A 72,089-nucleotide genomic window follows, 5' to 3' on the forward strand; every position below is an offset into this window, starting at 1 on the left:
CATATTAATTGACTTCAATATGGATGTATCTAGAACTAAAATGTGTCTAGATACATCCATATTAGAGTAAATTAATATGAACCAGAGGGAGTATAATTAATTTTATTTTTGATACGGAGTACATTATTTCTCCCATTTTCTTGAATAGATTTCAGTTTCCCACAATTATCTTTGATTAGTGATTGTGACGTCCCCTCATTCAAAATAACTCCGGTTATCTTTTTTCTTAATTCAATGTTATTTAAGTTTGAGTAAGTTTACGACTAATATCTACAACCTCATATATATATATAAGATTTAGCACCTGCAGGCCTAACAAAGTTAGCTGCCTGTAGTCATAGTTCTTTATTTTTGCTTTCTCAGTTTTTTGTAGCCTTGCTACAACCCTGTATGCTCCCGCCTTCTCAGCGGTTTTCTCTAATATATAATGATGCACGACTAGGCATGTGTTCGAGAAAAGAAAATCTAAATATCTTTTGTAATATATGAACCTATATTGATTCTCTAGATGTTGGTAGTATAATTTTTGATAAACTTGAACAGACTTAAATAAGTTTAACTTAGCACAACCATATAGCATACCTTTTTTTGAACGCGAAAATGAGTTAAACAAATACCATGTGTACCATTTATTAGTAATAGTAGAGAAGAGATTATGAACCTTCAACTCTAAAATGCAAATTCTTCTACTGAATGGATTGCTGCATCTGATACCTATTTTGCAAATGTTACCAGACTTGGGGTTAGCTGCAAAGAGCATTTCTTTCTTGTCAAGCTCCATGCACTACCAACACAACCAAAAGTGTGAACTAATCGCAAGGGCGGCAATCCACTTATACAATTCAACATCCCCCCTCACGTGTGATGGGAGACAAGTCAACACGTGGAAAGACTCAGATGTATAGCTCAAGAGGCATATACGTGGACTCCGAGGGGGCAACAACAATTTTAGAATAAATTGCGAAAGCCAGGACTCAAACTTGAGACCCTGGCTCTGACACCATGTCAAGCTTCATGGACTACCCAACGCAACCAAAAGTCCGAACTGATGGCAAGGTCTAGGCAATCCACTTATACAGTTCAACATTTCTTACCCTTCGGGTGGTCACAAGGAAGCTCTCTAATAGATCATTTAAGACAAAGGGAATTAACTACAACACAGGACTTAAACTGAAGATGATATATATTTATCAAAATTTGAATGTATCTATATGCTTTCACTGTCTAGATACATCTGAATTTGGACAAATCTCAGACACTTTCGGTGGGACAGAGGTAGTATATAACTTTGTATACACTAACTAGTGTCTAGTTTTGGCAAGGTTAAGACTAGTTTCGTGGGATGGATGCAGTATAACTGATATATTGGACACTCGATTTGAAGACATGAATGACCAATGTCCTTAGCTTACATAGTCGTATTTGTACTGTGAGCATGAACGATGAACAATGCTGCTGTTTGAATATGGTTGCCAGTAACACCCTATTCGTCTCCATTTCTAATATTGCAGAAAACCTGATGCTCCCGTTTGTAATCCCGCCACCGGTGGTGGATGATCAGCAGTACGCGTGGTTCCTCGCTCCATCTGCTGATGGCAAGAGATTGATGATCATCCTTACAGTAAACAACATTAGGATTGCCAATGCTGAAGTACCTCCTGACATTCCCTATGCTTCTAATGGGCTTCAGCTACGGCAGTATCCTCCTGTTGCCACCTACGTCTTTGAGCAGGATCCCTTATCTACTGCACGTGCAGGGGACTTTCTTTGGAGGCAGGTTAACAGCCTCGGCGACCACTCTCTGTTCCTCGGACTCAATTACCCGATCATTGCCAACCTGAAGAAGCGTGAATCCAAAGCTCCTGATGGCACATTGGTTCCATTCATGAGGAAAAACTGCGTCTACACAGCATACCGGAAGTTTCTTCATAATCAATATCCTAAATTTTGCGCTGCAACCTCCAGCCAGATGAAGGTGAGACTGTGGGAGTTATCAGCCTTCCCAGAGATGGTTGGGGTAGTGTCCAACAAGCGGCTACGTGGTTTAAGCCTTCTTTAAACATTGCCCGTTCGGTGTTACCTTTAAAAAAACACTGACACACTTTTTTATTATGCTTGAAGTGTTGAGAAGTAGTACACTGTTTTTAGTATGTACTAGTTTGAATCAGTTTATTTGAGCACTGCCCTGCTTTTGTATTTCTTGTTGCCTTCATATTATAAGCCATGCATGGCTGTTTTAGGATTGACTTTATTTCAGCACTATAATTACAATGTGTGTACGTCTTTTATAATATAGCCACCTCTTGTTGATCATACTCATGAGAGGACCATTCCTATTTTTTTCGCCGCTAAAGGGTAAAGTACATCCACTGGCACGGGGGTGTGTTCGGTTCCACCACATCCCCAAACCGAACACATCCTAAACATGCATCAACTAAGAGCAAGGAAGTAGATGTGCGACCTAGGTGACTGTGCGGACCCCACATGTGAACCAAAGTAAAAAACATGTCAATACGGAACTGATGTACATACGACAACTCCTATATGATATGCGTATGTACGATTGAGCATCTGGAGGTGTGCTACCACCTGCTTCCTCACATGACGGGTTGGATCTTGTGTTTCGTACGCGGATCGGACTGAAATTGTCATGTGCATAGCAAGGTTCATATCAATAAGGCTTAGTTTGGCATCTAAGTCTATTCAACAAATACTTTTGGTTCCAACGGCCATCTACATGGTATTTGCTATTGGCCTACTTGCTCCGGTTGTCGAAGCCCAATAACTACAAATGGGCCTTTCTGCTCATGCAATGTCGGCCCTTTTCTAAAGAACCACAGATCCTATGATTGGCAAAAAAACAAAAAACACGGAGATTCTACATAAATCTTTGTTTGTATTTATTTTGAATTATTGTGTTGCAATTTTTGAAACTGCTCATGGCCAATATGAAAATCCTTGATCGCTTCATACCCACATGGATCATGGTATTTTTAAAAATTCATAAAATGGATTTGAAATTTAAAACATATCCGAATAATTCCATGATTTAATCTATCAACTTGCAAGATCTTGGAGCGAAAGAGCTTTGTATTAGTCTGCAGAATCCTCAACGTTTCAAAGGCGGCAGGGGGTCAAAAGAAAAAGGAAGTAGCCAGAAATTAGGGTCAAAAATTACTCCAAGAAAGGAAACTTTTATTATTCGTAGAGGATGACATGCGGGACCCATGAGCCAACAGCTTACTCAACGTTTCAAAGGCGGCATGAGATCGAAAGAAAAAGGCAAGTGACCAAATATCAGGAGCCAAAAATAATCAAGAAATGAAACTTTATTGTACATAGAGGATGACATGCGGGTCCCATTTTGCAGCAGCGGTTTCAACGTTTGAAATGCGGTTTGAGATCAAAAGAAAAAGAAAGTAGCCAACAATTAGGGGGTAAAAAAACTCCAAAAAAATAAAGTTGATTGTACATAGAGGATGACATGCGGGTCCCATGAGTCAGCAGCTTACTCAATGTTTCCAAGGCGGCAGGGGATCAAAAGAAAAAGGAAATAGCCAAAAATCAGAGGGTGAAAAAAATCTAAGAAAAGAAACTTTTATAGTACATAGAGGATGACATGCGGGTCCCATGAGCCAGCAGGTTCCTCAACGTTTTCAAAGGCCGCTGGGGATCAAAAAAAAAGGCAAATAGCCATAAATTAGGGGTAAAAAATAAATCCTACAAAGGAAAGGTTTATTGTTCATAGATGCTGACATGTGGGACCCATGAGCCAGCAGCGTCAAGGCAAGTGACCAAAAATCAGGGGTAAAAAAACAAAGAACAGAAACTTTATTGTACATAGAGGATGACATGCGGGTCCCATGAGCCAGCACCTTACTCAACGTTTCAGAGGCGGCATGAGATCGAAAGAAAAAGGAAAGTGACCAAATATCAGGAGCAAAAAATAATCCAAGAAATGAAACTTTTATTGTACATAGAGGTTGACATATGGGTCCCACTAATACAAGCTATTTCGCTCCAAGATCTTGCAAGTTGATTGTACATAGAGGATGACATACGGGCCCCATGTGTCAGCAGCTTACTCAACGTATCCAAGGCGGCAGTGGATTAAAAGAAAAAGGAAATAGCCAAAAATCAGAGGGTGAAAAATAAATCCAACAAAGGAAATGTGTATTGTTCATGGAGGTTGACATCTGGGACCCATGAGGCAGCAGCGTCCTCTACGTTTTGAAGGTGACTGGGGATCGAAAGAAAAAAGGCAAATAGCCAGAAATTAGGGGTACAAAATAACTCCAAGAAAGGAAATGTTTATTGTTCATAGAGGATGACATGTGGGACCCATGAGCCAGCAAAGTCTTCAATGTTTCCAAGGCGGCAGGGGATCAAAAGAAAAAGGAAGTAGCCAGAAATTAGGGGTAAAAAATAACTCCAAGAAAGGAAACTTTTATTGTACATAGAGGATGACATGCGGGACCCATGCTCCAGCATCTTCCTCAACATTTCAAAGGCGGCATGAGATCGAAAGAAAAAGGCAAGTGACCAAATATCAGGACCCAAAAATAATCATAGAAATAAATTTTATTGTACATAGAGGATGACATGCGGGACCCATTTAGCAGCAGCGGTCTCAACGTTTCCAAGGCGGCACGGGATCAAAATAAAAAGGAAATAGCCAAAAATCAGAGGGTGAAAAAAATCCAAGAAAAGATATATTTCAATTGGGCTGCATCTGGCCATCTGGGCCTTCGAACTATCGTGCTGAACTATCGTGCTGGACGCCTTTTGAGAGGACGCCATTTCAGCCCACTCCAAAACATGAAAATCCTATGTTTCGCAAAAACAAAAAACAAGGAGATTCAACATATAAGTTTGTTTATGTAAAAATAAAGATTTAATTTATCCGTTTGCAAAGCTCAGAGCGAAATACACAGTTTATTGTCTGCAAAATAATCAAGATATCACATGTTTCTTGTACGAGGAGGCTGACATCGGGGACCCATGAGCTAGCAGCGTCGTCAACGTTTTAAAGGCGACATGGGATGGAAAGAAAAAATAAACCAAAAATCCAAGAAAATATACATTTATCATTCTGAGAGGATGACATGCGGGACCCTTGAGGCAGCAGCATCCTCAGCGTTTATTGTTCATAGAGGCTGACATGTGGGACCCGTGAGCCAGCAGCGTCCTCAACATTTTAAAGGCGGCAGGAGATCGAAAGAAAAAATAAGCCAAAAATCATTTGGTAAACAAAATCCAAGAAAAGAAACATTTACCGTTTTGAGAGGATGACATGTGGGACCCATGAGGCAGGAGCATCCTCAACGATTCCAAGGCGGCAGGGGATCAAAAGAAAAAAAAGAAATATCCATAAATTAATTAGGGGTTCAAAATAAATCCATCAAAGGAAACTTTTGTTGTTCATAGAGGATGACATGTGGGACCGACCTTCCAACAACGTCCTCATCGTTTCAAAGGGGGCAGGAGATTGATGGCCCACAAGTATAGGGGGTGTATCGTAGTATCTTCGATAAGTAAGAATGTCGATCCCAACGAGGAGCAGAAGGTGTTGACAAGCAGTTTCGATGAAGGATTCACTGTAAATGCTCACAGACAAGTATTCAGGGGGTTTTGATGTAACAGATGAATAAAGTACGAGTAAGTAAAGTGCGAGAGTAACAATTGCAGCGAGTGGCCCAATCCTTTTTAGCACAAAGGACAAGCCGATTTGTTTACTTATAATGACCAAACGTTCTCGAGGACACACGGCATTTTAGTCTAGTGCTTTCGCTACATACGGCTAATTAATCTTCATTGTTTTGATAAGTTTTGTGTGGGTGAACCTATGCTAATGTACCGCCCTTCCTAGGACTAATACATACTTGTGATTATACCCCTTGTAAGCATCCACAACTACAAGAAAGTAATTAAGATAAATCTAACCACAGCCTTAAACTCTGAGATCCTGCTATCCCTCCTGCATCGATATACCAACGGGGGCTCAGGTTTCTGTCACTCCGGCAACCCCGCAATTGGCAAACGAGTACAAGATGAATTCCCCTAGGCCCATAAAGGTGAAGTGTCGTGTAGTCGACGTTCACACGACACCACTAGAAGAATAACACCACAACTTAAATATCATAACACTGAATATTACTCAACCGTACTTCACTACTAACATTTAGACTTCACCCATGTCCTCAAGAACTAAACGGACTACTCACGAGACATCATATGGAACATGATCAGAGGTGATATGATGATGAATAACAATCTGAACATAAACCTTGGTTCAACGGTTTCACTCAATAGCATCAATAACAAGTAGAAATCAACACCGGGAGAGTTTCCCCTATCAAACAATCAAGATCAAACCCAAATTGCTACAGCGGTGATGATGTGCAGCGGTGGAGACGGCGGTGATGATGATGAAGATGATGATGATGGTGATGGATATGATGTCCAACTCGATGGCGGTGACGATGGCGTCGATTTCCCCCTCCAGGAGGGAATTTCCCCGGCGGATCTCAGCCTGCCGGAGAGCTCTTTTCTCTCTGGTGTTCTCCGCCTCGCAGAGGCGGCTGTGACTCTTCGCGACCTATCCCCTGGAGCTTAGGTTTTCGGGACGAAGACGTTCGCGAAGAAAAGGAGGCGAGAGGGGGCTGTGGGCCACCTCCTCACAGGGCGGCGCGGCCAGGCCTTGGGCCGCGCCGGCCTATGGGGTGGGCCCACCTCGGGTCCCCCTTCTGGCTCCCTTCGTCATCTGGAAAAATAGGATTTTTCATATAATTTCCGTCAACTGTTGATCTTCCGAAATATTGCATTCTGACGGCGCTTTTTCCAGCAGAATCCTGACCCCGGTGCGCGATCCTCCAATAATCACGAATCATGCAAAATAGATGAAATAACATAAGTATTATCCCCAAATATGAAATATATCAATGAATAACAGCAAATTATGATATAAAATAGTGATGCAAATTGGACGTATCAACTCCCCCCAAGCTTAGACTTCGCTTGTCCCCAAGCGAAACTGAACTCGGTAAACAGGACCACATGTTTATGGAGTGAAGAGTCGATAAATAAAATACGGACAAGAAGCATCATATTCATTCACACAAGACATTCTAGTAGACAACTTCCTCATATAATTCAACTTGAAACAAGTATAAGGTAATCACAAATAAAGGTGCATAAGAAATCATAGTTGGTGATGGCAAACTTCGTTCTTGGTCAAAGAACAGTTAACAGGTTATACTTATCTATCGAGCAGCGCTCTTATGTTAAAGTTTAAATGGCACAACTTGCATACTCAATCATAATAATCTCCTCATGATCATTGATAACTTTCAAAGCTATATTCATGCAGATAAAATTTGTACTAAACAAGGAAGAGTAAAAGACATGATGAGGTAAATCACAATATAGTAGTTTGATCACAACAACTCAAATGCTTGCTTAAGATGGAGGGAAATAGGTTTACTGACTCAACATAAAGTAAAAGATAGGCCCTTCGCAGAGGGAAGCAGGGATTAAATCATGTGCTGGAGCTTTTTCAGTTTTGAAATCATATAAAGAGAATGAAAGTAACATTTTGAGAGGTGTTTGTTGTTGTCAACGACTGGTAGCGGGTACTCTAACCCCCTTGCCAGACAAACCTTCAAAGAGCGGCTCCCATTTTATTTTTGTGTGGCACTCCTTCCAACCTTTCTTTCACAAACCATGGCTAACCGAATCCTCGGGTGCCTGCCAACAATCTCATACCATGAAGGAGTGCCTTTTTATTTTAGTTTTATTATGATGACACTCCCCCCAACCTTTGCTTACACAAGACATGGCTCACCGAATCCTTCGGGTGCCGTCCATCAATCACATACCATGGAGGAGTGTCTATTTAGGTTAATTAATTTGGGACTGGGAATCCCATTGCCAGCTCTTTTTGCAAAATTATTGGATAAGCGGATGAAGCCACTAGTCCATTGGTGAAAGTTTCCCAACAAGATTGAAAGATAAAACACCACATACTTCCTCATGAGTTATAAAACATTGACACAAATAAGAGATAGTAAATTTTGAATTATTTAAAGGTAGCACACGAAGTATTTACTTGGAATGGCCGGAAATACCATGTAGTAGGTAGTTATGGTGGACACAAATGACATAGGTTTGGGTTAAGGTTTGGATGCACGAGAAGTATTCCCTCTCAGTACAGATCTTTGGCTAGCAAGGTTAATTAGCAAGCATAAGAGTCGAGGGAAACAAACAAATATACATGTGATAGAAACAATCATGCATCTTCCTTGTAAGCACAAACAGTTTTAACTTCAGAATAATAAGCTATGAGCTAACAAGAAAGAAAGATAATGAAACAACTACATGTATTTCTCTTTTCTACTTAAACCTCAAAGTGTTGTTGCTATTGACCAATGCTAAGTTTGCCAAAACCAAATAGATTTATTCAATGCTCCCAAAGTGATACCAATACTAATAACAAGATCAATCATATAATAAGTATTGCAAACTAAAATAAGATGTGCAACATGTAAATGATAAGACTTCTCATTAATATTCCATAACGATAACTCACACCAAGGGATACATAGACAACTAACTAAAGGAGAGATACTTCCACACTGCAACCCATCTTATATGATAACTTCCCTACTCATGATATGACACTACTTGACAGTAAAAAGTAAAAGGTAGTGATGATGTGATACCGCGGCACTCCCCCAAGCTTGGAACAAACCAAGGGGATGCCAATACCGATGATGAATTACTCCTTCGGTGATGGTGGTGATGAATTCCCATCATCAGACTTCCAAGGAAGAGGCTCTCCATCAACAAACGACATCTTGGTCTCGGGAATCCTGAAACTAGCAGCATAGCTTATGTGTTTAAACCTGTTTTCATACTCACAGTTCTGATTCTGAACGTCATAGAGTTAAGCTTGGAGTTTGTTGGTGGTGTCGTGAAGTGAGAGGATGTCGCCCCGTAGCTTTGCAGTCTCCTTCTCGTGTGAATCAATAAGTTCATACACAATCTTGTGGAAAATGTCCACCTCACGCTCAGCCATCTTCTTGTATTTGAAGACCTCTTGTTCTAGCTTCTCCATCCTGTCTTCCAAGCTTCCTTCTCCTTTAGGACCATGGACATCCTTGATCTGCAGCTCTACATCAACGAGCAGCAACTCCTTGGGGTGCATCCTCAGCTCCTCCATGTACAAGTTGTCAACGTTCTTGCAGGAGCTGTCCTTCGGAATTTCTGACGAAGACATGATGGCTCTAGATCCGAAGCAAATCATGGCAGAAACAGCTCGAAACAAAACACGTCGAGAAAACGATATACGGACCTCCAGGGGTCCGGGGGATTATATAGCAGGAATTTGTATGTCATAAGGAAAGTACCAGGTCGAACCAGAGTCGGAAAGAGGCGACGAGGCAGCCAGCTCATAGGGCGGCGCGGCCTGGCTGGGGCCCGCACCGGCCTATGGGGGCACGCCCTCGTGCTTCTCCTCCACTCTGTTTCGATCTCGTAATTTTTCATATTTTCCAAAAATACCAAAAACATTGTTCGGAAAGTAAATTGCGAACTTTTTATCACCAGTACTGTTACCTATTCAAAGTCGAGTTCTGGCGGACTATCAATTTGACCTTTGATGAAAGCCTCCGGTGTTTCCACTTGAATAACATCAACATCTACATTGTAAGAATCACCTGAGATATAATGCTTAAGCCTTTGTCCATTCACCACTTGTGTAGCATTGCCTTGGAGAGAGCTAATTTTAATTGCTCCTGAACGATACACCTCCTCAACAACATATGGTCCTTCCCATTTCGAGAGTAATTTCCCTGCAAAGAATCTGAGACGAGACCGATACAATCGGACTTTATCCCCAATATTAAATTCTCTTCTGATAATCCTTCTATCATGCCATTTTTTAACTTTCTCTTTAAAGAGTTTAGCATTTTCATAAGCTTCACTTCTCCATTCATCTAGAGAACTCAATTGCAGCAACCTCTTATTACCAGCTAATTTAGGATCTTTATTTAATTCTCTAACATCCCAATAAGCTTTGTGCTCTAGTTCTAAAGGTAAATGACAAGCTTTTCCGTAAACCATTTTATAAGGTGACATTCCCATGGAATTTTTATAAGCAGTTCTATAAGCCCATAGTGCTTCCTTCAATTTACTAGCCCAATTCTTTCTAGTTTTATTAACAGTCTTTTGCAAGATAGATTTAATTTCTCTATTTGATAGCTCTACTTGCCCACTAGTTTGAGGATGATAAGCGGAAGCAATTCTATGATTAATACCATATTTAGCAAGAGTTTTTCTAAAACCACCATGAATAAAATGAGAACCTCCATCAGTCATAATATATCTAGGAACTCCAAATCAAGGAAAAATAATATCTAAGAGCATTCTTAAAGAGGTCTCACCATCAGCACTTTTTGTAGGTATGGCTTCCACCCATTTAGTAACATAATCAACAGCAACAAGTATATGAGTGTTACCTTCTGAAGAGGGAAAAGGTCCCATGAAGTCAAATCCCCAACAATCGAACGGTTCAATAACAAGAGTATAATTCATAGGCATTTCATTGTGTCTGGAGATATTACCAACCCTTTGACATTCATCACAAGATAAAATAAACTTCCTTGCATCTTTGAAGAGAGTTGGCCAATAAAAACCTGATTGTAGAACCTTTTGCGCAGTTCTATCTCCGGCGTGATGTCCTCCATAAGCACTGCCATGACATTTACTCAATATCTCTTGCTGTTCATATTCGGGAACACATCTTCGCAGAATACCATCCACTCCTTCTTTATATAAGTGTGGGTCATCCCAGAAATAATGCCTCAAGTCATAAAAGAATTTCCTCCTTTGCTGAGCTGAAAAGCTTGGAGGCAAGTACTTGGAAACAATAAATTTAGCATAATCACCATACCAAGGACTGTCTCGCGAGCTCACCTTTATTACAGCCAATTGTTCATTTGGAAAACTATCATTAACAGGAATAGGATCATAAGCAATATTTTCCAATCTAGACAAGTTATCAGCAACAGGATTATCAGCACCTTTCCTATCTACAATATGTAAATCAAATTCTTGCAACAGAAGCACCCATCTAATAAGCCTTGGCTTAGCATCTTTCTTTTGCATAAGGTATCTGATTGCAGCATGATCAGTATGAATAGTAACTTTTGAATCAACAATATAAGATCTAAACTTATCACAAGCAAAGACTATAGCTAACAATTCTTTTTCAGTAGTAGCATAATTTCTTTGAGCAGCATCGAGAGTTTTACTAGCGTAATGAATAACATTCAATTTTTTATTTACTCGCTGTCCAAGAACAGCGCCTACAGCAAAATCACTAGCATCACACATAATTTCAAATGGTAAGTTCCAATCAGGAGGTTCAAATATAGGAGCAGTTGTTAAGGCTTTCTTTAGAGTTTCAAAAGCTTCCTTACAATCATCATCAAAAACAAAAGGTACATCTTTTTGAAGAAGATTAGTAAGAGGCTTTGAAATCTTAGAGAAGCCTTTAATAAACCTCCTATAAAACCCAGCATGACCAAGAACACTACGAATACCTTTAACATCCCTAGGATAGGGCATCTTCTCAATTGCTTCAACTTTAGCTCTATCAACTTCAATACCTCTCTCAGAAATTTTATGTCCCAATACAATTCCTTCATTAACCATAAAGTGGCATTTCTCCCAATTAAGAACAAGGTTAGTTTCTTCACATCTCTGCAAAACTTTATCAAGGTTCCGCAAGCAATTATCAAAAGAATTCCCATAGACAGAAAAATCATCCATGAATACCTCTACAATACTCTCGCAAAAGCCATGAAAAATAGCAGACATGCATCTTTGAAAAGTAGCAGGAGCATTACATAAACCAAAAGGCATACGTCTATAAGCATAAGTTCCATAGGGACAAGTGAAAGTGGTTTTCTCTTGATCCTTAGTTTTAACAGCAATTTGTGAAACCCAGAATAACCATCAAGAAAGCAAAAATGAGTATTTTTAGATAACCTTTCTAACATTTGATCAATAAAAGGCAAAGGGTAATGATCTTTTTTAGTAACCTTATTAACTTTTCAATAATCAATGCATATTCTATACCCTACGACTACTCTTTGAGGTATGAGCTCATCATTATCCTTAGGCACAACAGTCATTCCTCCTTTCTTAGGAACACAATGCACAGGACTAACCCATCTACTATCAGCAATAGGATATATAATACCAGCTTCAAGAAGTCTTAATACCTCATTTCTTACCACATCCTTCATCTAAGGAATTAGACGACGCTGAGGTTCAACAACAGGCTTCGCATCATCTTCCATATTAATGGCGTGTTGGCAAATAGAGGGAGAAATCCCCTTCAAGTCATCAAGAGTGTAGCCAATAGCTCATCGGTGTTTCTTCAATATTTCCAATAACCTTTCTTCTTCAAACTCTGTAAGCTTAGAACTAATAATAACAGGATATATTTTCTTATCATCAATATGAGCATATTTAAGATTACCAGGCAAAGGTTTTAAATCAAAGACATGATCTTCCTTTGGTGGCGGTGTTGTACCCAAATCTTCTGCCGGTAAATCATGCTTAAGAATAGGTTGACGAAGGAAAATTTCATCAAGCTCATCTCTTTCTTCCCTAAAAACTTCACTCTCACTATTCTCCAAATGTTGCTGCAAAGGATTACTAGGAGCAAGAGCAATAGATGCACACTGTTCAACTTTAAAATCATTATTAGGCAAATCAGCTTCATAAGGAGTTTTGGTAAATTTAGAGAAGTTAAACTCATAAGATTCACCAGCAAATTTAGTCAAAATTTTCTCTTTCTTGCAATCTATAATAGCTCCACAAGTATTTAGAAAAGGTCTACCAAAAATGATAGGACAATATTTACTAGCAGCAGAACCAAGTACCAAAAAGTCAGCAGGATATTTAATCTTACCGCATTGAACTTCCACATCTCGAACAATACCAATTGGAGAGATAGTTTCTCTATTAGCCAGCCGAATAACCACATCAATATCTTCAAGTTCACAAGAACCAATTTCGTGCATAATCTCCGTGTAAAGCTCATAAGGAATAGCATTAATACTTGCACCAATATCACATAAACCATAGTAACAATGATCACCAATTCTAACAGATAGCATAGGAACACTAGCTTGCTTGGGCTTATTAGGATGTGAAACAATATTAGAAGCATCTTCACAGAAAATAATATGACCATCCTCCACATTTTCAGTCACAAGATCTTTGACTATTGCAACAGCAGGTTCAACTTTTATTTGTTCTTCAGGTTCTATAGGTTTCTTTTCACTTTTATGAACCGCACTATTTATAACAGAGTACTCCTTAATTTTAGCAGGGAAAGGAGTTTTTTCAATATAAGCTTCAGGAATAACATGATCAACAGTTTCAATTACAACACATTTATTAATAGATGAATCAATTTTATCTTTATACGGTTCATGATACTTGTCAAAATTCTTCTTAGGCAATTCATAATGAGAGGCAAAAGCTTTATAAAGATTTGCAGCAACTTGAGAATCTAGACCATAAGTAGCACTCATATTACGAAATTTATCAGTATCCATAAAAGCTTCAATGCATTTATAATCATAATTTATACCTGACTCTCTATCCTTGTCGTTCTCCCAACCTTCAGTATTTTCCTGGATCCGATTAAGAAGGTCCCTTTTAAACTCTTCCTTGTTGCGTGTAAATGATCCAGAACAAGAGGTATCCAGCAAGGTCTTGTCTTCAAAAGAAAGTCTTGCATAGAAATTATCAATAATAACATTACCAGGAAGCTCATGAATGGGGCATTTGAGCATTAAAGAGTTCAATCTCCCCCACGCTTGGGCAATACTCTCTCCATCATGAGGCCAAAAATTATATATGCGGTTCCGATCCTTGTGAATTTCACTTGGAGGATAGAACTTAGAATAAAACCGGGGCACAATATCATTCCATTCAAGAGAATCCCCATTATCCAGTAATTTATACCAATGCGCCGTTTTACCAAACAACGATATAGAGAATAGTTTCTTCCTCACTTCATCCATAGCAATACCTGCACACTTGAATAAACCGCATAATTCATGTAAGAACAGTAAATGATCTCCAGGGTGGACAGTTCCATCCCCTGTATAACGGTTATCCACTACACGTTCAATAATTTTCATAGGTATTTTGTATGGTATTTCTTCCTCACCTGGCGCCTCATCCACTACCTTTGCAGTAGTAGTAGATTTTCCAAATAAAAACTCAAGAGAAGATCTCTCCATAATGAATTATGGCAAAGAAAGTGCAGAAATAAAATCAGCACAAACAGTAGAAATTTCCCTTACCAATTCCACTTACCAATAGCGCTTCACTCCCCGGCAATGGCGCCAGAAAATAGTCTTGATGACCCACAAGTATAGGGGGTGTATCGTAGTATCTTCGATAAGTAAGAATGTCGATCCCAACGAGGAGCAGAAGGTGTTGACAAGCAGTTTCGATGAAGCACTGTAAATGCTCACAGACAAGTATTCAGGGGGTTTTCATGTAACAGATGAATAAAGTACGAGTAAGTAAAGTGCGAGAGTAACAATTGCAGCGAGTGGCCCAATCCTTTTTAGCACAAAGGACAAGCTGGTTTGTTTACTTATAATGACCAAACGTTCTCGAGGACACACGGGATTTTAGTCTAGTGCTTTCGCTACATACGGCTAATTAATCTTCATTGTTTTGGTAAGTGTTGTGTGGGTGAACCTATGCTAATGTACCGCCCTTCTTAGGACTAATACATACTTGTGATTATACCCCTTGCAAGCATCCGCAACTACAAGAAAGTAATTAAGATAAATCTAACCACACCCTTAAACTCTGAGATCCTGCTATCCCTCCTGCATCGATATACCAACAGGGGCTCAGGTTTATGTCACTCCGGCAACCCCGCAATTGGCAAACGAGTACAAGATGCATTCCCCTAGGCCCATAAAGGTGAAGTGTCGTGTAGTCGATGTTCACACGACACCACTAGAAGAATAACACCACAACTTAAATATCATAACATTGAATATTACTCAACCATACTTCACTACTAACATTTAGACTTCACCCATGTCCTCAAGAACTAAACGAACTACTCACGAGACATCATATGGAACATGATCAGAGGTGATATGATGATGAATAACAATCTGAACATAAACCTTGGTTCAACGGTTTCACTCAATAGCATCAATAACAAGTAGAAATCAACACCGGGAGAGTTTCCCCTATCAAACAATCAAGATCAAACCCAAATTGCTACAGCGGTGACGATGTGCAGCGGTGGAGACGGCGGTGATGATGATGAAGATGATGATGATGGTGATGGAGATGATGTCCAACTCGATGGCGGTGACGATGGCGTCGATTTCCCCCTCCGGGAGGGAATTTCCCCGGCGGATCTCAGCCTGCCGGAGAGCTCTTTTCTCTCTGGTGTTCTCCGCCTCGCAGAGGCGGCTGGGACTCTTCGCGACCTATCCCCTGGAGCTTAGGTTTTCGGGACGAAGACGTTCGTGAAGAAAAGGAGGCGAGAGGGGGTTGTGGGCCCCCTCCTCACAGGGCGGCGCGGCCAGGCCTTGGGCCGCGCCGGCCTATGGGGTGGGCCCACCTCGGGTCCCCTCAGCTCCCCCTTCTGGCTCCCTTCGTCATCTGGAAAAATAGGATTTTTCATATAATTTCCGTCAACTGTTGATCTTCCGAAATATTGCATTCTGACGGCGCTTTTTCCAACAGAATCCTGACTCCGGTGCGCGATCCTCCAATAATCACGAATCATGGAAAATAGATGAAATAACATAAGTATTATCCCCAAATATGAAATATATCAATGAATAACAGCAAATTATGATATAAAATAGTGATGCAAATTGGACGTATCAGAGATCAAAAGAAAAAGGCAAATAGCCAGAAATTAGGGGTGAAAAATAACTCCAAGAAAGGAAACTTTATTGTTCGTAGAGGATGACATGCGGGACCCATGAGCAAGCAGCTTACTCAACGTTTCAAAGGCGGCATGAGATCGAAAGAAAAAGGCAAGTGACAAAATATCAGGAGACAAAGATAAACCAAGAAAAGAAACTTTATTGTAAATAGAGGATGACATGCGGGTCCCATTTTGCAGCAGCTGTATCACCGTTTGAGAGGCGGCAGGGGATCAAAAGAAAAAGGCAAGTGACCAAATATGAGGTGCCAAAAAAATCCAAGAAAAGAAAGTTTTATAGTACATAGAGGATGACATGCGGGTCCCATGAGCCTGCAGGTTCCTCAACGTTTCAAACGTGGCATGAGATCGAAAGAAAAAGGCAAGTGACCAAATATCAGGAGCCAAAAATAATTCAAGAAAAGAAACTTGATTGTACATAGAGGATGACATGCAGGTCCCATTTAGCAGCAGCGGTATCACCGTTTGAGAGGCTGCACGAGATCGAAAGAAAAAGGCAAGTGACCAAATATCAGGAGCCAAAAATAATCCAAGAAAAGAAATTTTATTGTAAATAGAGGATGACATGCGGGTCCCATTTTGCAGCAGCGGTCTCATCGTTTCCAAGGCAGCGCAGGAACAAAATAAAAATGAAGTAGCCAGAAATTAGGGGGTGAAAAAAAATCCAAGAAAAGAAAGATTTCAATTGGGCTGCATCTGGACATCTGGGCCTTCGAACTATCCTACTGGGCTTTTTGACTCGTACAATTTCAGCCCACTCCAAAACAGGAAAGTTCGGATTTTTCTAAAAAAAAAATAGGAAAGTCCTATGCTTCGCAAAAACAAAAAACAAGGAGATTCAACATATATGTTTGTTTATGTAAAAATAAAGATTTAATTTATCCGTTTGAAATAGCTCAGAGCGCAATACATTGTTTATTGTCTGCAAAATAATCAAGATATCACATGTTTCTTGTACGGGGAGGCTGACATCGGGGACCCATGAGCCAGCAGCGTCGTCAACGTTTTAAAGGCGGCACGGGATGGAAAGAAAAAATAAACCAAAAATCTGTTGGTAAAAAATCCAAGAAAAGAAACATTTTCGTTCTGAGAGGATGACATGCGGGACCCATGAGGCAGCAGCATCCTCAGCGTTTATTGTTCATAGAGGCTGACATGTGGGACCCGTGAGCCAGCAGCGCCCTCAACGTTTTAAAGGCGGCAGGAGATCGAAAGAAAAATAAGCCAGAAATTGTTTGGTAAACAAAATCCAAGAAAAGAAACATTTACCGTTCTGAGAGGATGGCATGCAGGACCCATGAGGCAGTAGCATCCTCAATGATTCCAAGGCGGCAGGGGATCAAAGGAAAAAAAAGGAAATATCCAGAAATTAATTAGGGGTTCAAAAGAAATCCATCAAAGGAAACTTTTATTGTTCATAGAGGATGACATGTGGGACCGACCTGCCAACAACGTCCTCATCATTTCAAAGGGGGCAGGAGATCAAAAGAAAAAGGCAAATAGCCAGAAATTAGGGGGTCAAAAATAACTCCAAGAAAGAAAACTTTTATTGTTTGTAGAGGATGACATGCGGGACCCATGAGCCAGCAGCTTACTCAACGTTTCAAAGGCGGCATGAGATCGAAAGAAAAAGGCAAGTGACAAAATATCAGGAGCCAAAGATAATCCAAGAAAAGAAACTTTATTGTACATAGAGGATGACATGCGGGTCCCATTTAGCAGCAGCGGTCTCAACGTTTCAAATGCGGCTTGAGATCAAAAGAAAAAGAAAGTTGACTGGACATAGAGGATGACATGCGGGTCCCATGAGTCAGAAGCTTACTCAATGTTTCCAAGGCGGCAGGGGATCAAAAGAAAAAGGAAATAGCCAAAAATCAGAGGGTGAAAAAAATCCAAGAAAATAAACTTTTATAGCACATAGAGGATGACATGCGGGCCCCATGAGCCAGCAGGTTCCTCAACGTTTCAAACGTGGCATGAGATCGAAAGAAAAATGCAAGTGACCAAATATCAGGATCCAAAAATAATTCAAGATAAGAAACTTGATTGTACATAGAGGATGACATGCGGGTCCCATGAGTCAGCAACTTACTCAATGTTTCCAAGGCGGCAGGGGATCAAAAGAAAAAGGAAATAGCCAAAATCAGAGGGTGAAAAAAAATCCAAGAAAATAAACTTTTATAGCACATAGAGGATGACATGCGGGGTCCCATTTAGCAGCAGCGGTCTCAACGTTTCAAATGCAGCTTGAGATCAAAAGAAAAAGAAAGTTGACTGGACATAGAGGATGACATGCGGGTCCCATGAGTCAGCAGCTTACTCAATGTTTCCAAGGCGACAGGGGATCAAAAGAAAAAGGAAATAGCCAAAAATCAGAGGGTGAAAAAAAATCCAAGAAAATAAACTTTTATAGCACATAGAGGATGACATGCGGGTCCCATGAGCCAGCAAGTTCCTCAACGTTTCAAACGTGGCATGAGATCGAAAGAAAAAGGCAAGTGACCAAATATCAGGATCCAAAAATAATTCAAGAAAAGAAACTTGATTGTACATAGAGGATGACATGCGTGTCCCATGAGTCAGCAGCTTACTCAACGTTTCCAAGGTGGCAGGGGATCAAAAGAAAAAGGAAATAGCCAAAAATCAGAGGGTGAAAAAAAATCCAAGAAAATAAACTTTTATAGCACATAGAGGATGACATGCGGGTCCCATGAGCCAGCAGGTTCCTCAACGTTTCAAACGTGGCATGAGATCGAAAGAAAAATGCAAGTGACCAAATATCAGGATCCAAAAATAATTCAAGAAAAGAAATTTGATTGTACATAGAGGATGACATGCAGGTCCCATGAGTCAGCAGCTTACTCAACGTTTCCAAGGCGGCAGGGGATCAAAAGAAAAAGGAAATAGCCAAAAATCAGAGGGTGAAAAAATATCCAAGAAAATAAACTTTTATAGCACATAGAGGATGACATGCGGGTCCCATGAGCCTGCAGGTTCCTCAATGTTTCAAACGTGGCATGAAATCGAAAGAGAAAGGCAAGTGACCAAATATCAGGAGCCAAAATAATTCAAGAAAAGAAACTTGATTGTACATAGAGGATGACATGCGGGTCCCATTTAGCAGCAGCGGTATCACCGTTTGAGAGGTTGCACGGGATCGAAAGAAAAAGGCAAGTGACCAAATATCAGGAGCCAAATATAATTCAAGAAAAGAAAGTTTTATAGTACATAGAGGATGACATGTGATGACCCACAAGTACAGGGGATCGCAACAGTCTTCGAGGGAAGTAAAACCTAAATTTATTGATTCGACACAAGGGGAGGTAAAGAATACTTATAAGCCTTAACAACTGAGTTGTCAATTCAGCTGCACCTGGAAAAGCACTAGTAGCAGGGGTGATGTGAAAGCAACAGTAATATGAGAGCAATAGTAATAGTAACACAGTAGCAGTAACAGTAACAAATAGGCAATGGCACCAGAAAATAGTTGATACTACTTCCAATGACATATAGGAACGAGTATATAATGATGAGAGATGGACCGGGGTTCCCAGCGATCTACACTAGTGGTAACTCTCCAATAACAAGTGACAAGTGTTGGGTGAACAAATTATAGTTGGGCAACTGATAGGATTGAAAGCATTAAGACAGAACATCAAGATTATTAATCATGTAGGCATGTTTTCCATATATAGTTGTACGTGCTCGCAATGAGAAACTTGCACAACATCTTTTGTCCTACCAGCCTGTGATGCCCCGGAACCGGTACCATGAGGATTCCAGCGAACCCGCCGAAATCCGCACGATATCGATTCAGAGACGCCCTCCGACACGACGTGCGCGACGAATCACACACGTGATGCCAGAGGAATTAACACGAGCGGTAACATTACAACAGGATTACAATAGAGCCCACAAGAAACATATATTACAACAACGACTCCAACGAGTCAAGATACAAATATACAATATAAAGATCCAACTCATACAGAAGATGGAATACGTCCGAGTACAGACAAGATACAAATTGGACTAAGAGTCCTGAAGATAACCAGTGGCGTCCATAACCCTGCCCAGGCCAAACCGGAAGGGTAACCTTGCTAACATCCTCATCTTGTACCTGTCAAAGTCGGGCCATCGGTTGCTGACAAGAGGGAGGAAGCAAAAGAGAAAGGGAAAAGGCGAGAGTAAGTACCAAGGAACGAACTCCGGCACGTACTTAGCGAGACTAGAAATGGCTATGCTCGCCGGGCGAGTATATATATATATATCGCCGGGGGATATATGGTAGGTTTAGCGGCAGCAAAACTATAACCAATAGAGACACGCTACAACATCCGTCTAATCAGAGAAGATAAGAGAGCGCATAAGGTAACAGATATAATACTACACAAACATAACCCAGCCAATTACACATATCCCCTTCAACAATTGCGAAGAGGCAATGTAAAAGGCACTCAACGGTGGACAAGTTTTATTAGGTATTGGTTGTAGTAATGCTATATTACTACGCAAGTTATTATCAGATTATTAGAAACAAGATAACGGTGTAAGTTGTTATATGATCAAGCCATACAATTCCAAGTCGTCCATAACCGCGTACACGGCTTATCGATAAGATGTACACCCTGCAGGGGTTGCCCAACTGTAACCATACGCATGCTCGAACCCACTTACTACAGGTGGAGTCTCACATCAAGACCGTTCCCAATGCAAGAGAAAGTTTAATGGGAGCCACCCAACTAAGCTACCCGTGACGAAGTTCGGCCGTACTCCGATACGGACCCAGAGGTTTGCGACATAGTCTAGGCGGGCACTAACGACCAGGCACAGGATAAGTCTATCCGCAATATGAGTACAGTACAGAAATAAACACCCGAAGGCAACAGAAAATAAATCGTGCATCGTGCATATGGGCAAATAAAACCAAGGTTGTGGCTCCCAATAAACAGACTCGAGGAAAGGTAGTGGGTGATGGGGGTCCCACTCCCCCACGTATGGGTAGAGCGCTCAATCTCGGAACAGATAACAAGAACTCGGGTCCTAGGGGACATTAGCAAGTCAAAGTTCCGATGCTTTCGCAAAGGGGCTCACAGATGCCTCTGCTTACAATTTTAGTTGTTAACAAATAAGTAAAGCATGTGTATCTCCAACAACTGATATAGCATGTGATAACCTCCCAACAACCCAACATATCCTGATAACAGATCAAGATAAACAACAGAGACTAACCACGCATACGACTCGCAAGGCTCAAACATCAAGCAACGGCTATGGGTAAGGAATGATACATATAGGATTATTATGGTAAACAAGTGGAATAGGACACGTGACTCGATAAAGAATCGCAACATAAGGATAGCAGTGCGAGGGAGAGTGTATAATAGGTGAAGAGAGAGGGCTCGGCTGTGAAAAGCAGCAGAAGAACTTGTCGTATCTCACATCACCACTTCGCGATCCTATCCGAGAAGAAGCAAATACTGGAACAAACAACGGATGCAATCTTACTACTACGGAAGAAGAACCGGCATGATCAAGATGATATGCATGACATGGCAAACATGATGCGACAATGCAACTTATCCATATTAATCGGAGTCGGAACCCCGGAAAAACAAATTAAAGTTGGAGTTGTATTTTCTAACATCAAAGTTAAGGGTTGATTAACATGGCATAACATGGTAAGGGTGCGCTACTTCAATATTAATCGGAGCGGGGAAATCCTAGTTGGAAATCCAAAATACTCCGCATATATGTTAGGTGGTATGCACGAACTATCACATCACGACATGATGCAAGATGCAAACATGCATATGGATGGCATATTCATGTTCAGCACATTTTTCTGATCAATTTTCATATACAACACTTTTAATTTCGAGTTATCATTTAAAAGATATGAATTTTGCAAGATTGAACAATTTATGCAAAAACAAATTGGAAAGGGCGAGCCGGGCCGGACCTGCACTGTCCAGGGCCCGATCTGGCCTGCTGGTGGCGATGGTTAGCTTCGGGCCGCGCGGGGCAACGGGCTGCCGGGAAGATCTGGGCCGAGGCCCATTGCTGGTTTCGGATCTGATGCAAAGAATCAGGGAACAAAAATAGAGGCTTCATTAGCCAGATTTAAGATTTGAACCCAAGATCTCTTTGGTTAAGAAGCAAGGAGCTAACCACTGTGTTACTGGTTCGATTGTGTCAAGAGAAGGGAGCGGGGCAACTTGAACAACAGTGGCGAGGACGAACTTGTGCAGCCATGACGGAGATGAGATCTGGTCATGCACTGATCTAGCGACTCAGGGCGAACCGGGGCCTGCAAGATGGCGCGTCCGCTGCAGGGGATCAAGGTGAGTCTGTTGGTGGTTGTCTGGGCGCCGGGGAACCACCGGAGGATGGCCGGCGATGAGCACCTGCGAGGAGCTATGCGGGTCAACGTCGGCAAGACGGAAGAAAGGGAGAGGGAGGCCGTGGAGGGGCTCAGGAGGACGGGGCACTCACCAGAAAGGTCAAGGGAGGTTCAGCCAGGCAAGGGGAGACTTGGGGTGGCCGGAATCGAGGGAGAAGGGTGGTGAATGGCGCGGGGAATCGGCGACGTTGTGCTCAACTCGGGAAGCTCTGGCTTGATTCCTTGCACCATGGCATAGAGGGCGACGAGGCGGTTGTAGCGGTGCCCTCAGAACGGCGGGGGACGCTCTGGAGCGGCGGCGCCATGGCGAGGAGGTGGTGGTGCTGTGGGGTTGTTCTCCTTAGTTTGCTCACAGAGAAGAGAGAAAAGAATGGGTGGAGGAAGGTAGGTGGCGGCGGCAGGTGGGAGAGGGGCTAGGGTTTGCTGTGCTGGTGTGGGGATTAAAAGGGAGGAGGGGGTTGTTGGAGGAGGGTGCTCGGTGGTGGAGGAGAGGACCACAGGTGCTCACGCCATATGCGTGCTCTCTCCAGAGAAAGAGGATAACGACAAAAAGAGGAGATGAGCGAAGGGGTACGGGCTGCCTGGGAGGTGGGCTGGAAAGGTGATGGGCCAAGGAGAAGAAGGGAGGCCCGGGAAGGAATTTAGGGTTTTTGTTAAATGAATAGGTAGAAAGACGGTTTATTAATAAAACCATATGAGAGGGGAAAACTAAATAGTTTTTATTTAAAATAATTTTATTTTGTTGAATCATGTGGATGATATGATGCATGTTGCATGATGATGCACAAAACAAAAAGAACAAAGCAGATCTATTATGGGTACTACCCAGGGCCATTACAATCGACACCACTAACAAGGAACCTCGCCCCGAGGTTCCACCTCAAGGTACGGGGGAGAGAGGTGAACTATCGGGTCTTCAGGCGACGTGTCGATCTCCTCGACACCACTAACAAGAGTTCTTGCTCCATGTAGAATGGTCGACACCACCAACAAGAAGTCGTTGTTCTGCTATCGATGATGTGCTTCTGTCGGATCCTCCGAAGATCGTACCTAATAGGATAAGGCAAAGATCGTCCAACCCACGTCGGAACCTAACACTCAGAGAACTCAGATAAGAGAAAAGACTCAAAACTCGCAAAGGTAAGATGAGAAAGAATTGAGGTAAGGAGAAAAATCAGAGCTAACAAGATCTATCCAACGAATTTTAGAAGATAGTTTTGACACTAGACACAACGTGCATTGGCAAGGATAACCTATAGGCTCGGACTAGTGGGGTGATACGTCTCCAATGTATCCATAATTTCTGATGTTCCATGCTTGTTTTATGACATTACCTATATGTTTTGCTCGCACTTTATAATGATTTCATGCATTTTCCGGAACTAACCTATTAACATGATGCCGAAGTGCCAGTTCCTATTTTCTGCTGTTTTTGGTTCCAGAAAGGCTGTTCGGGCAATATTTTCGGAATTCGACGAAACGAAGACCAAACATCATAATTCACCGAGACGGACCAGGACCCCGAAGGGGAGACGGAGAGGAGGCCCAGGGCCCCCACACCACAGGGCCGCGCGGGTAGGCCCCTGGCCGCGCCGACCTATGGGGAGGGCGCCCTGGTGCCCCTCCTGCGCCGCCTCTTCGCCTATAAGACCCCTTTCGACCTAAAAACGCGATACGAATTGACGAAACTCCCGAAAGACTCCAGGGGCGCCACCGCCATCGCGAAACTCCAATTCGGGGGACAGAATCTCTGTTCCGGCACCCTGCCGGGATGGGGAAGTGCCCCCGGAAGCCATCTCCATCGACGCCACCGCCTCCATCATGCTCCGTGAGTAGTTCCCCCATGGACTACGGGTTCTAGCAGTAGCTAGTTGGTACTCTCTATCCTATGTACTTCAATACAATGATCTCATGAGCTGCCTTACATGATTGAGATCCATCTGATGTAATCGGTGTTGTGTTTGTTGGGATCCGATGGATGATACATTATGATTAGTCTATCTATAAAGTTTGTGAAGTTATTGTTGTTGCAATCTTGTTATGCTTAATGCTTGTCACTAGGGCCCGAGTGGCATGATCTTAGATTTAAGCTCTATAATTATTGCTTAGATTGTATCTACAAGTTGTTTGCACATATTGCTGTCCGGAACCCGAGGCCCCAAAGTGACAAAAATTGGGACAACCGGAGGGGGAGGCTGTGATATGAGGATCACATGTTTTCACCAATTGTTAATTCTTTGCTCTGGTGCTCTATTAAAAGGAGTACCTTAATAGCCATTAGATTCCCTTGAGGCCCGGCTGCCACCGGCTGGTAGGACAAAAGATGTTGTGCAAGTTTCTCATTGCGAGCACGTACGACTATATATGGAAAACATGCCTACATGATTAATAATCTTGATGTTCTATCTTAATGCTATTTCAATCCTATCAATTGTCCAACTATAATTTGTTCACGCAACACTTGTCACTTGTTATTGGAGAGTTACCACTAGTGTAGATCGCTGGGAACCCCGGTCCATCTCTCATCATCATATACTCGTTTCTATATGTCATTGGAAGTAGTATCAACTATTTTCTGGTGCCATCGCCTCTGTGTTATTGCTACTGTTGCTGTGTTACTGTTACTATTGCTCTCATATTACTGCTGCTTTCACATCACCCCTGTTACTAGTGCTTTTATAGGTGCAGCTGAATTGACAACTCAGTTGTTAAGGCTTATAAGTATTCTTTCCCTCCCCTTGTGTCGAATCAATAAATTTGGGTTTTACTTCCCTTGAAGACTGTTGCGATCCCCTATACTTGTGGGTCATCAAGACTATTTTCTGGCGCCGTTGCCGGGGAGGCATAGCTCTACTCATAAGTTCACCTCGGGAGTACACTCTACCTCTCTCTCTGTTTTATTTTATTTTGTTTTGCTTAGTTTACTTTTGTCTAGTTTATTTGTGCTTAGTTTATTTCTTTCTAGTATTATTTTGCTTAATTTACTTTTGTCTAGTTTCTTTTTGTCTTGTTTTATTTTTCTCATATACCCAAAAATCCATAAAAATTTGAAAGACCGAAAAATTAAAAACTTTTGTTATGGGGGAACCCACAACCTATTTGGAGCTTATTGAAATATATAATAATTATAGAGAATCAAGAACTGGTAAAGTCATGAGTGATGTGATAGAAAAATTGAATACAATTGCTAAATCTTGCTTAAACGCCATGATATAAACTGTTGCTCTCAACAGGATACTAAACATCTAAAATTTCAATGTGGCTTTAGTGAAGAAGTTTTAATTATGAACTACAATTGGAATAACTATATTCATCTTGGGTTCGAAGAGGTAGAACAATTTGTCATATTTATGGGAGCCTCTGAGATAGAATCCTTCATGGTTAGAAATTATGAAACTTGTGTTGTTTGTAAGGACCTTAAAGATTATGTCTCTTCTATCCTTAATTTTTGAATAGAAAGTTACAGTGATAATCCGTATATCATTGATTATAAAGAGAGACCCATTAATGCACAAGAATGCACTCACAATTTGCAGGAACCTGTGGAAGAAGAAATTGATGAACCTGAAAGCTCATTGGATGAAAAAGAGGAGGAAATTGATGAACCTGAAAGCACATTGGATGAAAAAGAAGAGGAGAGTAATGAACAAAAGGAGGAAGAATGGATTAGCTACCCATGCCAACCTTCTAATGAGAGTAACTCTTCATCTCTTACACTATTTGATTGTCCTCCATGCTTACCAAAGGAGGTTGAATGTTATGTTCCTTTGGATTCTCTTGAAATATTACCTATGAGTAAAACTTGTGAGAATAATTATGCTACTGTTATCTATGATAATCCATGCTACTTTGATAAATCTTATGACAATGCTTTGTTTGTGCCTGATGTCGAAATGCATGGTAGTAAAGAGTTTTGTGTAGCAAATGTTTATGATAAAGCTCTAGATGATGGTCCTATGTTACTTGATAATATTAATTGTACTACTAATGAAAATGGGATTGGAGAGTTCTTGACTTTATGTATGAGTCCCATATCTCTTGAGAATGATCAATCATCTTGTTATATTATTGATAAAAGTGGGTTTGAAAGTTTTAATCCTATTATTTTTGAGCTTTATAAAAATTATGTGTTTATGGATCATGAAAAGCATGTTGTATGTGATAGTTATATTGTTGATTTTTTTCATGAAGCTACTGAAAATTATTATGAGAGAGGAAAATATGGTTGTAGAAATTTTCATGGTACTAAAACACCTCTCTATATGCTTAAAATTTTGAAGTTACTCTTGTTTTATCTTCTTATGCTTGTCACTTTGTTCTTCATGAATTTATTTGTGTACAAGATTCCTATGCATAGGAAGTGGGTTAGACTTAAATGTGTTTTGAATTTGCTTTTTGATAATCTCTTTTGCTTCAACTCTTATTTCTTGCGAGTGCATCATTAAAATTGCTGAGCCCATCTTAATGGCTATAAAGAAAGCACTTCTTGGGAGATAACCCATGTTTTTATTTTGCTACTGTTTTGTTGTGTCTTGGAAGTTGTTACTACTGTAGCAATCTCTCCTTATCTTTATTTTATTGTGTTGTTGTGCCAAGTGAAGTCTCTAATAGAAGGTTGATACTAGATTTGGATTTCTGCGCAGAAACAGATTTCTATCTGTCACGAATTTGGGCAGGGTTCTCTGTAAGTAACTCAGAAAAATCTGCCAATTTACGTGCGTGTTCCTCAAATACGTACGCAACTTTCATTAGTTTTGAGTTTTCTGATTTGAGCAACGGAAGTACCTCTTAAAAATTCGTCTTTACTGGCTGTTCTGTTTTGGCAGATTCTGTCTCTGTTTTTTTGCATTGTCTCTTGTGGACTTTAAGCAAGGCTTTCTAGACGTGGAGAGCTGTAGCTAATGTTTTATTGAGTTCTTGCAATGTGTCACTACAGGACCAAGGTGGATTAAAGTTTTTTGAGTACTAACCCCTCTAATGAAGTTTATGAGAAGTTTGGTGTGAAGGAAGTTTTCAAGGGTCAAGAGAGGAGGATGATATATGATCAAGAAGAGTGAAAAGTCTAAGATTGGGGATGCCCCCGTGGTTCATCCCTGCATATTTCAAGAAGACTCAAGCGTCTAAGCTTGGGGATGCCCAAGGCATCCCCTTCTTCATCAACAATTTATCAGGTTTCTTCTATTGAAACTATATTTTTATTCGGTCACATCTTATGTGCTTTACTTGGAGCGTCTGTATGTTTTTATTTTTGTTTTTGTTTGAATAAGATCGGATCCTAGCAATCCTTGTGTGGGAGAGAGACACGCTCCGCTTTTTCATATGAACACCGGTGTTCTTCGTTTTACTTTTATGTTCATGACAAAAGTTGGAAGCTATTGCATTTATTGCTATTTGGTTGGGAACAGAAAATGTCTCATATTGTCTTGAATAATTTGATACTTGGCAATTGTTTTGAGCTCTCAAGTAGATCATGTTTAATCTCATGCATCATGTAGTTTGAACCTATTAGTGGATAACTACCATAGAGCTTGTTGAAATTGGTTTGCATTATTGGTCTCTCTAAGGTCTAAATATTTTCTGGTAAAAGTGTTTGAGCAACAAGGAAGACAGTGTAGAGTATTATAATGCTTGCAATATGTTCTTATGTAAGTTTTGTTGTACCGGTTCATACTTGTGTTTGCTTCAAACAACCTTGCTAGCCCAAGCCTTGTACTGAGAGGGAATGCTTCTCGTGCATCCAAAACCTTGAGCCAAAACCTATGCCATGTGTGTCCACCATACCTACCTACTATGTGGTATTTCCTGCCATTCCAAGTAAATACTTCATGTGCTACCTTTAAACAATTCAAAATTTATCATCTCTTATTTGTGTCAATGTTTTATAGCTCATGAGGAAGTATGTGGTGTTTTATCTTTCAATCTTGTTGGGCAGCTTTCACCAATGGACTAGTGGCTTCATCCGCTTACCCAATAATTTTGCAAAAAGAGCTTGCAACGGGGTTCCCAGCCCCAATTAATCACAAACAGACACTCCTCCATGGTATGTGAAATGTTGGAAGGCACCCGAGGATTCGGTTAGCCATGGCTTGTGAAAGCAAAGGTGGGGAGGAGTGTCATCTAAATAAAACTAAAATAAATAGACACTCCTTCATGGTATGTGATTGTGGGAAGGCACCCGAGGATTCGGTTAGCCATGGCTTGTGAAAGCAAAGGTTGGAAGGAGTGTCACCCAAAAATAAAAATAAACTACATCATGGGAGCCGCTCTTTGAAGGTCTGTCTGGCAAAAGGGGGTTAGAGTGCCCACTACCATTCGTTGACAACAACAAACACCTCTCAAAACTTTACTTTTATGCCCTCTATATGATTTCAAAACTTGAAAAGCTCTAGCACATGATTTTATCCCTGCTTCCCTCTGCGAAGGGCCTTTCTTTTACTTTATGTTGAGTCAGTTTACCTACTTCCTTCCATCTTAAAAGCAAACACTTGTGTCAACTGTGCATTGATTCTTATATACTTGCTTATTTGCATTCATCATATTACTTTGTGTTGACAATTATCCATGAGATATACATGTTGAAAGTTGAAAGCAACTGCTGAAACTTAAATCTTCCTTTGTGTTGCTTCGATGCCTTTACTTTGAATTTATTGCTTTATGAGTTAACTCTTATGCAAGACTTTTGATGCTTGTCTTGAAAGTATTATTCATGAAAAGTTTTGCTATATGTTATCTATTTGTTAGCAACTATAGATCATTACCTTGAGTCACTGCATTCATCTCATATGCTTTACAACAGTATGATCAAGATTATGTAAGTAGCATGTCACTACAGAAATTATTCTTTTTATCGTTTACCTACTCGAGGGCGAGTAGGAACTAATTAAGCTTGGGGATGCTGATACGTCTCCAACGTATCCATAATTTCTGATGTTCCATGCTTGTTTTATGACATTACCTACATGTTTTGCTCGCACTTCATAATGATTTCATGCATTTTCCGGAACTAACCTATTAACAAGATGCCGAAGTGCCAGTTCCTGTTTTCTGCTGTTTTTGGTTCCAGAAAGGCTGTTCGGGCAATATTCTCGGAATTCGACGAAACGAAGACCAAACATCATAATTCACCGAGACGGACCAGGACACCGAAGGGGAGACGGAGAGGAGGCCCAGGGCCCCCACACCACAGGGCCGCGCGGGCAGGCCCCTGGCCGCGCCGGCCTATGGGGAGGGCGCCCTGGTGCCCCTCCTACGCCGCCTCTTCGCCTATAAGACCCCTTTCGACCTAAAAACACGATACAAATTGACGAAACTCCAGAAAGACTCCAGGGGCGCCGCCGCCATCGCGAAATTCCAATTCGGGGGACAGAATCTCTGTTCCGGCACCCTGCCGGGACGGGGAAGTGCCCCCGGAAGCCATCTCCATCGACGCCACCGCCTCCATCATGCTCCCTGAGTAGTTCCCCCATGGACTACGGGTTCTAGCAGTAGCGAGTTGGTACTCTCTATCCTATGTACTTCAATACAATGATCTCATGAGCTACCTTACATGATTGAGATCCAACTGATGTAATCGGTGTTGTGTTTGTTGGGATCCGATGGATGATACATTATGATTAGTCTATCTATAAAGTTTGTGAAGTTATTGTTGCTGCAATCTTGTTATGCTTAATTCTTGTCACTAGGGCCCGAGTGGCATGATCTTAGATTTAAGCTCTATAATTATTGCTTAGATTGTATCTACAAGTTGTTTGCACATATTGCTGTCTGGAACCCGAGGCCCCAAAGTGACAGAAATTGGGACAACCGGAGGGGAAGGCTGTGATATGAGGATCACATGTTTTCACCAAGTTTTAATGCTTTGCTCCGGTGCTCTATTAAAAGGTGTACCTTAATAGCCAGTAGATTCCCTTGAGGCCCGGCTGCCACCGGCTGGTAGGACAAAAGATGTTCTGCAAGTTTCTCATTGCTAGCACGTACGACTATATATGGAAAACATGCCTACATGATTAATAATCTTGATGTTCTATCTTAATGCTATTTCAATCCTATCAATTGCCCAACTGTAATTTGTTCACCCAACACTTGTCACTTGTTATTGGAGAGTTACCACTAGTGTAGATCGCTGGGAACCCCGGTCCATCTCTCATCATCATATACTCGTTTCTATATGTCATTGGAAGTAGTATCAACTATTTTCTGGTGCCATCGCCTCTGTGTTATTGCTACCGCTACTGTGTTACTGTTACTATTGCTCTCATATTACTGCTGCTTTCACATCACCCCTATTACTAGTGCTTTTCCAGGTGCAGCTGAATTGACAACTCAGTTGTTAAGGCTTATAAGTATTCTTTCCCTCCCCTTGTGTCGAATCAATAAATTTGGGTTTTACTTCCCTCGAAGACTGTTGCGATCCCCTATACTTGTGGGTCATCGTGGGGTACCGGCAACCTGAGCTCTGATACCAACTTGTGACGCCCCGGAACCGGTACCATGAGGATTCCAGCGAACCCGCCGAAATCCGCACGGTATCGATTCAGAGACGCCCTCCGACACGACGTGTGCGACGAATCACACACGTGATGCCAGAGGAATTAACACGAGCGGTAACATTACAACAGGATTACAATAGAGCCCACAAGAAACATATATTACAACAACGACTCCAACGAGTCAAGATACTAATATACAATACAAAGATCCAACTCATACAGAAGATCGAATACGTCCGAGTACGGACAAGATACAAATTGGACTAAAGTCCTGAAGATAACCAGTGGCGTCCATAACCCTACCCAGGCCAAACCGGAAGGTAACCTTGCTAACATCGTCATCTTGTACCTGTCAAAGTCGGGCCATCGGTTGCCGACAAGAGGGAGGAAGCAAAAGAGAAAGGGAAAAGGCGAGAGTAAGTAGCAAGGAACAAACTCCGGCACGTACTTAGCGAGACTAGAAATGGCTATGCTCGCCGGGCGAGTATATATATATATATATATATATATATATATATATATATATATATATATCGCCGGGGGCTATATGGTAGGTTTAGCGGCATCAAAACTATAACCAATGGAGACACACTACAACATCCGTCTAATCAGAGAAGATAAGAGAGCGCATAAGGTAACAGATATAATACTACACAAACATAACCCAGCCAATTACACATATCCCCTTCAACAATTGCGAAGAGGCAATGTAAAAGGCACTCAACGGTGGACAAGTTTTATTAGGTATCGGTTGTAGTAATGCTATATTACTACGCAAGTTATTATCAGATTATTAGCAACAAGATAACGGTGTAAGTTGTTCTATGATCAAGCCATACAATTCCAAGTCGTCCATAACCGCGGACACGGCTTATCGATAAGATGTACACCCTGCAGGGGTTGCCCAAATGTAACCATACGCATGCTCGAACCCACTTACTACAGGTGGAGTCTCACATCAAGACCGTTCCCAATGCAAGACAAAGTTTAATGGGAGCCACCCAACTAAGCTACCCGTGACGAAGTTCGGCCGTACTCCGATACGGACCCAGAGGTTTGCGACATAGTCCAGGCGGGCACTAACGACCAGGCACATGATAAGTCTATCCGCAATATGAGTACAGTACAGAAATAAACACCCGAAGGCAACAGGAAATAAATCGTGCATCGTGCATATGGGCAAATAAAACCAAGGTTGTGGCTCCCAATAAACAGACTCGAGGAAAGGTAGTGGGTGATGGGGGTCCCACTCCCCCACGTATGGGTAGAGCGCTCAATCTCGGAACAGATAACAAGAACTCGGGTCCTAGGGGACATTAGCAAGTCAAAGTTCCGATGCTTTCGCAAAGGGGCTCACAGATGCCTCTGCTTACAATTTTAGTTGTTAACAAATAAGTAAAGCATGTGTATCTCCAACAACTGATATAGCATGTGATAACCTCCCAACAACCCAACATATCCCGATAACAGATCGAGATAAACAACAGAGACTAAACACGCCTACGACTCGCAAGGCTCAAACATCAAGCAACGGCTATGGGTAAGGAATGATACATATAGGATTATTATGGTAAACAAGTGGAATAGGACACGTGACTCGATAAAGAATCGCAACATAAGGATAGTAGTGCGAGGGAGAGTGTATAATAGGTGAAGAGAGAGGGATCGCCTGTGAAAAGCAGCAGAAGAACTTGTCGTATCTCATATCACCACTTCGCGATCCTATCCGAGAAGAAGCAAATACTGGAACAAACAACGGATGCAATCTTACTACTACGGAAGAAGAACCGGCATGATCAAGATGATATGCATGACATGGCAAACATGATGCGACAATGCAAATTATCCATATTAATCGGAGTCGGAACCCCGGACAAATAAATTAAAGTTGGAGTTGTATTTTCTAACGTCAAAGTTAAGGGTTGATTAACATGGCATAACATGGTAAGGGTGCGCTACTTCAATATTAATCGGAGCGGGGAAATCCTAGTTGGAAATCCAAAATACTCCGCATATATGTTAGGTGGTATGCACGAACTATCACGTCATGACATGATGCAAGATGCAAACGGGCATATGGATGGCATATTCATGTTCAGCACATTTTTCTGATCAATTTTCATATACAACACTTTTGATTTCGAGTTATCATTTAAAAGATATGAATTTTGCAAGATTGAACAATTTATGCAAAAACAAAATAGGAAAGGGCGAGCCGGGCCGGACCTGCACTGTCCAGGGCCCGATGTGGCCTGCTGGTGGCGATGGTTAGCTTCGGGCCGTGCGGGGCAACGGGCTGCCGGGAAGATCTGGGCTGAGGCCCATTGCTGGTTTCGGATCTGATGCAAAGAATCAGGGAACAAAAATATAGGCTTAATTAGCCAGAATCAAGATTTGAACCCAAGATCTCTTTGTTTAAGAAGCAAGGAGCTAACCACTGTGTTACTGGTTCGATTATGTCAAGAGAAGGGAGCGGGGCAACTTGAACAACAGTGGCGAGGACGAACTTGTGCAGCCATGACGGAGATGAGATCTGGTCATGCACTGATCTAGCGACTCAGGGCGAACCGGGGCCTGCGAGATGGCGCGTTCGCTGCAGGGGATCAAGGTGAGTCTGTTGGTGGTGGTCTGGGCGCCGGGGAACCACCGGAGGATGGCCGGCGACGAGCACCTGCGAGGAGCTATGCGGGTCAACGTCGGCAAGACGGAAGAAAGGGAGAGGGAGGCCGTGGAGGGGCTCAGGAGGACGGGGCACTCACCAGAAAGGTCAAGGGAGGTTCAGCCAGGCAAGGGGAGACTTGGGGTGGCCGGAATCGAGGGAGAAGGGTGGCGAATGGCGCGGGGAATTGGCGACGTTGTGCTCAACTCGGGAAGCTCTGGCTTGATTCCTTGCACCACGGCATAGACGGCGACGAGGCGGTTGTAGCGGTGCCCTCAGAACGGCTGGGGATGCTCTGGAGCGGCGGCGCCATGGCGAGGAGGTGGTGCTGTGGGGTTGTTCTCCTTAGTTTGCTCACAGAGAAGAGAGAAAAGAATGGGTGGAGGAAGGTAGGTGGCGGCAGGTGGGAGAGGGGCTAGGGTTTGCTGTGCTGGTGTGGGGATTAAAAGGGGGGAGGGGGTTGTTGGAGGAGGGTGCTCGGTGGTGGAGGAGAGGACCACAGGTGCTCACGCCATATGCGTGCTCTCTCCAGAGAAAGAGGACAACGACAAAAAGAGGAGATGAGCGAAGGGGTACTGGCTGCCTGGGAGGTGGGCTGGAAAGGTGATGGGCCAAGGAGAAGAAGGGAGGCCCGGGAAGGAATTTAGGGTTTTTGTTAAATGAATAGGTAGAAAGACGGTTTATTAATAAAACCATATGAGAGGGGAAAACTAAATAGTTTTTATTTAAAATAATTTTATTTTGTTAAATCATGTGGATGATATGATGCATGTTGCATGATGATGCACAAAACAAAAAGAACAAAGCAAATCTATTAGGGGTACTACCCGGGGCCGTTACACAGCCGGTGGCAACCGGGCCTCAAGGGAATCTACTGGCTATTAAGGTACTCCTTTTAATAGAGCACCGGAGCAAAGCATTAACAGTTGGTGAAAACATGTGATCCTCATATCACAACCTTCCCCTCCGGTTGTCCCAATTTCTGTCACTATGGGGCCTCGGGTTCCGGACAGCAATATGTGCAAACAACTTGTAGATACAATCTAAGCAATAATTATAGAGCTTAAATCTAAGATCATGCCACTCGGGCCCTAGTGACAAGCATTAAGCATAACAAGATTGCAGTAATAATAAATTCACAAACTTTATAGATAGACTAATCATAATGTATCATCCATCGGATCCCAACAAACACAACACCGATTACATCAGATGGATCTCAATCATGTAAGGCAGCTCATAAGATCATTGTATTGAAGTACATGGGAGAGAGAGTACCAACTAGCTACTGCTAGAACCCGTAGTCCATGGGGGAACTCCTCACGGAGCATGATGGAGGCGGTGGCGTTGATGGAGATGGCTTCCGGGGGCACTTCCCCGTCCTGGCGGCGTGCCGGAACAGAGATTCTGTCCCCCGATTTGGAGTTTCGCGATGGCGGCGGTGCCCCTGGAGTCTTTCTGGAGTTTCGTCAATCTGTATCGCGTTTTTAGGTCGAAAGGGCTCTTATAGGCGAAGAGGCGGCGCAGGGAGGTGCCTGGGGCCTCCTCACCATAGGCTGGCGCGGCCAGGCCTGGGGCCGCTCCGCCTTATGGTGTGGTGGCCCTCTGGCCCGCCTCGGACTCTCCTTCAGTGTTCTAGGGTCTCCCGAGAAAAATAAGATACTGGGTCTTTGTTTCGTCGAATTCCGAGAATATTGCCCGAACAACCTTTCTGGAACCAAAAACAGCAGAAAACAGGAACTGGCACTTCGGCATCTTCTTAATAGGTTAGTTCCGGAAAACGCATAAAAACATTATAAAGTGCGAGCAAAACATGTAGGTATTGTCATAAAACAAGCATGGAACATCAGAAATTATAGATACGTTGGAGATGTATCAGCACCCCCAAGCTTAGTTCCTAATCGCCCTCGAGTAGGTAAACGATAAAAAGAATAATTTCTGTAGTGACATGCTACTTACATAACCTTGATCATACTATTTTTAAGAATATGAGATGAATGCAGTTACTCAAGGCAATGATCTATAGTTGCTAACAAATAGATAACATATAGCAAAACTTTTCATGAATAGTACTTTCAAGACAAGCATCAAAAGTCTTGCATAAGAGTTAACTCATAAAGCAATAAATTCAAAGTAAAGGCATCGAAGCAACACAAAGGAAGATTAAGTTTCAGCAGTCGCTTTCAACTTTCAACATACATATCTCATGGATAATTGTCAACACAAAGTAATATGATGAATGCAAATAAGCAAGTACGTAAGAATCAATGCACAGTTGACACAAGTGTTTGCTTCTAAGATGGAAGGAAGTAGGTAAACTGACTCAACATAAAGTAAAAGAAAGGCCCTTCGCAGAGGGAAGCAGGGATTAAATCATGTGCTAGAGCTTTTTAAGTTTTGAAATCATATAGAGAGCATAAAAGTAAAGTTTTGAGAGGTGTTTGTTGTTTCCAACGAATGGTAGTGGGCACTCTAACCCACTTGCCAGACAGACCTTCAAAGAGCGGCTCCCATGATGTAGTTTATTTTTATTTTTGGGTGACACTCCTTCCAACCTTTGCTTTCACAAGCCATGGCTAACCGAATCCTCGGGTGCCTTCCAACAATCACATACCATGAAGGAGTGTCTATTTATTTTAGTTTTATTTAGATGACACTCATCCCCACCTTTGCTTTCTCAAGCCATGGCTAACCGAATCCTCGGGTGCCTTCCAACATTTCACATACCATGGAGGAGTGTCTATTTGTGATTAAATTGGGGCTGGGAACCCCGTTGCCAGCTCTTTTTGCAAAATTATTGGATAAGCGGATGAAGCCATGATGACCCACAAGTATAGGGGATCGCAACAGTCTTCGAGGGAAGTAAAACCCAATTTATTGATTCGACACAAGGGGAGACAAAGAATACTTGAAAGCCTTAACAGCGGAGTTGTCAATTCAGCTGCACCTGGAAACAGACTTGCTCGCAAGAGTTTATCAGTAGTAACAGTTTTATAGCGATGTAGCGTGAGTGAAATAACAGCAGTAGAGTAACAAAGACAGCAGTAGTGATTTTAGTAAACAGCAGTATTAAAATACTGTAGGCACGGGGACGGATGAACGGGCGTTCCATGGATGAGAGAAACTCATGTAACAATCATAGCAGGGCATTTGCAGATAATAATAAAACGGTGTCCAAGTACAAAGCAATCGATAGGCATGTGTTCCAATTATAGTCGTACGTGCTCGCAATGAGAAACTTGCACAACATCTTTTGTCCTACCAGCCGGTGGCAGCCGGGCCTCATGGGAAACTAGTGGATATTAAGGTACTCCTTTTAATAGAGTACCGGAGCAAAGCATTAACACTCCGTGAACACATGTGATCCTCACATCGCTACCATTCCCTCCGGTTGTCCCGATTTCTGTCACTTCGGGGCCATCGGTTCCGGACAGCGACATGTGTATACAACTTGCAGGTAAGATCAATAAACAATGAATATCATGATGAAACAATAACATGTTCAGATCTGAGATCATGGCACTCGGGCCCTAGTGACAAGCATTAAGCATAACAAGTTGCAACAATATCATCAAAGTACCAATTACGGACACTAGGTACTATGCCCTAACAATCTTATGCTATTACATGACCAATCTCATCCAATCCCTACCATCCCCTTCGGCCTACAGCGGGGGAATTACTCACACATGGATGGGGGAAACATGGCTGGTTGATGTAGAGGCGTTGGCGGTGATGATGGTGATGATCTCCTCCAATTCCCCGTCCCGGCGGAGTGCCAGAACGGAGACTTCTGGCTCCCGCGACGGAGTTTCGCGATGTGGCGGCGTTCTGGAGGGTTTCTGGCGACTTCGACTTTCCTCCGTGCGTTTTTAGGTCGAGGCCGATAAGTAGTCCGAAGGAGGGCGTCGGAGGCCGGCCGAGGGGGCCACACCATAGGGCCGCGCGGGCCCCCCCTAGGCCGCGCCGCCTTATGGTGTGGGGCCCTCGGGCCTCCACCTTAATTGTCCTTCTGGCTCCGTCAGTATTCTGGGAAAATAGGGCCTTCCGCATAAATTCCGAGGATTTTCCCGAAAGTTGGATTTCTGCACAAAAACGAGACACCAGAACAGTTCTGCTGAAAACAGCGTTAGTCCGTGTTAGTTGTATCCAAAATACACAAATTAGAGGCAAAACAATAGCAAAAGTGTTCGGGAAAGTAGATACGTTTTGGACGTATCAACTCCCCCCAAGCTTAGCTTATTGCTTGTCCTCAAGCAATTCAGTTAACAACTGAGCGATAAAAGAACTTTCACAAACACATTTGCTCATATGATGTATATATTCTCATGCTATGGCTAATACTTAAGTAGTTCATTGTGAGATACATGCAAATAAGATCATCTAACAGCTTTGTCAATCATGAAGAGATACCAACAATTAATAATAAGCATCATGAATCATGTATGTAAGCAGGATTGCAATGTTCATAAGAGAGTATGATAAAGTGGTATCTCGCTTGCCCGTATTTGATCGGCAAAACATAAATGCCCAGGCACCTCTGGAGTTCATAGAAAAACTAGAAGTAGTGATTGTCAAAGATAAAAGCATCAAAGTTATACCACAATCAATCATATTTTGAGACAAGCATATTATACTAAGAATGACAGTTGTGCTCTCAAGATAGTGCTCAAAGAAATAATGGAGACACAACATAGAAGTAAAAGATTGACCCTTCGCAGAGGGAAGCAGGGATTAACATGCGCTAGAGCTTTTCATTTTTGAAATCAGGAGTAAAATCATTTTGAGAGGTGTTTGTTGTTGTCAACGAATGGTAATGGGTACACTAACTACCTCGCCAACCGGATTTTCAAGAGCGGCTCCCATGAATTATTTGCATATTTATGTGGCACTCCTTCCAACCTTTCTTACACAAACCATGGCTAACCGAATCCTCGGGTGCCTGCCAACAATCACATACCATGAAGGAGTGCCTTTTTATTTTAGTTTTATTATGATGATGACACTCCCCCCAACCTTTGCTTACACAAGCCATGGCTAACCGAATTCTTCGGGTGCCGTCCATCAATCACAAACCATGGAGGAGTGTCTATTTAAGTTAATTAATTCGGGACTGGGAATCCCATTGCCAGTTCTTTTTGCAAAATTATTGGATAAGCGGATGTGCCACTAGTCCATATGAGAGTCCGTCAAATGTAAATGACAAGGTTGAAAGCTAAACACCACATACTTCCTCATGAGCTATGAAACATAAACACAAATTGAGAAGCATTTTGAAAGTTTTAAAGGTAACGCATGAGAATTTACTTGGAATGGTTTGAAATGCCATGCATAGGTATTTATGGTGGACACTTTGGAACAACTTGGTTTTCAGGTGTTTTGGAAGCACGAGCAGCGTTCCCGCTCAGTACAAGTGAAGGCTAGCAAAAGACTAGGGAGCGACAAATCAAGAGAGCAGTAACTGTCATAATCACGCTTGCGGCAAAATAAATTAACGGAGGCATAAAAGTGATACAAGAACTCTGAAGCAATATAGATCATCGAGGCTTAATTGACTTTTTGTTCAGTCATATGCATGCGTGAGCATGTGCCGAGTCGATATAAATGAATTATTCAGAGGAGGATACCACAATGCCATACCTACTTATGAATAAAACAATGCAAGCAAACATCCATGACATGCTACTCATATTAATAAATTGGAGCTAAACATGAGAGATCATGAACTACTAGACTTTCTCAAATAACATATACCTCACATGAACCAACTAAGCATGCTCACATGGATGAGTATATGTACAAAAATGAAAACAAATAGAGTTCATACCAGCCTCTCACCACAATCAGATTGTCGTAGATCGTCATTATTGCCTTTTCACTTGTATAGCTTGGATAATATGAAACGAAAACCACGCTCCAGCCACCGAAGACCATTGAACTCAAGATGAACTTTACAAACCAAAGAAGAACAGCAAATATTTTTGGTGTTTTCGAATTAGAAACAAGAACAAAAGGAAACCAGCAAACAAAGCAAAATCTTTTTGGGTTTTCTTGTAGCAAACTAGCAATAGCAAATAAAGCGAAACAAATGCAAGAAACCAAAGCAAACAAATTATGAAGAGAAACAACAGAAATATTTTTGGTCTTTTTGTGTTTTGGAAAGGAAACAAAGCAAAAACAAGAAATAGCAAACTAGAAGAAACACAGAAAAGCGAGATGGCAGAAATCTGCCAAAACCTGACAGCAGTACAGAAATCGATTTTTACAAAAATCTTAAGTTGCTCAGCTTGAAAAGTGCTCAACTAATGAAAGTTAGATAACAACCTGGGGAACCTGCAAAAAAATTGGCAGTTCAAAATAACGTTCTGGCTGTGCGCACGAATTTTTCTAGTAACAGTCCAGAATCTGTTTTCAGGCAGCACTTCCCCAAATATCATCTCCCTCTCATTAGAAAACCACTCAAAGAGACTAAACAAGTATGTACAAGTATCCAGCAACCATAATATGCAAAGAATGAGTGATGCCGGTATACCTCCCCCCAAGCTTAGGCTTTTGGCCTAAGTGGAGTTCAACCACAACGAGGGTCGCTGTTCCTCGCCGGTGGATAATTCATGGCGTAGTCATAGTAAAATTCATGTGCAGAAGAAAAGCGTGGAGGCTCCACATGTCCAACATGTTGATGTGAGGAACTTGCTGCATCGGATGATGAGTCGAGGTGCTCCTTGACCTCCGTGTCGTCTCTTGCATGATGGCCTCCTCCCTCTATGTGTGCATCCAGTGCACCTTCTGTGACCGACCAATCTTCCCTGGAATCAAGGTTAGACAGAACAGGCGCAGGCAATCTTACTAGTTTCTCAGTTTTCTTAGTTATTCTCCAGACTTTCTTATAAAATGTCATCTTGTAAAACAGGTTACCCAAGTTGGAGGAATCAGAAACAAATTCATGTTTAATCATAGAGGCTATGTCAAGTTTTTCTATGGAGAATGGAATATCAAAGTGATGAGGTTCTACATTATGAAAAGCTAGTAAACGAGAGGCGATGAGACCTCCACAAATTCCACCTTTCTCACGGTTAGTAGCAAGTCTATAGGCTATCAATGCCCCCAAATTATAAGTCCTACTACCTTGCAGTGCCGCAGCTAGAAAAGCTAAATCCAGGATAGATAGTTTACCGCCAATCTTTTTAGCAAGAACACATTTAGTAATGAAATAGGCAAAGTAGCGGATAGCCGGGAGCTGAATGCTAGTGATTTTACCACTATCCTCTGAGAAACTCCTTCCACAGCAAATCATCTTGAAGAGGCTTAAGAGTTCTTGCGGCGATCCCCTTATCTTCTCGCATGACCCCCATTGCGGTACTCTAATTGCTGCACAAAAATCACTGAACGGCAAGTTGACAGCTTTATTGTAAATTTTATACTGAACCGTGGGGTTAGATCGCGACCAATTGAACTTAAAGTCCTGCACAAAAGGCATAGTTAATTTTGCATATTGTCTTGGCTCTCCTTCAACAAAATCACTCAGCCCTGCTCGAGAAATTAGACTCCGAACATCTTCCAATATTCCCGCGCTTCTCATGAAATCCGCGCACGGGTAGTAAGAGGGGTATACTCCCTCTTCACGATTCACTCTCATAACTTGTTGGACCTCCAATTCTTGTTGGTTAAGTTGATATCTACTCCACTCCATTTTCTGAAATTTTCAACAAACAATATAAAATTTGATTTGGTGACATATAATCAAGGGGAACTACTATAGGAACTTGCTAGAGTACTAATCATGCATCAAAACTAGTTTATACAACTTAGAACAAGCATGCAAGCTCACTAAACATGTTACCTACAGCAGCAAAATATTCAAGATATACTCAACCAAACAAAATTCTACTTGGATAGGTGGAGGAGTCACATACCGGAGAGCAAATATGCCAAATTTCAGACAGAAATCTGGGCTGAGCAAAGAGATCGAAAAATCCTGAGCTCTTGAGCAAAAACGCGAGTGAGAGAAAGCTGGTTCGAGTTTTTTCGGGAGAGAGAAGATGCTGGGAGAAAGAGATGAGATAGTGGGGCAAGGAGGGGCCCACACCACAGGGTGGCGCACCCCCCTCCTTGGCCGCGCCGGCCTGTGGTGTGGCACCCTGTGGTGCCCCACAGGTCATCCTCTGGTGCTCCCAGGTGCCTCGTCGAAAAATAGGACCAACGGTATAATTTTTGTGAATTTTTGAAAACTTTGAAAAATACACATTTCTGGGTATTAAGTTTATTATTACTGGCCAGGAAAATTTTGAAAACTCCAATTAACTAAGGAACTTTGCAAATTAAAAATGCTACAGCAAATAAGACAAATGGAGGAAGAAAGAGATGTTGTTTACCTCCTCTATGCATATAAAAAGTATTTGTTAACAAGGTTGATCAGGTCTTGCCACCAAATAAATTTTACATAGCATAAGAAGAAATAAACCTTAAATCAATCATGTTACCTTGAATTGTATTGATATGGATCCAATCACGAGAGTTTGATATTCTTCCTTAGGCTCATATATAGGACAATCAATAGTCCCCACTTTGATAGTTCTCACATTAGAAATAGTATTAACTCCACACGCTTTCTCAATCCTCTTGGGAAAATAAACGGTATGCTCCCTATCATCAACATTGAAAGTAACCTTTCCTTTATTGCAATCAATAACAGCCCCTGCGGTGTTAAGAAAAGGTCTCCCAAGAATAATAGACATATTATCATCTTCAGGCATTTCCAACACAACAAAATCAGTTAATATCAAGCAGTTAGTAGTAACTTGAACAGGAACATCCTCACATATACCAACAGGAATAGCAGTAGATTTATCAGCCATTTGCAAAGATATATCAGTAGGTATCAACTTATCTAAGTAAAGTCTCTTATAAAGAGAAAAAGGCATAACACTAACACCAGCTCCCAAGTCACATAGAGCAGTTTTAACATAATTATTCTTAATAGAACAAGGAATAGTAGGTATACCTGGGTCGCCCAACTTCTTTGGAACTTTGCCATTGAAAGAGTAATTAGCAAGCATAGTGGAAATTTCCTCATTAGGAATTTTCCTTTTGTTAGTAACAATATCTTTCATATACTTTGAATAAGGAGGCAATTTAATAGCATCAGTCAAAGGGATTTGCAAGAATAAAGGTTTCATCCAATCACAAAATTTATTATAGTGTTCTGCTTCCTTTGATTTCAGTTTCTTAGCAGGAAAAGGCATTTGCTTTTGAACCCAAGGTTCTCTTTCATTACCATGTTTCTCAGCAATAAAATCTTCTTTAGTGTACTTTTTATTTTTAGCATGCTTTTCAGGTTCTTCTTCAACCTCTTCTTTATCAGAAGCATCATTCTTATCATTATCTTTATCATGTTCATTACCACTTTCAGTTTCAGCATCAGAAATAGAAATACTATTAGGATCATTAACAGGTTCAGAGGATTCTACAACATTTTTATGTTTCTTCTTCTTTTTCTTCTTAGAAGGAGCACTAGGTTCAATGCGTTGAGAATCTTGTTCAATTCTTTTGGGATGCCCTTCAGGATATAAAGGATCCTGGGTAGAGACACCACCTCTAGTTGTTACTTCATAAGCATGTTTCTCTTTAGAATTATTCCCTAACAAGTCATTTTGCACTTTAGTGAGTTGATCTATTTGAGTTTGAACCATATGAAAATGTTTAACAAGCATCTTAACATCATTGGAGGTTCTTTCTACAATATCATGCAATTCACTAATAGCTCGAGAATTTTCCATTAAATGATTCTCTACTCTCATATTAAAATTTTCTTGCTTAACAATATAATTATCAAACTCATCTAAGCATTGTGCAGGAGGTTTCGAATACGGAATATCTTCCCTAGTAAAGCGTTGAAGGGAGTTTACCTCAATCATGGATGAAGGGGGAATTATCTCACATATATCTTCTATGGGAGGAAGAGTCTTCACATCTTCAGATTTAATACCTTTCTCCTTGAGAGACTTCTTGGCTTCCCTCATATCTTCATCATTTAATTTAATTAAACCCCTCTTCTTTAATATTGGCGTTGGAGTTGGTTCAGGCGTAGTCCAATCATCATGATTCCGGCCTATTTTAGCCAATAATTCTTCAGCGTCTGCCCTGAGTTCTTTTCCTGAAAACACAACCAGCACAACTATCCAAGTATGCCCTAGACTCAATGGTTAGTCCACTATAAAATATATCAAGTAAATCATGCTTTTCCAAATCATGATCAGGCCAAGCTCTAATAAGAGAGCAAAATCTCGCCCAAGCCTCAGGCAATTTCTCTCCATCTTCCTGGTCAAAATTATAAATTCTCTGCAAAGCAATATGTTGAGCACTAGCAGGAAAGTATTTACGGAAGAAAACATCAAGCAATTCTTTTGGACTTTTAATAGAATTAGGTGGCAAACTATTATACCAAGTTTTAGCATCATCCTTTAATGAGAATGGAAAGATTTTAGCAACAAAGTAAGTACGCATCTTGACATCATCAGAAAACAAGCTACTTAGAGTAGATAACTCAATCATGTGTTCAACAGCACTTTCTTTTTCAGTACCACAAAAGGGTGTTTTCTGAATAATAGCTATATGAGATAGATCAAGAGAAAAATCATAATCTTTATCCTTAATGTTTATAGGAGATGTGGCAAACTTAGGATCAGGAGACAGTTTATATCTAACAGCATGTTCTGCAAGCAACTTTTTAATTTTTCTTGCATCAGTAGTAGCATTGCATTTTTCAATAAAATCATCATTAAGCTCCACATAATCTTCATCAGGATCATCACTAAAATAATCAAGTTCAGGTGAATTAACAGGTGTAGTAGCATTTTCATTATTAGTTTCAGTATTTTCAATTTGTCTAGACCTAGCAATTGTAGCATCTAGAAAAGATCCCAATGAACCACTATCATCAAGCACAGCAGAAATATTATCAATATTATGAGAGTTTTCAGATTCAGCAGAAGTACCCGCATGTGAAGCATGTGGCAGTGAAACAAGTTTATCAATCACAGATGGTGAATCAAGTGTAGCAGAGGTACTCAGAATTGTACCTTTTCTTGTAGTGGATGGTAATATGGCGACCTTAGTATCGCGAGGTTTACCCATGATGGAGAATTTGCAGTGAACAATATCAATCCAAGTGAACTTCCAAATAAAGCTATGCTCCCCGGCAACGGCGCCAGAAAATAGTCTTGATGACCCACAAGTATAGGGGATCGCAACAGTCTTCGAGGGAAGTAAAACCCAATTTATTGATTCGACACAAGGGGAGACAAAGAATACTTGAAAGCCTTAACAGCGGAGTTGTCAATTCAGCTGCACCTGGAAACAGACTTGCTCGCAAGAGTTTATCAGTAGTAACAGTTTTATAGCGATGCAGTAGTGAAATAATGCAGTGAGAGTAACAAAGACAGCGATAGTGATTTTAGTAAACAGCAGGATTAAAATACTCAGAGGGCACGGGGGATGGATGAACGGGCGTTGCATGGATGAGAGAAACTCATGTAACAATCATAGCAGGGCATTTGCAGATAATAATAAAACGGTGTCCAAGTACAAAGCAATCAATAGGCATGTGTTCCAATTATAGTCGTACGTGCTCGCACTGAGAAACTTGCACAACATCTTTTGTCCTACCAGCCGGTGGCAGCCGGGCCTCAAGGGAAACTACTGGATATTAAGGTACTCCTTTTAATAGAGTACCGGAGCAAAGCATTAACACTATGTGAACACATGTGATCCTCACATCGCTACCATTCCCTCCGGTTGTCCCGATTTCTGTCACTTCGGGGCCATCGGTTCCGGACAGTGACATGTGTATACAACTTGCAGGTAAGATCAATAAACAATGAATATCATGATGAAACAATAACATGTTCAGATCTGAGATCATGGCACTCGGGCCCTAGTGACAAGCATTAAGCATAACAAGTTGCAACAATATCATCAAAGTACCAATTACGGACACTAGGCACTATGCCCTAACAATCTTATGCTATTACATGACCAATCTCATCCAATCCCTACCATCCCCTTCGGCCTACAGCGGGGGAATTACTCACACATGGATGGGGGAAACATGGCTGGTTGATGTAGAGGCGTTGGCGGTGATGATGGCGATGATCTCCTCCAATTCCCCGTCCGTGAGTGCCGTAACGGAGACTTCGGCTCCCGCGACGGAGTTTCGCGATGTGGCGGCGTTGAGGTTTTACGCGACTTCGACTTTCCTCCGTGCGTTTTTAGGTCGAGGCCGATAAGTAGTCCGAAGGAGGGCGTCGGAGGCCGGCCGAGGGGGCCACACCATAGGGCCGCGCGGGCCCCCCCTAGGCCGCACCGCCTTATGGTGTGGGGCCCTCGGGCCTCCACCTTAATTGTCCTTCTGGCTCCGTCAGTATTCTGGGTAAATAGGGCCTTCTGCATAAATTCCGAGGATTTTCCCGAAAGTTGGATTTCTGCACAAAAACGAGACACCAGAACAGTTCTGCTGAAAACAGCGTTAGTCCGTGTTAGTTGTATCCAAAATACACAAATTAGAGGCAAAACAATAGCAAAAGTGTTCGGGAAAGTAGATACGTTTTGGACGTATCAAGCCACTAGTCCATTGGTGAAAGCCACCCAACAAGATTGAAAGATAAAACACCACATACTTCCTCATGAGCTATAAAACATTGACACAAATAAGAGATGATAAATTTTGAATTGTTTGAAGGTAGCACATGAAGTATTTACTTGGAATGGCAGGAAATACCACATAGTAGGTAGGTATGGTGGACACACATGGCATAGGTTTTGGCTCAAGGTTTTGGATGCACGAGAAGCATTCCCTCTCGGTACAAGGCTTTGGCTAGCAAGCTTATTTGAAGCAAACACAAGTATGAACCGGTACAGCAAAACTTACATAAGAACATATTGCAAGCATTATAAGACTCTACACTGTCTTCCTTGTTGCTCAAACACTTTTACCAGAAAATATCTAGACCTTAGAGAGACCAATCATGCAAACCAATTTCAACAAGCTCTACGGTAGTTCTCCACTAATAGGTTCAAAATACATGATGCATGAGTAAACATGATCTACTTGAGAGCTCAAAACAATTGCCAAGTATCAAATTATCCAAGACAATATGAGGCATTTTCTGTTTCCAACCAAATAGCAATAAATGCAACAGCTTCCAACTTTTGTCATTGAACATTAAAAATAAAAGCGAAGAACACTAGTGTTCATATGAAAAAGCGGAGCGTGTCTCTCTCCCAAACAAGGATTTCTAGGATCCGAATTTATTCAAAAACAAACAAAAATAAAAACATACAGACGCTCCAAGTAAAGCACATAAGATGTGACCGAAAAAAATATAGTTTCAATAGAAGAAACCTGATAAATTGTTGATGAAGAAGGGGATGCCTTAGGCATCCCCAAGCTTAGACGCTTGAGTCTTCTTGAAATATGCAGGGATGAACCACGGGGCATCCCCAAGCTTAGACTTTTCACTCTTCTTGATCATATATCATCCTCCTCTCTTGACCCTTGAAAACTTCCTTCACACCAAACTTCTCATAAACTTCATTAGAGGGGTTAATACTCAAAACACTTTAATTCACCTTAGTCCTGTAGTGACACATTGCAAGAACTCAATAAAACATTAGCTACAGTTCTCCACGTCTAGAAAGCCTTGCTTAAAGTCCACAAGAGACAATGCAAAAAACAGAGGCAGAATCTGCCAAAACAGAACAGCCAGTAAAGGCGAATTTTTAAGAGGTACTTCCGTTGCTCAAATCAGAAAACTCAAAACTAATGAAAGTTGCGAAAATATCTGAGGAACACGCACGTAAATTGGCAGATTTTTCTGAGTTACCTACAGAGAACCCTGCCCAAATTCGTGACAGATAGAAATCTGTTTCTGCGCAGAAATCCAAATCTAGTATCAACCTTCTATTAGAGACTTCACTTGGCACAACAATACAATAAAATAAAGATAAGGAGAGGTTGCTACAGTAGTAACAACTTCCAAGACACAACAAAACAGTAGCAAAATAAAGACATGGGTTATCTCCCAAGAAGTGCTTTCTTTATAGCCATTAAGATGGGCTCAACAGTTTTAATGATGCACTCGCAAGAAATAAGAGTTGAAGCAAAAGAGAGCATCAAAAGGCAAATTCAAAACACATTTAAGTCTAACCCACTTCCTATGCATAGGAATCTTGTACACAAATAAATTCATGAAGAACAAAGTGACAAGCATAAGAAGATAAAACAAGAGTAACTTCCAAATTTTCAGCATATAGAGAGGTGTTTTAATACCATGCAAATTTCTCCAACCATATTTTCCTCTCTCATAATAATTTTCAGTGGATTCATGAACAAACTCAACCAGATAACTATCACATAAAGCATGTTTCTCATGATCCATAAACACATAATTTTTATCAAGCTCAAAAATAATGGGATTAAAACTTCCAAATCCACTTTTATCAATAATATAACAAGATTATTGATCATTCTCAAGAGATATGGGACTCCTAGATAAAGTCAAGAATTCTCCAATCCCATTTTCATTAGTAGTAAAATTATTATTATCAAGTAACATAGGATCATCATCTAGAGATTTATCATAAACATTTGCTACGCAAAACTCTTTAGTACCATGCATTTCGGCATCAGGCACAAACAAAAAATTATCATAAGATTTATCAAAATAGCATGGATTATCATAGATAACAGTAGCATAATTATTCTCACAAGTTTTACTTATAGGTAATATTTCAAGAGAATCCACAGGAACATAACATTCAACCTCTTTCGGTAAGCATGGAGGATAATCAAATAGTGTAAGAGATAAAGAGTTACTCTCATTAGAAGGTTGGCATGGGTAGCTAATCCATTCTTCCTCCTTTTGTTCATCACTCTCCTCTTCTTTTTCATCCAATGAGCTTTCAGGTTCATCAATCTCCTCCTCTTTTTCATCCAATGTGCTTTCAGGTTCATCAATTTCTTCTTCCACAGGTTCCTGCAAATTGTGAGTGCATTTTTGTGCATTAATGAGTCTCTCTTTATAATCAATGATATACGGATTATCACTGTAACTTTCTATGAAAAAATTAACGATAGAAGAGACATAATCTTTAAGGTCCTTACAAACAGCACAAGTTTCATAATTTTTAACCATGAAGGATTCGATCTCAGAAGCTCCCATAAATATGACAAATTGTTCTACCTCTTCGAACCCAAGATGAATATAGTTATTCCAATTATAGTTCTTAATTAAAACTTCTTCACTAAAGCCACATTGGAATTTAAGATGTTTAGTATCCTGTTGAGAGCAACAGTTTATATCATGGCGTTTAAGCAAGATTTTAGCAATTGTATTCAATTTTTCTATCACAACACTCATTACTTTACCCGTTCTTGATTCTCTATAATTATTATAAATTTCAATAAGCTCCAAATAGGTTGTGGGTTCCCCCATAACAACAGTTTTTAATTTTTAGGTTTTTCAAATTTTTATGGATTTTTGGGTACATGAGAAAAATAAAACAAAACAAAAAGAAACTAGACAAAAGTAAACTAAGCAAAACAAAATAAAATAAAACAGAGATAGATGTAGAGTGTACTCCCCAGGTGAACTTATGAGTAGAGCTATGCCTCCCCGGCAACGGCGCCAGAAAATAGTCTTGATGACCCACAAGTATAGGGGATCGCAACAGTCTTCGAGTGAAGTAAAACCCAAATTTATTGATTCGACACAAGGGGAGGTAAAGAATACTTATAAGCCTTAACAACTGAGTTGTCAATTCAGCTGCACCTGGAAAAGCACTAGTAACAGGGGTGATGTGAAAGCAGCAGTAATATGAGAGCAATAGTAATAGTAACACAGTAGCAGTAACAGTAACACAGAGGCAATGACACAAGAAAATAGTTGATATTACTTCCAATAACATATAGGAACGAGTATATAATGATGAGAGATGGACCGGGGTTCCCAGCGATCTGCACTAGTGGTAACTCTCCAATAACAAGTGACAAGTGTTGGGTGAACAAATTACAGTTGGGCAATTGATAGGATTGAAAGCATTAAGACAGAACATCAAGATTATTAATCACGTAGGCATGTTTTCCATATATAGTCGTACGTGCTCGCAATGAGAAACTTGCACAACATCTTTTGTCCTACCAGCCGGTGGTAGCCGGGCCTCAAGGGAATCTACTGGCTATTAAGGTACTCCTTTTAATAGAGCACCGGAGAAAAGCATTAACACTTGGTGAAAACATGTGATCCTCATATCACAGCCTTCCCCTCCGGTTGTCCCAATTTCTGTCACTTTGGGGCCTCGGGTTCCGGACAGCAATATGTGCAAACAACTTGTAGATACAATCTAAGCAATAATTATAGAGCTGAAATCCAAGATCATGCCACTCGGGCCCTAGTGACAAGCATTAAGCATAACAAGATTGCAGCAACAATAACTTCACAAACTTTATAGATAGACTAATCATAATGTATCATCCATCGGATCCCAACAAACACAACACCGATTACATCAGATGGATCTCAATCATGTAAGGCAGCTCATGAGATCATTGTACTGAAGTACATGGGAGAGAGAGTACCAACTAGCTACTGCTAGAACCCGTAGTCCATGGGGGAACTACTCACGGAGCATGATGGAGGCGGTGGCGTTGATGGAGATGGCTTCCGGGGGCACTTCCCCATCCCGGCGGCGTGCCGGAACAGAGATTCTCTCCCCCGAATTGGTGTTTCGTGATGGCGGCGGCGCCCCTGGAGTCTTTCTGGAGTTTCGTCAATCCGTATCGCGTTTTTAGGTCGAAAGGGGTCTTATAGGCGAAGAGGCAGCGCAGGGACGTGCCTGGGGCCTCCTCACCATAGGCTGGCGCGGCCAGGCCTGGGGCTGCACCGCCTTATGGTGTGGTGGCCCTCTGGCCCGCCTCCAACTCTCCTTCGGTGTTCTGGGGTCTCTCGGGAAAAATAAGATACTGGGTCTTTGTTTCGACGAATTCCGAGAATATTGCCCGAACAGCCTTTCTGGAACCAAAAATAGCAGAAAACAGGAACTGGCACTTCGGCATCTTGTTAATAGGTTAGTTCCGGAAAACGCATAAAAACATTATAAAGTGCGAGCAAAACATGTAGGTATTGTCATAAAACAAGCATGGAACATCAGAAATTATAGATATGTTGGAGACGTATCAACATGCGGGTCCCATTTAGCAGCAGCGGTCTCACTGTTTGAGAGGCGGCACGGGATCGAAAGAAAAAGGCAAGTGACCAAATATCATGATCCAAAAATAATTCAAGAAAAGAAACTTGATTGTACATAGAGGATGACATGCGGGTCCCATGAGTCAGCAGCTTACTCAACGTTTCCAAAGTGGCAGGGGATCAAAAGAAAAAGGCAAGTCACCAAATATGAGGTGCCAAAAGAAAATCCAAGAAAATAAACTTTTATAGCACATAGAGGATGACATGCGTGTCCCATGAGCCTGCAGGTTCCCCAACATTTCAAACGTGGCATGAGATCGAAAGAAAAAGGCAAGTGACCAAATATCAGGAGCCAAAAATAATTCAAGAAAAGAAACTTGATTGTACATAGAGGATGACATGCGGGTCCCATTTAGCAGCAGCGGTATCACCGTTTGAGAGGCTGCACGGGATTGAAAGAAAAAGGCAAGTGACCAAATATCAGGAGCCAAAAATAATCCAAGAAAAGAAATTTTATTGTACATAGAGGATGACATGCGGGTCCCATTTTGCAGCAGCTGTCTCAACGTTTCCAAGGCGGCGCAGGGACAAAATAAAAATGAAGTAGCCAGAAATCAAGGGGTGAAAAAAATCCAAGAAAAGAAAGATTTCAATTGGGCTGCATCTGGACATCTGGGCCTTCGAACTATCCTACTGGGCTTTTTGACTCGTACAATTTCAGCCCACTCAAAAACAGGAAAGTTCGGATTTTTCTAAAAAAAACAGGAAAGTCCTATGCTTCGCAAAAACAAAAAACAAGGAGATTCAACATATAAGTTTGTTTATGTAAAAATAAAGATTTAATTTATCCGTTTGAAATAGCTCAGAGCGCAATACACTGTTTATTGTCTGCAAAATAATCAAGATATCACATGTTTCTTGTACGGGGAGGCTGACATCGGGGACCCATGAGCCAGAAGCATCGTCAAGGTTTTAAAGGCGGCAGGGGATGGAAAGAAAAAATAAACCAAAAATCCGTTGGTAACATATCAAAGAAAAGAAACATTTTCGTTCTGAGAGGATGACATGCGGGACCCATGAGGCAGCAGCATCCTCATCGTTTATTGTTCATAGATGCTGACATGTGGGACCCGTGAGCCAGCAGCGCCCTCAACGTTTTAAAGGCGGCAGGAGATCGAAAGAAAAATAAGCCAAAAATCGTTTGGTAAACAAAATCAAAGAAAAGAAAATTTACCGTTCTGAGAGGATGACATGCGGGACCCACGAGGCAGCAGCATCCTCAACGATTCCAAGGCGGCAGGGGATCAAAGGAAAAAAAGGAAATATCCAGAAATTAATTAGGGGTTCAAAAGAAATCCATCAAAGGAAACTTTTATTGTTCATAGAGGATGACATGTGGGACCGACCTGCCAACAACGTCCTCATCATTTCAAAGGGGGCAGGAGATCAAAAGAAAAAGGCAAATAGCCAGAAATTAGGGGTCAAAAATAACTCCAAGAAAGAAAACTTTTATTGTTTGTAGAGGATGACATGCGGGACCCATGAGCCAGCAACTTACTCAATGTTTCAAAGGCGGTATGAGATCGAAAGAAAAAGGCAAGTGACAAAATATCAGGAGCCAAAGATAATCCAAGAAAAGAAACTTTATTGTACATAGAGGATGACATGCGGGTCTAATTTAGCAGCAGCGGTCTCAACGTTTCAAATGCGGCTTGAGATCAAAAGAAAAAGAAAGTTGATTGGACATAGAGGATGACATGCGGGTCCCATGAGTCAGCAGCTTACTCAACGTTTCCAAGGCGGCAGGGGATCAAAAGAAAAAGGAAATAGCCAAAAATCAGAGGGTGAAAAAAAATCCAAGAAAATAAACTTTTATAGCACATAGAGGATGACATGCGGGTCCCATGAGCCAGCAAGTTCCTCAACGTTTCAAACGTGGCATGAGATCGAAAGAAAAAGGCAAGTGACCAAATATCAGGATCCAAAATTAATTCAAGAAAAGAAACTTGATTGTACATAGAGGATGACATGCGGGTCCCATGAGTCAGCAGCTTACTCAACGTTTCCAAGGCGGAAGGGGATCAAAAGAAAAAGGAAATAGCCAAAAATCAGAGGGTGAAAAAAATCCAAGAAAATAAACTTTTATAACACATAGAGGATGACATGCGGGTCCCATGAGCTAGCAGGTTCCTCAACGTTTCAAACGTGGCATGAGATCGAAAGAAAAATGCAAGTGACCAAATATCAGGTTCCAAAAATAATTCAAGAAAAGAAACTTGATTGTACATAGAGGATGACATGCGGGTCCCATGAGTCAGCAGCTTACTCAACGTTTCCAAGGCGGCAGGGGATCAAAAGAAAAAGGAAATAGCCAAAAATCAGAGGTTGAAAAAAATCCAAGAAAATAAACTTTTATAGCACATAGAGGATGACATGCGGGTCCCCATGAGCCTGCAGGTTCCTCAGCGTTTCAAACGTGGCATGAAATCGAAAGAAAAAGGCAAGTGACCAAATATCAGGAGCCAAAATAATTCAAGAAAAGAAACTTGATTATACATAGAGGATGACATGCGGGTCCCATTTAGCAGCAGCGGTATCACCGTTTGAGAGGCTACACGGGTTCGAAAGAAAAAGGCAAGTGACCAATTATCAGGAGCCAAATATAATTCAAGAAAAGAAAGTTTTATAGTACATAGAGGATGACATGTGGGTCCCATTTAGCAGCAGCGGTCTCACTGTTTGAGAGGCGGCACGGGATCGAAAGAAAAATGCAAGTGACCAAATACCAGGATCCAAAAATAATTCAAGAAAAGAAACTTGATTGTACATAGAGGATGACATGCGGGTCCCATGAGTCAGCAGCTTACTCAACGTTTCCAAAGCGGCAGGGGATCAAAAGAAAAAGCCAAGTGACCAAATATGAGGTGCCAAAAAAATCCAAGAAAATAAACTTTTGTAGCACATAGAGGATGACATGCGTGTCCCATGAGCCTGCAGGTTCCTCAACGTTTTAAACGTGGCATGAGATCGAAAGAAAAAGGCAAGTGACCAAATATATAGAGCCAAAATAATTCTAGATAAGAAACTTGATTGTACATAGAGGATGACATGCGGGTCCCATTTAGCAGCAGCGGTATCACCGTTTGAGAGGCTACACGGGATCGAAAGAAAAAGGCAAGTGACCAAATATCAGGAGCCCCACAAACCCCCAGCCAACTCCGGCCTCAAATGGCTCTCCCACGTCCTACCCTCGACTCCAAGCCCTAGACACCTTCATCGCCGGCGATCTCTCTGATCTCTGGTGATCTCCTCCTTCTACTCCAACCATCTTCACCGGCGTCGTCTCCTCTTCAAGGTGATACCCTATGGCTCCTTCTCCTCTTGGCCGTTGGAAGGTTACTTTTGAAGTTCTCCTTGACACTGGTAAGAGCAAGTCCTTCCCTGGTTTTCTCCTTCTTTGGCCGAGGAATTGGTTGGCCTTGGTAAATCACAAAGATGCTCCTTTGGTTGGTAAACATCTCAACCCTGGTGAAGTGTTCTATACTGGTTCCACAGTCAGATTTGAGTCTCATGTTGCTGTTGTCGAGGCTTGTTTGCTTTCACCACCTGGTTTTTCCTCGTTTCCTGAGGCTCCTCCTGTCAGATGGAGAGTTACTTATGCAGATTTAGCTCCTTCGTCTCATGCCAAGGATTCTAAGCTTTTCTTCTCTAGATCTGCCTTCCTTATTCTTAAACCCAATGCCAAAAGGCTTGTGCTGTTGGACTCAAAAGAGCAAGTTTTGGATGCTAGATTCTTGCTTCTTAATGAAAATTTTTAGACTGGGAAGCTCTTGGACCTTAATGTGTTCTCTGTCCGAGTGGGGGAGCTTGTTGTCTCGGATTCTATCCAGCATGCGTTACAAATGGGTAGACAATCTTCTGTTCCTGGATCCTTTGTAGAGGTGGTGGCTAATTCAAGCCAAGATGATATTTCTATACCCCAAGGAGAGGTTTTCAAGAGTTTGGATTTCAAACAAGGACTAGATTTTGCTCTGGATTGCATAAAGAAGTTCGGGCAAAAGGTGAATATGGAAAAATTCTCTACTAGGAAGCCTTTCTTCTTGGTCTGTTCTTTTGGTCGTGCAAGTTTCAGATTGGATAATCATACTGTGGCCATTGCCTTGCAAGCTTGCTTTGGTGGCATTGCAGCATTATACAATGTCAAATTACTGCGTGACAGAACTTTCAGATTTTCAGTTTCATCAAGCTCTCTTGGTTTTCAAATCTATAATTTGGGCTCTCAATCTCAGTCTTCTTTCAAGATTTTCTTTGACCTTTGGGGTCAAGGTGGGCCAAATTGGATTGCTGAAGAGAGAAAATTTTACATTGAGCAAAAAGGGGAATGGACCGAAGTCAAGTTAAAGTTTCGGAATAATAACTCAGTTTTCTCCAGGCTTTCATATGCGCAAAAGGTGGCGGATATCAGTCCCAGGGTGTCAGTTTTTGAGCGATTAGTGCATGCAACGGATACGTCAACGGTCTCAACGCCTCGACAGATTAATGAGGCAATCAAGGAAAATTATGGTCGGGTTAATGTGATTCCACCATCTGGTCAAAGGTATGATCGATCATTTCCCTATCAACCGACAAGTTTAAATGGGGGCGCCAATCTGTCGGGTTTTCTTTCCTCTTTTAATTTCCCTAGCTTTCCTTGGGCCTGGCCCGATGAGACTTACCTTTCTTGGTTCAAGGCCCATGGGCCAGCTCCCCAAATTCAGCTAGCTTCCCATTTTGGGGACTTCACCTTTTTCCAGTCTCAGGCGACAAAAAATCTTTCTCACCTCGCCTCCTCGGCTTCTTCGTCACTCTCTCTCCCCTGTAAAAACCCTCTGACAAACTCTGCGCCGAGGTCGCCGGTAGCTTCGCCGGCGGCAATGGTCAACATCCCCATCGACCCTCGTCCGTTCGTTCCGCATGGATTCGAGATTCAGCACATTGAAGGGAGGGTTGGAGTGAAGAGGGTCGTCGTTGCAAGGAAACCGAGGATGCATGAGCAGTATGCTATCGCCACCTTCAACCCCTTCCCAGAAGGTCAGGTACATTTTCCTAACGTCCGAAATGTGCTTGAGGATTTCTTGAATGAAGTGGCAGAGGTTGGTTTTCAGAGTATCCAGGAATGTCCCTTTGGTGCTGCCTATGTGCATTTCACAAATATCAGTGACAGAGACAGGTTGATTCATACTAGCCCTATCCCCTTTGGTGATGTTGATGTTTCCTTCTGTAAGCATGATGAGGGTATTAACTGGCGTGCTGCAAATTTCAATAGATATGCTTGGGTACTCATGGTTGGGCCACCTTTAGATCATATGAATACAGAGGATTTAAATGCTTGTTTTCATGGTATTGGTACTCTGCTTCTCTGGGAAAGGGACCCTAATAAGAAGGGAAGGGTGGTTGCAAAAGTGAGAGTTACTGATCTTGCTGAAATTCCTAAGAGCATTAGGTTTACTGAAGGCAATAGACCCGAGGCTGAATCCTGGACCTTTTCAGTGAAAGTACTACAACACAATTTGCTTGGAGGGGGCCCACCTGATGAGGACCCACTCCCTGATGATGGAGTGGACCCACATGCTTTACCTGCTGCTTTGGTTCCTCCTGCTGCTCCCCTTATTCCAGCACAAATTGATGATAATGAGGGGGATGAAGGGGGAGAGGATGGTTGGGGACATTGGGCAATGGGTAATAATTTTCAGCAAGAAGATGACAATCACATGGAAGTGGATCTTGCCCCTAATGCTGCTTTCCAAGGCCTTTTGGATTCTATACAGGCAGAAGAGATGAATCTTGACAACCCTCCTTTGGCAGATTCAAGCAGTGATCTTACTTATTCCTCTGGCAGCTCAAATTCTTCAGCTAATGCTGCAAACCAACAGTTGGTGATTCATGCTGGTGCCCCTGTGGGTTTGATTCCTTTTCATCAAATGGGTGAAGGTCTTCACAATATTGCTCTAGCCTATATAGAAGAAGAGGAAGAAGATATTGATGATGAAAATGACAATGGAGTTATTCAGCAAGCAAATGCAGAAAACATCCCCGAGGCAAATAATGAGAATAACTTCCAATTGCTTGATGATGTCAATATGGTGCATCCTCATGAAGCACCTCATCATTGGAAGGGTGGAAACTTCCTTCTTCTCCATTCCAGATGAACATGATCTTACTAAGAGATTCTCCAAGCAAGGCATGAAAGTTTGGGAGGCCTACTTTGCTCCTAATCTGCACAACTCCTCTGCAAGTGTTTCTCCATGTGAAATACCTGTAAGTTGGTTTAATTTTGTCACTCTAATGCTCATGACACCTGATAAATTTGATTGGGCCAAGGGTTTCTTATCTTCTCAGTTATGGAGTATTATTAAGGAATCTATTGCATATGAGCACACTATTTCCTTTGTGATTCCTGATAAATGTGTCACAAATCAGGCTCCTGTGTGCAAATTGTTGGAAGAGTCCCAGGAGAGTCCTGAGCATAACCTGCTGATTTCTGGATCTGGTTCCATTTCTCCAAAGAGGAAGAGGAGAGATGGAGGGGTGCCTCTGGTTGAAACTGAGGTAAGGAGGAGCCCCAGATTGGTTCTTTTAAATGATGGATATAGAAATCATGATAACTGTGTTGATAAAAATTGCTTGACTTGCAATGTTACTCCTCCTTTAATTAATACCAGAGTGGTGAAATATTTCGCTTCTTCTTTCTGTAAGGTACAGGAAGATGGCCTGGAAAAGAGATTGCTAAGGAAGAACAAATTGGAATCAAAGAAGAAATCTCCAGGAGCAGCAATAGAAGCTGCTGCCCAAGGATCCAAGATAGCAAAAGGGAAAGCACAAGCTAAGTCCAGTGGGAGTAGCAAAGATAAAGGAACAAATGCCACTGATGGGGTGGCATCTCAGGCCAAGAAAAGGCCCCATAAATAGAGTGTCCCAATGTTAGACAGTTATCAAGCTTTTGTGGTAGAAAGGGCTTACCTTATGCATACTTGTAATAACTGTGTGATGTACCAGAACTTGTCCTTGTTGCTTTTGTGGAGATCTTGCTACAATCAGCTTTATATCATGGATTCTACTTTGTGTTGTGTCTTTGCTAGTCCTGGACTTCTGCTTCTTTCATGAATGGTGGTGCATTAGTTTTCATAGGCTTCAGTCTTGGTACTCATGTATACACAAATCTCATTAGTTTCTTATGGATCACAACAGAATATGGAAAATATTAAACTGGAATTTGAGAGGTATTAATTCTGAAAAGAAATGGGTTGCTCTTGCTAGTAAAATTGAGGAGTCCAACTGTGATATCATTTGCCTTCAGGAGACAAAAAGAGAATCCTTTGATATGGATTATATAAGAGAATTATGTCCAAAAAGATTTGACAAATTTGAATACCTTCCTTCCATAGGAGCTTCTGGTGGGATTATTATCATATGGGGAGTGCTCTGTTTAGTGGAACTCTGGCCTTTCAAAATGAGTTCTCCATTTCTGTCCAATTCACTAGTAATCTCTCTAATAACACTTGTATCTTAACAAATGTTTATGGCCCAAGTCAAGCAGAAAGGAAGGCTGATTTTATTGAATGGTTTGCAAATGTTGACATGCCTGATGATATGAATTTAATTATGGGAGATTTTAATTTCATCAGAAAACCTTCAGATAGAAACAAACCAGGAGGTGACATTAATGGGATGCTTCTTTTCAATGAAGCAATCAGTAATCTGGGGTTGGTGGAGTTACCTCTTAAAGGAAGAACATACACTTGGAGTAATATGCAACAATCTCCTCTGCTTGAAAGATTAGATTGTTTTTTACCTCTTCCTCCTGGACTGTTAACTACCCTTCATCCATGGTTTTCCCTCTTGTGAAACCAACCTCTGATCATGTCCCTTGTGTTGTTTCTATTGGCACAAATATACCAAAGGCAAATGTGTTCAGATTTGAGAATTACTGGTTACAGCATAGTTAATTCAAGAATATAGTGGAAGCAAGTTGGAGCATTCCAGTTGGGCATACTGATCCTGCAAAAAAAGTCACTGCCAAATTGAAGAACTTAAGAAAAAGTATTAAGCTTTGGGCAAAGAATTTACCATGCTTAAAGATGCTCATTGAAAAGTCAACGCTGTCATCATCTTACTAGATAATCTTGAGGAGTTGAGAACCCTTTCTCTTGAAGAATGGAACCTAAGAGATATCCTTAAAGATCATGTCATTACCTTATTACAGAATCAGCAGGCTTACTGGAAACAAAGAGGAAAAATAAAATGGGTAAAACTTGGAGATGCTAATACAAGATTCTTTCATAACAAAGCAACAATCAATTACAGACATAACTTTATCTCTGTGCTAATGAATGAAAGTATGGCTGAAATAGCAGATCATGATGGAAAAGCAGATATTCTTTGGAAAGCTTTCAAAGAAAGAATGGGAAAATCTGATAATCCTTCTATTCATTTTAATTTGCATGATTTCTATGGAGATGGTATGGATGCAGAAACAAGTGCACAATTGGAGTTACCTTTCATAGATAAAGAAATTGATGATATAATAAAGGACCTACCTAATGACAAATCTCCAGGACATGATGGATTTAATAATGAATTCTTCAAGAATTGCTGGAATATCATTGGAAGAGATGTCAAAGATTTTATTAAGGGCTTTTATGAAGGAAGTATCAACTTGGAGAGCATTAATTCTTCCTACATTACTTTAATTCCAAAAATTGATTCTCCTATGAGATCAGGGGATTTTAGGCCTATCTCTCTACTGAACACTGTGATCAAAATCATCACCAAGCTTCTGGCAAATAGATTGCAAAAAATTATTCTACAGCTAGTTCACAAAAAGCAATATGGTTTTCTGAAACAGAGGTCTATTAAAGATTGTTTGGGGTGGGCTTTTGAATACATTTTTCAGTGTCACAAATCAAAAGAAGAAATAGTGATTCTCAAACTGGACTTTGAAAAAGCTTTTGATAAGATTGAACACAGTACAATTTTGGAAATATTGAGAGCAAGAGGATTTGGAGATAAATGGATCAAATGGATTCACTTAATTCTAAGTACTGGAACCTCTGCAGTCCTTCTCAATGGTACACCAGGCAAGAGATTTTATTGTAGAAGAGGTGTTAGGCAAGGAGACCCTCTTTCTCCACTTCTTCTTGTGCTTGCAGCAGATTTACTCCAATCAGTGCTAAACACAGCAATGAATCAAGGACTTATAGAAAGACCTATACCATCAGATGCTTGCCCTGATTTTCCAATCGTTCAATATGCAGATGACACTTTGATAATCATGAAAGAAAATTCTGCAAACTTGATCTGCCTCAAGGCTTTGTTACAAACTTTTGCTGACTCCACTGGTTTGAAAGTGAATTATAATAAATCCAACATGATTCCCATTAATTTAAGTTAAGAAAGGCTTATTCACTTTGCTGAAACAATGCAATGTAAGAGGGGTCTTTGCCTTTTACTTATCTGGGACTGCCTCTCAGAATTGTTAAACCATCCATGGATCATTTCCTTCCCATTGTCCAAAGAGCACAAACAAGATTAGGAGGAATGGCTGATTTTTTAAACTATCGAGGGAAGCTACAATTGGTTAAATCTGTACTGGCTTCCATGCCAGTTTTCTTCATGTGTTGCTTTGATGTTCCAGTGGCCATAAAGGAACAAGTAGTAAAATATATGAGACACTGTCTGTGGAGAAAGAAAAATGATGTTCAGGCAAATGGTTCAGCTCTTGTGGCATGGAAGAAAATCTGCAGACCGAAGGAACAAGGTGGTTTGGGTGTTCTAAACTTGGATATTCAAAATAAGGCCCTTATGCTAAAGAATCTGCATAATTTTTTTAACAATCATGACATTCCTTGGGTGCACCTGGTCAGAGAGTATTATTACTCAGGTGGCAATTTACCCACTAATAACACGAGAGCTTCCTTCTGGTGGAGAGCACATATCAAATTATTGGATCTGTACAAAGCTATGGCTAGATGTAATATTGGAAATGGTAAAACTGCTAGTTTCTGGATAGATCTGTGGGAAGAGAATTGCATGCACCAAAAGTTTCCTCATCTAGTATCTTTTGCTAAACATACTGACTGGTCTGTTGAAAGAGTGATTCATACTGAATATCTGGAGGATCTTTTTCACTTACCCCTCTCACAACAAGCCTTTGGAGAATTTCAGGACCTTGAAGTAGTCTGTCAGAATCTCTTACAGTGGTACAGGAAGGAAATTCAGATAATTGGTCTTACATCTGGGGAAATGCAGAATTCTCTTCCCAGAAAGCATATCAAGCTATGATTGGATTCTCTCAAGCTCCTAAGATATTCTCCATATTATGGAAATCCTCATGTCAAGCAAAATATAAGTTCTTCTTCTGGTTGCTTCTCCATGATAGACTTAATACAAGAAATTTATTGAGAAGGAAGAATTTTGTGTTGCAGTCATACCAGTGTGTATTCCAAAGTTGTAATGAAGAAGAAACTCTAGTACACTTATTCTGGGCCTGCCCTTTTGCAAATATTTCCTGGGACTTCATTTGTCCACAGAGAGACAGAGGTTTATCTATCTTTGAAGCGCTTGAAGATATGAGATTTAAAATGAAGTTGCCTTTTGCCATGGAAGTCCTAATTTTGTCAGCATGGGGAATTTGGATAGTCAGAAACAACAAGATATTCAAAGATCAAAATACAGAGTTGAATAACTGGAAAGCAATCTTTTTTCAAGAACTGAGGTTGCTAGTGCATAGAATGAAAAAGAAACATGTAAATTCTTTCAAAGAATGGATCCAGTCTCTAAGTGACATAGGCATTCGCAATGGGCCTGCCGAAGATAGTACCCGGGGTTTACTGTAGGCCCACTACCCGAAGAATAAGAAGATTCGGAAGCCCAAGATATTATTAAGGGAAGCTAGAGTTGTAATAGGAAGCATTATTTGTAATCTTGCGGGATGAGCTAGAAACCGTCCCGGACTCTGTAACTTGTACAACACGAATCCCTCGGCTCCGCCTCCTATATAAGGGGGAGTCGAGGGACAAAGAAAGCATCGAATCATTGTCTCTCAAACCCTAGTTTTCATAATCGTCGAGTACTTTTCGGCTGAAACCTTCGAGATCTACTTGCCCTCTACTTCCCACTAAACCCTAGTCTACAACCCGTAGGCATTGCCAAGTTAATACCTTGTCAATTGGCGCCGTCTGTGGGAACTAGAGGCGTCAAGGATCCGATCTCGATGGCACGTTCAAGATCGTCGACTTCATCAACCGCAAGCAACGCGATGGATCGAGGTAAACAGATCGCAACTGGTCTTGTCGATTTTGTTCCTCACCCGCCCTCCCGTTTAGATGCATATGCGTATCTGGAGGAGCCTATGGAGATGACGTTCGGAAGATTTCACTTTCGCGTCGAGAAAGAGGGATCGTATCGTGTCAAAATTCCGATTTCGTCGGGATCGTCGGCGGTCGATTCTGATTTTTCAAGCTATACATCGTCAACTGAATCAGGAGACGAAGAAACTTCATCGTCACGCTTCATCAGCACCAGGGCAAGAGAAAAACTTGCCAAGATCTTCAGCGACATGTCGTTTGAGTCATCTGCGGACTCCTGTATAAGCGATGGCTCAAGCAGTGTCGACAGCTACGACTTCATCGACAAATCTACTACAGTGGGCAAGGTCTTCGCCAATCTTCATGATGGTGTCACCAAACCGAACATAGATCTGAATACAAAGTATCACCAGATTTATGTCATCGGAGAGCCAAGTCATGATCAGGAGGAAATATCTGAGGCTTTCGACGATTTGGGAAATCCATACGTTGATCCCTCTGATTTGCGATGAGGCCTAGGCAATAAATATATCGGGCCACAGCCGCGAGACAGAGTACGACTTCTGCAAGCAGCATGGGATAGAGCCACAAGAGCTATGGATGGCTCAGAACCAATGGCAACCACAGCCACGCCAGAAGAATTACAGGCATATCAATATAGGCTCGCACGAGCTGCAAGGGAACTGGAAAAACAGACAGCTAAGCTAAACAGAAGAAAGGAGGCAGCCTCTGCATCAAGTAGGCGAAGGGCAGAGCTGAGTCGACAATCTAGAACTTCGGGTGATAGCCACAGGGAAGCTCGGAACAGAGCAAGATCAAGGTTGTAAAACGTACCTGAAGGAGAAAGAGAGCACTTGGTTCAAAACCTCGACATATCTTTTATGTCGATAGACACGAGAGGGAACATCATCCCCAAGACACCAGAAGCTGGGTATATGGCGACACAAGCTTTCATCCTTGCATCCAGACCACCCCCAGGAGATCCAAGGGAGGCATTGTATAACATGGCAATGGCAGGAGTTGGAGCCATGGGGACGGCGTTTGTATCAACACCTCCCGAAGGAACAGCGAGGCAAAATAGTCCACGACCTGCGGTAGCAACGGCAGCAGCTCCCGAAGGACCAAGTGGAGCAAGGGACACGGCAGCACAAGCAAGGGTCGACAGAGCGCGACAAAGCAAAAGGGAACATCGGCAGTCCCCAGAACTAAACGACGAGGATATGTGTGGGTTGCCATGCTTCACAAGGAGAGTTCGAAAAACTCGAGTCCCTTCAGGATTCAAGTTACCCGATAACTTCAAGAAATTCGATGGCCTTCAAGATCCAGAGGATTGGCTAATCGATTATCTCGAGACGGTTAAGCTTACAGGAGGAACCAGAGCAACAGCTATGCAAAGCATCCAGGTGCATCTGAGTGGAGCCGCACGATCTTGGATAAAGAAACTTCCTCCAGGATCTATCGACAGCTGGGAAACCTTCGAGGACATGTTCGTCAAGAACTTCCGGTCCACATGTAAAAAACCTGCGTCATTAGAGGAGCTAAGAGCGTGCCGACAAAAGCCAGACGAACCTATGAGAAAATATATCCAAAGGTGGAATATCATCAAAAACTCGGCAGAAAATATATCTGACGAGAGAGCAATAGATGCGTTTGTCGCACGAATCAGGCGTGGAGATTTTGTTGAGGATTTGGGGAGGACTAATCCAAAGACAGTATCCGCGTTAATGGAAATGGCAAACAGATGGGCAGATGGAGAAGATGCTGTTCACAACAAACGGCATAGGTCGCCAGAGGAAGACCGCGGTCGAAATTATCAACCAAGGCGACGATTTCCTCGGCAGTACTCGAGCTATGATGCTCCAGGACAAATCTCGGCTGGTTTCCGATCAAGCGCAGGAGGAAACAACAGAGAGGAGTACCAGAGAAGCAACGAGCAACGAGGCAACAATAGAGATGACTCTCGAAACAATAGGCAAAATAGCGGGCCAAGGTTCCAGAGGCCTTTTGTGTCTCCCGAAGAGATGATGAACGGACCGTGCCAGATGCACTTTTTCCTCGACAGCAACGGAAAAAGACAGTCAGGACATCTGCAGAAGGATTGTCGCAATTTCCAGGCAATGCTAAGGTATGCAGGGCACGCTAATGCTCAGGCAGCACAGAGAAATCCTCGAGAACCCAGGAGTGAGATTCACTTGCCACCTCCTCCCGCGATTACGGACGACTATCGACATCAGCTCAGAATAGCGGCAGCACCTCCACCACCGCCTTACGTGGATCCTAACTCTAACGGAGCGGTCTCGATGATTCAGAAGGGAAGGCCATCCAATAGAACTCAGAAAGTAATCTCGCGGCAGGTGTTCATGGCAGAAAAAATGCCTCCACCAACAATCGAATACCTTAATTGGTCAGGGAAGGACATTGGCTTCACCATAGCGGACCATCCACAGCAAGTTCCTCGACCAGGGCAGTCAGCACTCATACTACCAGCGGTCATCGCAGGATTCGACGTATCTCGCGTGTTTATAGATGGTGGTAGCAGCTTAAACCTTATGTACGTAGATACATTAAGGAAGATGAACATATCCCTAGCAAACCTGAAGCCAACAGACACGAGATTCCACGGTATCACACCAGAGAAGCCAAGCTATCCGCTGGGGAAGATTAATCTCGACGCTCAGTTTGGGACCCGAGAAAATTACAGAATCGAGAAGTTGGAGTTTGAAGTCGTAGATTTCCCATCACAGTACCACGCTCTGTTGGGACGACCAGCATATGCTAGATTTATGGCGGTACCACATTACACGTACCTGTTGTGGAGGATGCCTGGACCTAAGGGACCAATCACAGTCAAAGGAAGCTTCGCCCTAGCCGATAAATGTGATAAGGATTTTCATCAAATATCAGAAACTTTCGGAATGCAAGCTGAGTATTTGGCGTCAAGGCTCATGACTGACTACGATGTGATGCCAGACGTTGGAAGGCCAAATAAAGAGTCAACTTTTAACACTGAGAAAAATTCTAAGGAGGTGCAGATTCACCCGACAGACCCGAAAAAGACGACATCCATCGCAAACGATTTCGCAAGACAGAATTCCATTGATCTTCAGGAAATTTACACGAATATTACAGAGGGAGTTCTTCAAAAGGACTACTAAGGTAATTGTCGCCAAAGCTAAATATGGCGACAATAGCTAAAGAAACAGAAAAAATAAAAAGAAGGGGCATTCAACTAGACCTCCGGCTTTGATGAGCCAGGAGTTGAAGATGGCTTGATTCCGAGATAGGCCAGGATTTTCTTCGTGTTGGGCTTTGCCGCCTTGATCAGCGATCGCCATTTTGTTTGCTCTATCTGTTCCGTGTCGCCTACTTTCGCCCAGTCGATAGTTTGTTGGCTATCAGCGACCAAGGCAACAGTGTTTTCGACAGCAATCTTCATCTTCTCCTGGCGCATCTTCAGTCCAAGATCCTCTGGTGGGTTGAAGTCCTTGGCAAGAGCAAGGAAAGTCTTGGGTTCCTCTTTCTTCGGGAAGAAGTAGGGGAATAGCCGCAACAATCCTGAGTCAGCATGTCCAATGCCTTCGCGAGCTTCGGTCCCATGAAACTCAAGGATAGAGAGTGCGTCAAGGAGAGGATCGTTGTCGGGATCTTCAAGCTCAAATTCTTGGTTTGTTTTACCTGTCGCAGAAAATATATGTCGGTCGACAGCAAGTAAAGAAAAGCAAGTCTAAGAAAAATAGAATGGATCGACAAAATTACCGACAAAACGCTGACTCTGCGTGTTCAAGCGCTTGATGATCGCCTTTTCACGAGTAGCCTGTGCGGCTTTGTGCTCGTTCAAAGCAGTTTCGGCATCATCAAGTCTTTTCTGCAGATCTTTGACACCAGCAGCTTCTGCCTTGGCTGTATCAGCCTCCGCTTTAGCTTTGCTAGCATCAAGTTCAGCCTTCTTGCGAGCCGCTTCACTTTGCTCTAATTTTTGAGCAAGTGTGTCGACAAGCTTGTTGGCTTCCGCATGTTTTTCTGCCAAAATAGTTAAGAATCGTCAAAAGTGCGACAAAACAGGAGCAAGAAGTTATAAACAAGGGCCAGTAAAGAATTATTACCTTCAGTCTTGCTGGCATACTCACGGTACCCAATGAATTGGGCACCGATGCGCACAAGCTCTTTGATCATAGGCTGTCAAAAGACAAAGAAAGAAAATGTCGGTATGGGAAAAATATGATGGCATAAAGAAGTAAACAGAGGAAATATAAACAATGACAAGAAAATTAAAGAACTTACATCATCCAAGAGAGGGCTAGAGGAGCTACCCAATTGGAGGGTAGGCTCCGGGATTGTTTCAACCCTTGTCCTTTTTGGTGAAGGGACAAGAGGGCTTGAAGGAGGAGTAGGAGCGCCGACGTTTTGTTGAGGAGGCGAGGATTCCTCTCCTTCGATTGGCGTCTCCGAAACAACCAGAGTGTGTGACGTACTCGTTCAAGCAGCCACATCAACAGCTGGTACTTCTTCCTCATCATCACTGCGATTAAATGTCGGCAGCATAAAAAGCAAGATAGACAAAAATCTTGGAGTACAAAATAAAGTGAAATAAAAGGTAACTTACGAGCTGATGAGGGACTCAAGGTATGGATCATAAGCTGCCTTCTGGCGTGAAGGAACAACTTCTTCGGCTTTGGAGGTGCCGGAATCTTCGACATCCTCTCTTTTCCTTTTGTTCCTTGGAAAACAACAGGAGGAGGAGATTGTGCCGATGCAGTGCCTTCAGAAGATCCCGCAGATTTTTGAGAATCTACGGGTTCATTCACAAAAGAGGGGGCATCTTGGTTGTCGTGGGTGACAACGGCCCTTTCCTCGACTTCTCCACCTTCAGGAAGGGGAGGAAGCGAGACAAGAGTTGGATGGTTCTATATAAAAAACAATGGAAGGTGTTAAAAAAGGAGTTACAAAAAAGATAGCAAGGCAATAATAAATCAATCGACAAAGTTTACCTTGGGAAGCGCATTGGTGGCGCTATACGGTTTTACACGACAAGAAGAAGGGACAGGATCTTTTTTGCTGAGGGAGGAGATCTTTCGGACAAGCTTTTCTAAGTCCTTGACCTCTAAATCCGCCGACAACCGATCCGTGTCCTTGTCGCCAGCGTACTTCCAGAGATGGTATTTGCGAGCCTGAAGAGGCTGCACCCTGGTTCTAAGAAAATACGCTGTGATCTGAATACCTGACAGCTCCTTGCCGCGAGTATTTTGCAACTCATGGATGCGAGTCATCAGGGCCTCTGTCGACATTTTTTCTTCTTCGGTAGCCTCTGCATCCCAGGAGCGGCGACGAAGGATTTTCTCGGCACCATCAAAGGGAGGGATGTTGTCTTCAGCACATCCATGGTTTTCTTCCTGAATGTACAACCACTTCTTGCGCCACCCTTGAACTGAGTCAGGGAGTTTGACGTCGAAGTAGTCGACCGTGGGGCGAACAGAAATAACAACGCCGCCTATATTATAGGCGACATTGGGAGAGCCATTACGGCGACAAAAGAAAATGCGCTTCCATAGCGCCCAGTTAGGCTGGACGCCAAGGAAGGCCTCGCAGAGGGTGATGAAAATGGAGATATGGAGGATAGAATTGGGCATGAGGTGGTGAAGTTGTAGACCATAAACAAAAAGCAGTCCGCGGAGGAAAGGATGAATGGGGGAGGAAAGACCGCGGATAAGATGGTCGACGAAACTTACCCGATACCCCATTGGAGGGGTTGGGTAGCTTTCTTCACTAGGGAAGCACAGCGCCTTCGGCTTCTTGCTGATCCCCAGCTTCTTCAGGAGATTGATGTCCTGGGTGGAAATTTTGGACCTTTCCCACTCCGCGCTTCCCAGATCTACGGCAGCCATTGACGACTCCGGCGTGCTGTGTCTGATCAACCGACGAGGTGGCATCAACAATGGCACGGGAATGCAGCTTGGAGAGGATGAGCTCAGGGAGTTGTGGGGCGCAGGAGGAAGTTTTGCAGATGAAAGCAGGGGAACGGCGCGAGCGGAAGTGCTCGAGGAAGAAGAAGGGGATCTTATATAGAGGTGCGGTGAAGCGGCGGTCCGTTGGATGGAAAAAGTGTGCGGCAGATGATAACCACGTGGAAACAGGGGTAAAAAAGTATTTTAACATTGGAGAAGTTACGGTACATGCGCCAGGAAAAGCGGAGGACGTGTGTCCCCAACCTGCACGACGTGTCAAGATAATGGTTACTTTGGGCCCGCAAGGCAGCGGGCGAAAACTTCTCGCGATTTTCGGACTCGAAATCGTGGCTATCGTCAGCAATAACGTCACCTTTGTAGGAAAAAAATTCTCCTCAACAGTTTCATAAAAAAAGGCGACATGGAAAAATAGTGGCGAGCCTTTGATCAAATACAAGTTTTTGATCAAATGCTCGGGGGCTACTTTTGAAAAATGAAAAGATCAAGAAAGACAAAATAGAAATGGCGAGAGCCTATGATCAAATACAAATATTTGCTCATAGCCTCGGGGGCTACTCCCATCGGGAGCGCTGTTCGCGCACCCGAGAAATTGCAAAAACTTCGGGAGAGAAAGAAAATATAGCGGCATAAGACATGGAGCCTACACCCAAGCACAAGTCCTTGGCTGTAGCCTCGGGGGCTACTCCCATCGGGAACGCTGTTCGCGTGCCCGATGACATTATAAAAAAGAAAGAAAGAATGAAAAGAAGAAACATAGAAGAGCAAAAAAGTATATTTCGAGTTATAAATAACTCTGCATATACTCCCATCGGGAGAGCAATATAAGTCATCTTTGACTCAATAAAATGTGCCATTCCAACAGCCGAATAAGCACTCGACAAATATACTCTCAGAACGCCAAAGTTGCGATTAATTTCTGAATGCCGCAGAACTTTGCGAAGGTAAGACCCCAGATCCGTTCTGTGAGGCGTGGCGCCGTCTCTGACGTCGGTTAGCTACTTTTATCCGTATCAACAGATACGAAGAAAAATCCTAACGGACGCGTTAGGTACCCGATAAATTTGACTGGGACTCGACAGAATGGTAAGACCTTAAGCGGCACCTGTCGAAGTTTACACCAGTATCCCGAGATCATGTCCAGGGACGTGATCTTGAAGTAGGTTTTTGCGGATTGCCACTAGCAGTTAACTAGTACCTGATCCGTCAGATGAACTAGCCCCAACTACCATTATCCCTGTACAATATAGAAATTTATGTGAAGAAATATAGAAAGGTTTTAAGTTGTCGAGTAAAAATAAACAGTCGAGATTTTCCCTGACTCTACGATTGAAGCAAAATCTCGGGGGCTACTGACATAGGCATCCCCAATGGGCCTGCCGAAGATAGTACCCGGGGTTTACTGAAGGCCCACTACCCGAAGAATAAAAAGATTCGGAAGCCCAAGATATTATTAAGGGAAGCTAGAGTTGTAATAGGAAGCATTATTTGTAATCTTGCGGGATGAGCTAGAAACCGTCCCGGACTCTGTAACTTGTACAACACGAATCCCTCGGCTCCGCCTCCTATATAAGGGGGAGTCGAGGGACAAAGAAAGCATCGAATCATTGTCTCTCAAACCCTAGTTTTCATAATCGTCGAGTACTTTTCGGCTGAAACCTTCGAGATCTACTTGCCCTCTACTTCCAACTAAACCCTAGTCTACAACCCGTAGGCATTGACAAGTTAATACCTTATCACTAAGCTAGTTCTAGGTTTTCTTTTCTTGAGAGTTTCTCACTCTCTCCTTTTGTAATACGGTATGATGTTATTTTAATTTAATAAAAATTACAGGGGGCTTTTGCCCACTATTTTACCTCAAAAAAAATATCAGGAGCCAAAAATAATTCAAGAAAAGAAAGTTTTATAGTACATAGAGGATGACATGCGGGTCCCATTTAGCAGCAGCGGTCTCACCGTTTGAGAGGCGGCACGGGATCAAAAGAAAAAGGCAAGTGACCAAATATGAGGTGCCAAAAAAAATCCTAGAAAAGAAAGTTTTATAGTACATAGAGGATGACATGCGGGTCCTATGTAGCAGTAGCGGTATCACCGTTTGAGAGGCGGCAGGGGATCGAAAGAAAAAGGCAAGTGACCAAATATGAGGTGCCAAAAAAAACTCCAAGAAAAGAAAGTTGATTGCTCATAGAGGATGACATGCGGGTCCCAATTAGCAGCAGTGGTCTCAGCGTTTCCAAGGTGGCAAGGGATCAAAAGAAAAAGGAAGTAGCCAGAAATTAGGGGGTCAAAAAAATCCAAGAAAAGAAAGAATTTTGGTTCATAGAGGATGACATGCGGGACCCATGATCATGCATCATAAACGGCTCGATCGGAGAGCGTTGAACGAGATGGCGCGATCAAGAAAAAAAACAATGCAGAGAGGCTGCCATCTGGGCCCTACATCCCTGGGCGGTGCGGATTTGCGTTGGCTCGGCCGGCGAACCCGAGAATTCGAGATGCACCACGTCCCGGGCCACCATACGCAGCATTTTGGCCTTTTTCGTCGGGCTAGGTGGCCTAAAAAACAAGAAAAAAAAAGTGTTTACATGCACAATGGAGACACCAAAAATTGTCGCCCATGGTGCACCAGCAACCACGGAGCGACTTCAACTTCGTCGGCCATGGAAACTTTTTTGAACCACTAATTTCTGGCTACTTCCTTTTTCTTTTGATCCTGTGCCGTCTTGGAAACGTTGAGACCGCTGCTGCTAAATGGGACCCGCATGTCATCCTCTATGTGCAATCAAGTTTCTTTTCTTGGAGTTTTTTTGGCGTCTCATATTTGGTCACTTTCCTTTTTCTTTCGATCCCGTGCCGCCTCTCAAACGGTGATACCCTCTGCTGCTAAATGGGACCCGCATGTCATCCTCTATGTGCAATCAACTTTCTTTTCTTTGAGTTATTTTTGGCACCTCATATTTGGTCACTTGCCTTTTTCTTTCAGTCCCGTGCCGCCTCTCAAAAGGTGATACCGCTGCTGCTAAATGGGACCCGCATGTCATCCTCTATGTACTATAAAACTTTCTTTTCTTGGATTTTTTGGCACCTGATATTTCGGTCACTTGCCTTTTCTTTCGATCCCCTGCCGCCTCTCAAACAGTGATACCGCTGCTGCTAAATGGGACCCGCATGTCATCCTCTATGTATTATAAAACTTTTTTTTCTTGGATTTTTTGGCACCTCATATTTGGTCACTTGCCTTTTTCTTTTGATCCCGTGCCGCCTCTCAAACGGTGATACTGCTGCGGCTAAATGGGACCCGCATGTCATCTTCTATGTACAATCAACTTTCTTTTCTTGGATTTTTTTTGGCACCTGATATTTGGTCACTTGCCTTTTTCTTTCGATCCCGTGCCGCCTCTCAAACGGTGATACCACCGCTGCTGCTAATTTTAATTGCTCCTGAACGATACACCTCCTCAACGACATATGGTCCTTCCCATTTCGAGAGTAATTTCCCTGCAAAGAATCTGAGACGAGACCGATACAATAGGACTTTATCCCCAATATTAAATTCTCTTTTGATAATCCTTCTATCATGCCATTTCTTAACTTTCTCTTTAAAGAGTTTAGCATTTTCATAAGCTTCACTTCTCCATTCATCTAGAGAACTTAATTGTAGCAACCTCTTCTTACCGGCTAGTTTAGGATCTTTATTTAATTCTCTTACAGCCCAATAAGCTTTGTGCTCTTGTTCTAAAGGTAAATGACAAGCTTTTCCATAGACCATTTTATAAGGTGACATACCCATGGGATTTTTATAAGCATTTCTATAAGCCCATAGTGCTTCCTTCAATTTACTAGCCCAATTCTTTCTAGTTTTATTAACAGTCTTTTCCAAGATAGATTTAATCTCTCTATTTGATAATTCTACTTGCCCACTAGTTTGAGGATGATAGGCAGATGCAATTCTATCATTAATACCATATTTAG

The 72,089-nt window shown here is 42.0% G+C and overlaps 1 long non-coding RNA gene across 1 annotated transcript; it reads right to left on the reverse strand.

Moving 5' to 3' along the window:
• Positions 1 to 31,025: 31,025 nt before the first annotated feature.
• LOC127326982 (uncharacterized) lies at positions 31,026 to 34,037 on the reverse strand. The gene is made up of 4 exons (XR_007868297.2): positions 33,670 to 34,037; positions 33,346 to 33,581; positions 33,137 to 33,249; positions 31,026 to 32,653 (listed from the first exon to the last, which is right to left on the reverse strand). It is a non-coding gene; the product is annotated as an uncharacterized lncRNA (long non-coding RNA).
• Between the last annotated feature and the right edge of the window lie 38,052 nt (positions 34,038 to 72,089).

Source organism: Lolium perenne, chromosome 3, assembly GCF_019359855.2.
Source record: "Lolium perenne isolate Kyuss_39 chromosome 3, Kyuss_2.0, whole genome shotgun sequence".
Taxonomy (NCBI): domain Eukaryota; kingdom Viridiplantae; phylum Streptophyta; class Magnoliopsida; order Poales; family Poaceae; genus Lolium; species Lolium perenne.